This window comes from Pinus tabuliformis, chromosome 6, assembly GCF_031772625.1.
Source record: "Pinus tabuliformis cultivar Carrire ecotype Pingquan chromosome 6, CPIR1, whole genome shotgun sequence".
Classification (NCBI taxonomy): domain Eukaryota; kingdom Viridiplantae; phylum Streptophyta; class Pinopsida; order Pinales; family Pinaceae; genus Pinus; species Pinus tabuliformis.
Window position 1 is genome coordinate 1,673,322,468 of NC_142292.1, and position 72,089 is coordinate 1,673,394,556.

The 72,089-nt window shown below is 33.9% G+C and overlaps 2 long non-coding RNA genes across 4 annotated transcripts; one reads left to right on the forward strand and one right to left on the reverse strand.

Annotated features, from left to right (window-relative positions):
- Positions 1-34,269: 34,269 nt before the first annotated feature.
- On the reverse strand, positions 34,270-37,733 carry LOC149265396 (uncharacterized). The gene is made up of 3 exons (XR_016251208.1): positions 37,591-37,733; positions 35,150-35,402; positions 34,270-34,546 (listed from the first exon to the last, which is right to left on the reverse strand). It is a non-coding gene; the product is annotated as an uncharacterized LOC149265396 (long non-coding RNA).
- Positions 36,213-37,893, forward strand: LOC149265397 (uncharacterized). 3 transcript variants are annotated; one of them, XR_016251170.1, is made up of 3 exons: positions 36,213-36,340; positions 37,104-37,357; positions 37,644-37,893. It is a non-coding gene; the product is annotated as an uncharacterized LOC149265397 (long non-coding RNA). The 3 variants fall into 3 exon arrangements; XR_016251185.1 differs by lacking the exon at positions 36,213-36,340 and adding an exon at positions 36,397-36,534; XR_016251177.1 differs by lacking the exon at positions 36,213-36,340 and adding an exon at positions 36,736-36,884.
- The last annotated feature ends 34,196 nt before the right edge of the window (positions 37,894-72,089 follow it).

Below are 72,089 nucleotides of genomic sequence, written 5' to 3' on the forward strand. Positions count from 1 at the left end.
TCTTCACCCATCATCCACTTGTGGCTGAGCATAGTGGGATTCACCAAACTCTTCATGTTCAACTGGATTACTGCTCCTTACACAAAAACTCCTCTTAATGGTATCCTAGGCATCCTTGGTTGGATTTGCTTCATTCTTTCTAGTTGTTTCTTCTTTTCATCAATAAAAATTTCAAACATCTTTTTTTGTTGCATCGATTTTCTTAGCGCATTGGATTTTCCATTTGTTGAGTGTTGGATCACTACGACTGACCAAGCCAACCAAACTATAGAGATTACAGCTAACTAAAATAAAAATGTTGATGCAGGTTGGCTTCCACAAACAAATGAGTCTACAAATGTTCCACAAAAACCTTGCTTCTAAAAAAATTCTCTACTAAGGTGACAATTTCACAAAGCTTTCACAAAAATAGCACAACCCATAGAAACTATTCGAACAACTCCCTTTTTTTAATTTCTTTTCAAATTTTAATTTTTTAAATTTCTTTTTAAATACAATGCTCTCTTTTTTTTATAATTCAAATTCTTTTTCAAAAAAAACTTTAAATAAGAAAACCCTTTTTTTTGATAAAATAAAACCCCTCTCTAAATAAATATTAAGATACCTCACATGAATATTCATTTAAATGAAAAACACCACTTTAATGAACTCCTTTTCTTCTTATAACGAATATATTATTTTTTGAAAAATCACAAAAGCAGAGCACTTAAACTAGTGGCTTAAGCCTACTTAAAAAATTGGAAAATAAAATGAAGTTTGACGTGTGACTTGTGACTTGTCATTTTTGAATTGAATTGTTTGTCGCTTAGTGGAGTACCAAAACAAACTTTCATACCTTAACAAAAAATTGGTCCCTTGTTTTTTTTAAACTATCACTATTTGCCTAGATCTCAAGAGGTTCTCCTCACAATTTTGTGCATTGCTTCAATTGACGGTGCGTTTGCGCATTTTATTTTTTGTTGGGGTGCAAAAATGACATATTCTTCTCACTTTAAAGGTGGGCAATTGGCACACTACTTGTTCTTCACATGTGCGGAATTCAGGTTGCTTTCGTACTTTCTCCTCGGCCTCTTCTCAAAACATTTGCTACAAAAAATTGAGACACTGCTCTCTCTGGAGCCTTATGTGACCTAGACTCTTCTCGCTACTGCTCTCAAAGAGTATTATGCAACCTTCACTCTAATACCATGAGAAAAATTAAAGAGAACAAAATGTGGTGCAGAGGATTGTTCTTGTGATAAATATGAATTAGTTAAATAAGATTAGATTGGAAACATCACTAATAAATGACTCGAGTGAACCTCGTCTCTTCTCGCTACTACTCTGAAAGATCTTTACACAAGCTACACTCTGATAGCATGAGAAAAATTTAAGAGAAAAAACGTGGAGAAGAGGATTTCTCTTCTTAGTTTTATGTATCAATTAAATAAGATTATATTGGAAACATTAGTAATAAATGACTCGAGTGAAACTTGTCTAAACTCGATTAACTAAAACTGAATTAGGAGACTTGGATAGATGGTGTTGACGCCTAACAGGTGGTTGGAATTAGATTCTCCAACATAATTAATTCTTCATTGTTGATATTTGTTGCATTCTTCTAACATAGTATCTTGAGAACACAAGGATATCCCAACAACACCGCTCAGCTAGGGTTTCCAAATAATATGTTAGCCTCAGCTAAAATATCATCAAACACTTTAGATACTACTGGAAAAATAGATTATTGTGTTTTCATAGAGCCTTCATTAGTCCTGGAGACATGGTAAAAGGTGATCATTAAACTTGAAATGACGACATTTCTCTTTAATTTCTATCTAATATTTCTCAGAATTCTCTTGAGATTTTCTCTAGATGTCTCTCTGTGATCTTACTCCATTTATTATGAAATTGATGACTCTGTAATGTACCTCAATCACATAAAAACAAAAACTTAGCTACATAAATACAATTGCATAATATGTTTTTATCATCATGACACATATCTGTATGATATAATTTGAACACTAACCACATTTCTTCTTTAAATTCATGAATGTGATAGTTACACTTAACCCTTTTGTAATGGAATTTGACTCTATTATAAGCACCTAGAGTCCCGCTGCTTTTATCTTATTCATACTTAATTCGTTTATATAGTTTGAGTTCCATATATATTTAAACATATTGCCCATAAATATGCTAGGAGGACCTTGTCTCACCATACCTCATAACTATACATGTTGCCCTATGAATGAATTTGGTTCATAGTTTTCATTGTGCCACCATTTCATTCATGTAAAGCTCATTTACTTATTTATATTATATACTGTGAGGTTTTCCCCCAATCCTATCACAAGGATTATTATCTATGCATGCCCCCCCTTTCTTGTAACAAAGGGATTGATATATGTGGGGGGCCCCATTTGCAATTATGGTGGAAGGGAAACACTTTGGAATAGGTTACATATTATTTTTGTTGAAAATTATATGTACACCACTCACATAGGTATGCTCGCATGGTGAATAAACCTCTGGGTCCCAATTCCCATGTGGCGCATTCCACTTGGAAATTTAAGTGCATGCAAACACACCTTAATCACACAACATTCATGTTCTACAATGGCGATTAATCAAGGCAATCCAACAGTTATGGGTTTAAGGAAATACAATTAGGGTTGTGTCCCTTTTCTTCATTAATTTTTCTTTATCACTCTTTTTGCCACTACCACCATTTTATTATATGGCGGAAATAGTGGAGGCTTCAAACCTCAACCTTTACTCTTAGAAAGGTGTTATGTATGACTACAAAACATTTGTGCCCTTCTATTGCTCTCGTCAATTCTGATATTTCATCTCTATGTAATTGACTACAATGAGAACCAAATGTAAGATATGCATTTCACTCTGTTCTATTTAGCCAAGGTTTTAAAGTATGGCTTTCTTGTCCACCATTGTAGTTTTCTAATTTGTTCTAGTGTTTTTCCTTTGCAACTCATGTTATGATTAATGATTTCTACACCAATGGAGACCCTTGTCATGGTTTCTATTCATTTTTTATAAGTGGTTGTTTGTATGTTCTAATGGAGTCTGAGGGGTTTCCATAGGGGTTTATCCTTTAAGACTTTTCATAGAATGTTATCCTTTAAGTTTTTGAATTTTGTGATTTAAGTTGTTTTTTCTTTATTCTTTCTTTCAACAAGGTTATGGTTCTAATTTTTATTTCCTTTGTGACCACTTTATAGGTAATAAAAAAAGGTGGAGTTCCTTCTCGAGTTTCACCGTGAATACTCTAGGTATTTTTTGCTACATTTCTTTGATTAAATTCATTCTATTTCCATTGGTATTCTTAGGGACAAAATTATGGATTTCCCCTCTACGTTTTATGGTTCTGAATTGAAACCCTTATGGGGTTTTCATAATTCTTGTGTTATTTTTTAATTTATAGTTTAATTTTTTTAAGATTTGCTTAGAAATGGGTCATCTTGTCCGATTGGAATATTGGGTTTAAACCATTGCCAAGATTTTAAGGATTACCCAAAAAATTTGTGCTTGGTGTTTAACCCTCCCCTCTGTACAACATAGTGATATTGGTAGTAAAATTTTTCTTATTTCTTTATATCGGTCCAAGGATAATCTTGCAATTTTTCCTTTTGCACTCATTCAAGATGGATCTCTTAGCAACATTCTCTTCTCATGTATAAAAAACACGACTCTTTCTTATGGCATAGTGTCCCTAACATTTTCATTGATTTTTTTATTCATTTACTGACAAATTTTGGTTTGTCTTGTTTGGTTTCGTGTTCATTGAACTAAGTTTTCCATATTGGTCTCATGCAACTTGACTCCTGGTAACCTCGTTGTACAAGTTGGGACTTTTACATTTAGTCAAACTTATCCTTTAGTTTTTGGTTTTTAGTATCCTTTGTGTATTGGGCATTTTATATTATTTAATGTATTAGTGTCATGCCTAGTGTAGTTCAGGTATTTCAACATTGATATTTTCTAAATGGACCATCATGATTCTTTGATTTACTTATCTTGCCAAGTGGAATAATAGCCACTGACACTTTGCACTAGATTTTAAAATGATTTTTTATAATAGAAATTCTTATTATTTAAATTCTCAGATTTGACAGGTTACTCTTACCTAATAGAATGGAAACTTGTAATGTATTATTCTATTTAAGCATAGATTTTGGATTGTCTACTTCTAGTACGAAATATTAACATTGACTATTTATGTAATTTCAATGTACCAATTCTTTCATTGTAGCCTTTATTGTAATTCTTGTGCCCCTATTGTCCCCATATTGTTATTATTGTGCCCCATAGAAGCCCACTATTGTTATTGTTATTCCCTTATATTATTATTGTTGTGTTGGCTTCGATTTTATTCTGACCCCTTAGACTCCTATATATAGAAAGGAGGTTTTTTTATTTGTATCATACAAGAATTGTTCATTTGTGTAATGTAAAGGAGGCTTCCCCCTCGAAGAGACTAATTTTGGAGTTGTTGATCTATATTTTCTTCTATTTTTTGAGCTGGTTACATAACAAAGAAAATCAATTTACTGTTTAAGTACACAATTCTTATTCCTAATTTGAAACTAATCCATTGATAAAAACATGTTCAAGCAATACCAATCACTGTTCAAATGAAATTAACTCTAATTAATCATAGACCAAGCAATACAAATTCTATTCAAATGATTTTAATCTAAATGGAAATCTTATTCTAAATAATAATATCTATTTAATCTAAGTACAAGAATCTTAAACTAATCAAGATTAATTTGAAATGATACCAAACTTATGCTAAATCTTAATTCCAATAAAATTCACTCTCATTCAAATGGTCTTAAACTAAGGCAATGAACAAACAATGCTTCAACTAATCTAAGTCACCTGATGCATAAAGCAAATCAAATAAGCATTCAAACTAACCTCTATCATCACTCTGCAATTGCTTCAAAGTAAACTAAGTAAACATTGCTTCCAAATACTTGATTTTAAAAACTCAATGTTACAAGAAATTATAGTGAAACAGTGAGGTACAGAATCAGTTTCAATTCATATCTAAAAGAAACAGAGTTATCGAACTCTTGTTTATTGAATTAAGAAATTCATTTGAGTATTATAATCGTAAACATCTAACAAAGGGATTATTTATGCAACACAACCAGTGATCAAGACAATTTGTTATTTTGCAACGAGTTGAAGATGTAGTATTTATTTAAAATCTAATTACATTCTTGAGTAAAAGATCAAAATTATGAGATCTAATTAACAAATTCTTTCAAAATAGAATCCCTACGTCTAGATATTTCCTATGATAGCCTAAATCCCAGGTCATATGAAGTCAATCAATAAACAATCTACTTTCCAAGCATTCTTAAAAGATTTAAGCAAACAACCCTCATTCAATTTTCCACAATCATAGGCTGAACATGTTTAGTTCAAAATCAAATCCAGCTCTGAGGCATAACTACAATAAACAACATTTCAAGAAATATTTAATTCGATTCAGCCTCGCTCTTAGATAAACTAACTCAAAAATAAATCAAGTATTTAGTTTTGTATTTTAAATGTTCCTCATATCAACATAACATTGGAAATTTTGAAAGACAAATAGAGCATAAATCTATTTCATTCTTAGCTTATGGAAATCAATTCTTAAGTCACTTCTAGAAAGAAATTATTTTCCACAGTGTGCATTCCTGAAATAAATCATTTATATTTCAAGCATCACGATCTAATATAGCTCTTACTCAGATGTAAAAACATAGGTTTAAGTACATAAATGATTCTGGATTTCACACAACAATTCATTCCATGAAACTCACACATTGCATACAAATCTTATGATTTAAAAAAGTTATATAACTTGTTTCCAGGTGGTGGTAGGTGCTTTCCACTCCTGGAGAAATTTTAAGTTAATTCAATGTGATTAAAAACTGAATGGAACCATAATACTCACATATATTATTGTCGAATCAAGTTTTGTATTAAGATTCAAAAATAAGTGCCAATGTCATATGCCAATACTGTCTAAGATAAAACTTCTTACAGAAACACCATCTTCTCCCTCTCTTCTCCCAGTGTACATGGAGAGAATCAACTTTATATAGAGTTGTTGATGAAAAGAAAGCATAACTATTTGACTATCAAAAGAAAATATAACAACAGGCTAAAGGAGGCTACATGCAATCTCCTAGAGAGCCTTCAAATGGTGATGGTTGGGTTCATCCTGATCATCGCATGGATAGAGGAACCATTTCCATGTTTAGCACAAAGAAATTCATCAAAGTCATTTTCCTCCACGTGGACCAAAAACCGTTCAGAACTGAAACCATTCAGTGATTCTGTAATTACATAGGCACTGATTATGTACTTAAAATTTCTTTGAACATAGCTTCTTGTTGGTGATGAATTTTGACAAACGGTTTCTTGGTTACATGAATGAGGGTATTTGAAACAAGCTCCAACTCTCGAAATCTTGAGATTCTTTTCCATTTGATCACAAATTGAGATTTTAGCTTGTAGCAACGTAGTTTAATTGACTCATGAAGAATTTTGGCAATGGAACCATGCAACAAATGAACTTAGCAAAAACCATCATTACTAAATCAGGAAGAAATAATCTCTAATCATAGAAAAGCTGAGAAAACTAATGATAATCAACCACGAAGTGTAGCATATGAATTGGTAGCAAGTTGTCAAATTATGATATGAAATGAGTGTAAAAGTATAGAAATTTAGGTTATGAATAATGGTGTTGTACGGTGGATAAATGGGCATATTCAAGGCCTAACAGGTTGCCTACAATGCCTTGGTATGTATCTATTTTGTTACATGCCAGAGGCTACCTATGGTGTGTAGATATGTATCTATTGACAACAGGCTACATTAAAATTTGACTTGAAACCAAGCAAATGTTAACAATTAAGAAAATTTTGATATTAGCACACCCATCATGGAAGTGTAAAAGTATTTTGTAATATTATTAGCTTCATTCACTTATCAATTAATTTAGATCGATAAAAGACTCATAAGAGTGTTGGTTCCGTAACATATTTGTAGAAAGAGGAAACTTTAGAATTCTATTTAGGTTATGACACACTAAATGATGAAAAAGTCAGTACTTCACTCCCTTAGAAATGAAAATTTTTAGCTTATATCTTATTTTGTGACATCTGTATTTCATTGCAATTATGCATGGAATAAATAGTTTTGACCCGTTTCCTTGCAATTGTTCAGGGCATAAATAGTTTCAACCAAAAACTATGTGAAGGTGAAAAATCTATAACAAATGTCTAATTGCAGCATTAGTATTCTCAGCATAAGAGAAAGGGAAATGCATATACCAACAAGCAGTTCTATCTCATTTTTTTAATGTTATCTTGGAAACCATACACACTCCCATGGGATGTGCCCTTGCATTTCTCGAGTCATTTTTGTAGAGATATGTGTCGAAGAACGTGGGAGACTTAGTATATATCCATGGTTGCTTAAATGTTTTCTACCAAAAAGATAGAGGTCTTGGAAATGTTCCTTGATGGTTTTGGCGATGTTTGAAAACCTTTTACCCAAATCGATGTCAATATAGCATTGGGTCTCCAAGAAAATATTTAATCACTCGTTCCTAAATGTTGCTTCTGAAATCCCGAAATATTGTTAGTGGGATGTTATCATTTTGCAAATAGATCAAATCACTTTTTGTGAAGCTAAGGTTGATTCTCCTCTGGTGATGGAAACTAATATATTTCAAATTTGAGGTGAGTTAAATGAACCTCTTCCTGCTTCTTGAAGTATCTTGAAAACTCACTGTCATCAATCTATCTAACTTTGTGGCAATCTTTTAGTACTTGAAGATTAATTTTTGTTCTGTGTGTGTCGTAACTCTAGTGTGATGGTGTTTTTCACATACTAGTACATTATTCTATGAATAGAATTAGTTCACTTATTTCTCTTCTTATTGGCACAATGGATAGATATCTGAGGTTCTATCTGATATTGATAAGTTGAAGTGTTGTTCCTTGGCTGGATTCTCAAGTTATAATAAAATCTTAGTACATCGAGATGATTAGCTGAAAATTATGTTCAGGAAAAAATGGGGCACTTACGCTTATCAAAAGGTGCCATTTGGACTGATTAATGTCGGTGCCACTTTCTAGAGAGCTATGGATATATCCTTCAAAGGTTTATTAAACAAATAAGTAGTGTTCTACTTAGATGATATAATGGTATACTCCAAAAAATGCAGTAATCATCTAAGAGATTTAAAACAGATCTTTGCATGTTTCCAAAGGTATGGAATTTCTCTTAACCCCAAGAAATATTTTTTCGCATTGAGTGAAGGAACGCTCCTTGGATTCATTGTGTCCAAAGTAAAAATTCATATTGACCTTGATAGAATTAGAGAAATTTCTGAAATACCTTTACCCCATAACAAAAAATCAATGCAATCTTTCCTGGGTCAAATAAATTTTGTTAAAAGATTTGTCCCTGACTTCTCAAGAATTGTTTTACCTCTTCAATCCACGATAATGAAAAATTCTCTGTTTAAATGGAGACATGCGGAACATGAAGCTTTTAGCTTGATAAAACAAGAAATTATAAATGCCCCATCTTTAGCAACACCGAATTTTTCCAATAATTTCATTCTATATACGTTTGCTTCCAAGAAATCATATGCAACCATATTGAGACAAGTAAATCAAGAAAAAGATGAAGCCCCAATCTCTTTCTTTAGCTCCAATTTTAAAGGAGTTGAATTAAATTACTTAGATGTTGAAAAACAAGTTTTTGATGTTTTCATATCTGTGAAACACTTCAGACCTTTTCTCCTCAAAACCCACACTAAAGTAATAGTACCATTCTCAGTAGTGAGAAATATCTTAATACAAAGGGATGTAGGAGAAAAGAGAGCAAATTGGGTGACAACCCTGCAAGAATATAAAATTGAAGTTAAACCAGCGAAAATTGTAAAAGGTCAAGGTTTTTGCAAGATGTTAGCAAGAGCATCAAATCTATCAAAATTGCAGCATTTAGGTGACAATGTACAAATCTATGAGGTAAGCCTTAAAAACGTTAAATCAAGGTATGTTGATATCATATTTTACTTGAAAAATGGATATGCACCAACCTAATTAAATTACACAAAGAAAAGAGCCTTGAGATTAAAAGCTAGGCAATATCAAACTGTCGAGGATGTGCTATTTAGAATAAATTATGATTTTGGTTTACTTAGATGCCTTAAAAAATCTGAGGCAGAGAAGGTGTTGCAGGAACTTCGTGATGGACTAGCTGGTGGTCACAGTTATGTAAGGAAATGTAATATTTGTCAAAAAGCTACAGGAAGATAGAGAAAACCTGCGCTACCATTATAACCAGTCAACATTGACCAATGATTTGAACAATTGGGATTGGACGTAATAGGTGAGATCATTCCTCATTATTCTAAATAACATAGGTATATCCTTACAGCCACTGATTATTTCACCAAATGGGTAGAAGAAATTCCACTCAAGGTAGCTAACTCAACAAATATTATTGAATTTATAGATCAATTTATCATCACTAGGTTTGGATTACCATTTTCTTTTATTTTTGATAATGCATCTTATTTTTCAGGCAATACATTGACAGAATTTTCTCTTAAAAGAGGTTTTAAGCTTAAGTATTCTTCCAATTACTACCCGCAAGGAAATGGGTTAGCCAAATCCACAAACAAAAATCTCATGAGGATTATTAAACGAACTATTGACCAAGGCGAAAAGAACTGACATAAGTATTTAGTGTTTTCTCTATGGGCAGATCGAATAACTCAGAAAACCTCTATTGGCACTTCTCCTTTTAATTTGGTCTATGGGAAAGAATCAATCTTACCAACAAATGTAGCTATTCTCTCCTTAGCCTTCGTTCAATTCATTGAAGAAACTCCTTCCTCATCTATGCAGGTTAGACAATTACAAATTCCTTAGCTTGAAGAGAAAAGAGAAAAAGCCAGAACCACACAAGCAAATCATCAGCAGTTAGTCAAAGCCTCCTTTGATTCAAATTTTGTAACTTCAAAGTCTTTTCAACTCGGAGACCTAGTATTAAAATGGGATAAAGCCCACGAAGAGAAAGGTAAGCATACCAAGTTCCAACAAATGTGGCTTGGCCCATTTCAGATTGTGGAACAAATAGGCCCATCGACTTTTTTGCTACAAGATTTATTAGGTAAGAGAGAATCTCTACCTGTTAATGGATAGGTTCTAAAGAAATACTTTCCATAGAAGATGATCTCTTATGTTCACTATATATTATTGCCTTTAGTTAAAATTTTCTTTTAGAAAGAATAATACCAATTGAAAAGAATTTACTTTTGGTTTTACAAAGGATAGTCTCTTTTTAATTTTGACTTTTCGCTTGTGTAAGTAAAGATTGTTATGAAAGTAATCTTCACATATGAAATATATAGTTAAGTTCTATTGCTCTTAAACTGCCTGATTTCTACCTCTATTATCTGATTTTTTTTATAAAACTTAGCTTTAAGAAAGAAACTTCTCCATTACATCAGTCTAGAAAAGTATGTATAACAAAGCAAAGTCCCTCCCTAGAAAGGCATATTTAAAACTTTACAATTATCATCCAGAAACTCTTAGGGAGCCAATGATTCTCCCCACTTAATCAGCTTTCATTTTTAGAGTGTAATTCTAAAATATACTTAAACTTAAAGGATAAGAGGCCTCATCAAGAGCCAGGTTACCATGATCATAAGATTCTAACTAACAGACATTACCAATACTACATATCAAAAGAAGGTAATGGCTTAAGATTATATTAATCAAAAGGCAAGGGGTCTCATCAGGAGCTAGCTTGTTCAGTTAAGTTACAAATCAAGTGAATGGCATTGTCAATATTGGTCACCAAACCAAGACATTGTCCTTTAAGAAATAAAAAATGAATAGCTGAAGCAAAAATGAACTACAGAAAATAAAGAAATCAATAAGTACACTAACGAGTGTATGTGTTCTTCTTTCCATCATGCATAGCTCCTCTGTCATACTGCCAATGTCTACCCAACAATATATGACACACATCCATAGGCATCACATCGCACATAATTTTGTCTCTGTATTTCCCCAACTGCAACTCCACTTCACATTGCTCATTCACTACCAACTGATATCCCTTTTGAAGCCATGACACCTTGTAAGGTGTTGGATGTTTCTTTGTTTTCAACTTCAACTTCTCCACCACTTCTGTGGAGACCAAATTATCTGTACTACCACTATCTATTATCATCTGACAACACTTCCCTTGAACCTTAGACACAGTCCTGAACAAGGTTTTTCTCTGTGCTCGTTCAACAATTTCCTTAGCTGGTTTTAAAATTTTTTTGTTGACTACCAAAGATTCCCCTTTCTCTGGTACATTCTCTTTGTCTATTACCTTTGTTGCTTCCTCTTCAATTTTTGCAATTGCATTCCTCTGATTCATTCCTATATTTTTTGGGCACTCATAAGCTCTGTGTCCCATCTTGTTACATCTATAACATCTAACTTCTCTTCCTCTACCTCTACCTCCTCTTCCTCTGGAAAAACTCCCTCTTCCGCTTGCATCACCCCCTGTGGGTGCATGTTGACTTGAGCTGTTGCTAGCTCCATCTCTAGGTGTTGTAGATCTTCCTCTACCAGCTTGACTTCCTTTTCCTCAGAAAGTACCTCTATTTCTGGAAGACTGCTTCCTCATGAGTTTTTATTCAGCCTTCAATACCATCTGGTAAGCCTCTTCTAATGTTTTAGGAGATAGTACACTTATCTCATCTTGAATGTCCATTCTAAGACCATTCACATATCTTGCACCCTTCTCATTTGTATCTTGGATTTTTCCTATTCTTATACTCACTTTGTATAATTCCTCTATGTATTCCTTTATTGTCATAGACCTCTGTCTAAGATTCTGCGTCTGTCTAAATAACGTTTGCTGATAGTCACTTGGAAAAAACTTACTTTTCAATTTTGCCACCATCATGTTGCAATTCTTAATTAGTTGTTTGCCAAGCCTTCTTCTTTCTGCCTACACTCCATCCCACCAAAGTGTTGCATGTCCCTTTAGTTTTGTGACAGAAAACTTCACCTTCTCTCCTTTTTTGTTTCTTCATAATCGAAGAATTTCTCCATGTTATTTATCTAGCCTATCAATTCCTTAGGGATTAAGCTTCCTATGCAGATTGAGACTTCAAGTCTAGGCTTGGATGTGGATCTCAATACCGACTTAAAGAATCTCATTTTAGGAGTTACATCTGCAGGTTCTTTATCTTCTATAGCTCCAACTTCAGGTTCACTAACATCTCCAGCATCTGCATCTATTCCCATTTCCATTGCTTCTAAGCATAGTGTAACAAGGCACGTTTGTGTGCTTTTCATACCTCCAATACTTAGGATAAAGTTTTTTTTGTGGATTTTTGAATGAAAAGGGATTTACATGGGGGTTTCCACTTTTCATAGGTAAATGGTGTCAACCATAGGGAAGTGGGGTTTTATTAGGGAAATGAAGGGAAATGAATTTTTGATGAAGGGGATTCTAGCACTTGTGCCCATAAGTCATTAATCCGAGGGTCCGGTCCCTCCAAAAGTTAGAGAAATGCTCTGAGCCTATTTGACTTGAAGGATCTGGGCACTTAGAACTTATTTGTGGGGAATTAGTAAGTAGAGGGGTGAAATGACTGAAGGGATGTTAAATAAACCAAGTTGTAAACCATTGTCCTTGCTTTGTTTACTTCTTATGCACATTTGAAGGGTGCATTTAAAACATGACACAGGTTCTTTTGTGTAATCACTTGATATTTATGCAACCTTTCTTCTACTTACCCATTTACTTACCCTACCATTTTTTCTCCATTTTATTTGGGTGCATTTAGGCTAGCAAAAGCTTATCAAATCTTTTTTCTTTAGAAAGCAAATCATGTAATTCAAACCTTATATCAATTCAAGGGCTCAGATTAAACAGATGAGCTCCTTTTATTTACTCTACCTATCTAATGATCTGCCAAGATTAAACTGTTTGGTTAGATTTTATTCTCTAACTATAAACATAAAATTCAAAACACTGTATAATCAAGATTAAACGGTTTGATTACCATGGATTGTGGCATGAATAACAAGATGCACACAATCATTATTGTGCATAAAAAGTAAATAGTAGTGGCATTTTGACTTGCACACTTTCATGGTCTCTTTCGTTTTTTTCGGTTCATATATTTCGTTTTTCTTTTTGGACCTTTTCTTATTCTTTTTGTTCTTTGATTACTCCTTTAGGACATACCCTCTTTACATTTTTTAAAATTTTCAATATGGAAAACATTTGCAAAAAGAAAAGGTATGTACAATATTACAAGGCTTAACCTTAGTCATTCAAAATTATGACTCCTATTGGTATAGGAACCTAACATGGATGACAATGACTTTGACGAATTTCTTTATGCTAAACATGGAAACGGTTCCTCCATCCATGTGATGATCAGGATGAACCCAACCAACACCGATTTGAAGGCTCTCTAGGAGATTGCATGCAGCCTCCTTTAGCCTATTCTTGTATTTTCTTTTGATTTAAAGACAAAACAATATTATTTTTGTCTCTTTATAGAATATAAAACAATGAATCTAGAAAAACATCTCACCATTGAAATAAATTAATATAAAGTGTATTTAATTAAAAATAAACTACACATCATTGATTAATTCATGTTAGGGCATAGTGGAATTGTATCAATATCCTGCTTACAAGACAAGTGCTCTTCCATTGAGCTAGCACCCTTTAAAGAATTATGTGAGGAGTTATCATAGTCCTTGAAATTGCATATATAGGCAGTTATTAAAAAAAACTAGATGAGTAACCTTCTACTATCATAATCGGTAAGCTAATTAAAAAATGCTTATTCATTTACATGAACACATGAAAAGGAAACCATAACAAATGAACCAATACTAACTCCCCTAGACTCAACACAATAGCTTTCATGGAATTGCAAATCTACAATAAAACCATAGGCAAACAAATCCCAATTCGCTAGGACAAGCCAAGAAGCAACACTTCAGCTTATCGATATCAGAGAAAACCTTAGATAACTACCCATTGTGCCAACAAGAAGAGAAATAAGTGAAATAATTCTATTCATAGAAAGATGTACTAGTATGCCAGAAACACCATCACACTAGAGTTATGACACACATAAAGCAAAAATTAATCTTATACTACTCAAAGATTGCCACAAAGTTGGATAGATTGATGACAATGAGTTTTCAAGATACTTCAAGAAGCAGGAAGAGGTTCATTTAATTCACCTCAAATTTCAAATATATTGGTTTCCATCACGAGAGCATAATCAACCTTAGCTTCACAAAACATGATTTTATCTATTTGCAAATTGATAACATCCCACTGACAATATTTCAGGATTTCAGAAGCAACCTTTAGGAACTAGTGATTAATATTTTCTTGTAGACCCAATGCTATATTGACACCAATTTGGGTAAAAGGTTTTCAAACATTGCCAAAACCATCAAGGAACATTTCCAAGACCTCTGTCTTTTTGTTAGGAAACATTTAAGCAACCATGGATATATACTAAGTCTCCCACGTTCTTGGGGACATCTCTTTACAAAAATGGCTCTAGAAATGCAGGGGCACATCCCATGGGAGTGTGTATGGGTTCCAAGATAACATTAAAAAAAATGAGATAGAACTACTTGTTGGTATATGGGTTTCCCTTTCTCTTATGCTGAGAATACTAATGCTGCAATTAGAGATTTGTTATATATTTTCACCTTGAGATAGTTTTTGGTTGAAACTATTTATGCCCTGAACAATTGCAAGAAAACCCATCAAAATTATTTATTCCATGCATAATTGCAAGAAAATACAGATGCCACAAATTAATATATAGGCTAAAAATTTACATTTCTAAGGGAGTGAAGTACTGACTTTTTCATCATTTAATGTGTCATAACCTAAACATAATTTTAAAGTTTCCTTCTTTCTACAAATATGTTATGGACCCAACACTGTTATGAGTCTTTTATCAATTTAAAGTAATTGAGAAGTGAATGAAGCTAATAATATTACAAAATACTTTTACACTTCCATGATGGGTGGGCTAATACTAAAATTTTCTTAATTGTTAAGCTTTGCTTTGTTTCAAGTTAAATTTTATTGTAACTTGTTGTCAATAGATACATATCTACACACCATAGGTAGTCTCTAGCATGTAACAGAATAGATACATACCTAGACATTGTAGGCAACCTGTTAGGCCTCGAATATGCCCATTTACCCACCGTACAAAACCATTATTCATAGCCTAAATTTCTATACTTCTACACACATTTCATATCATAATTCGAAAACTTGCTACCAATTCATATCCTACACTTAGTGGTTAATTATCATTAGTTTTCTCAGCTTTTCTATGACTAGAGATTATTTTTTCATGATTTAATAATGACGGTTTTTGCTAAGTTCATTTGTTGCACAGTTCCATTGCCAAAATTATTCATGAGTCAATTAAACTATTTTGCAACAAGGTAAAATCTCAATTTGTGATCAAATGGAAAAGAATCTCATGATTTCGAGAATTAGAGCTTGTTCAAAATATCCTCATTCATCTAACCGAGAAATTGTTCGTCAAAATTCATCACCAACAAGAAGTTATGTTCAAAACAATTTTAAGTACATAATGAGTGCCTCTATAAGTACAGAATCATTGAACGGTTTCGGTTCTGAATGGTTTTTGGTCCACGTGGAGGACAATGACTTTGATGAATTTCTTTGTGCTAAAAATGGAAACGGTTCCTCCATTCATGCGTTGATCAGGATGAACCCAACCATCACCCATTTGAAGGCTCTCTAGGAGATTTCGTGTGGCCTCCTTTAGCCTATTGTTGTATTTTCTTTTGATAGTCAAATAGTTATGATTTCTTTTCATCGAAAACTCTATATAAAGCTTATTTTCTCCATGTAAGGTAGGAGAAGAGAAGGAGAAGATGGTATTTCTATAAGAAGTTTTATCACAGATAGTATTGGCGTATGACATTGGCACTTATTTTTGAATCTTAATATAAAACTTGATTCAACAATAATCTATGTGAGTATGATGGTCCCATTAAGTTTTTAATTGCATTGAATTAACTTAAACTTTCTTCAAGAGTGGAAAGCACCTACCACCACCTGGAAGCAAGTTCTCTAACTTGTTTAAATCATAAGATTGGTATGCAAAGTGTGAGTTTCATCGAATGAATTGTTGTGTGAAATCGAGAGTCATTTATGTACTTAAAAGTCTGTTTTTACATCTGAGTATGAGCTATATTAGATTGTGGTGCTTGAAATATAAATGATTTATTTAGTGAATGCACACTATGGAAGATAATTTCTATCTGAAAGTGACTTAAGAATTGATTGCCACAAGTCAAGAATGAAATAGATTTATGCTCCGCTTGTCTTTCGAAATTTCCAATGTTATGTTGATGTGAGGAACATTTAAAATACAAAACTAAATACTTGATTGATTCTAGAGTTAGTTTATTTAAGAGCAAGGCTGAATCGAATTGAATATTTCTTGAAAATTGGTTATTGTAGTTATGACTCATATCCAGATTTGATTTTGAACTAAACATGTTGATGTTGTGAGCGTGGAAAATTGAATGAGGGTTGTGTCCTTAAATATTTTAAGAATGCTTGAAAAGTAGACTATTTATTGGTTGACTTCATATGACCTGGGATTTAGGCTATCATAGGATAGATCTAGACGTAGGGATTCTATTTTGAAAGCATTTGTTAATTAGACCTCATAATTCTAATTTTGTACTCAAGACTGTAATTTGATTTTAAATAAATACCACATCTTCAACTCGTTGCAAACTAACAAATTTTCTTGATCAATGGTTGTGTTGCATAAATAATCCCTTTCTTACAAGTTTATGATTAGAATACGCAAAGGTGTTTCTTAATTGGATAACCAAGATATCGATAACTATATTTCTTTTCGATATGAATTCAAACTGATTTTAAACCTCACTGTTTCACTATAATTTTGTGTAACATTGGGTTTTTGAAATCAAGTATTTGGAAGCAATGTTTACTTAGTTTCCTTTGAAGAAATTGTAGAGTGATGATAGAGATTAGTTTGAATGCTTTTTTGATTTTTTTTATGCATCCCATGAATTAGATTAGTTGAAGTCTTGTTTGTCCATTGCCTTAGTTTAAGATCATTTGAATGAGAGTGAATTTTATTGGAATTAAGATTTAGCATAAGTTTGGTATCATTTCAAATTAATCTTGATTGATTTAAGATTCTTGTACTTAGATTAAATAGATATTATTATTTAGAATAAGATTTCCATTTAGATTAAAGTCATTTGAATATTAATTTGTATTGCTTGGTCTATGATTAATTACATTTAATTCAATTTGAACAGTGATTGGTATTGCTTGAGCAAGTTTTTATCAATGGATTAGTTTCAAATTAGAAATAGGAATTATGTACTTAAAGAGTAAATTGATTTTCTTTGTTATGTAACCAGCTCACAAAATAGAAGAAAATATAGATCAATGACTTCAAAATTAGTCTCTTTGAGGGAGAATCCTCCTTTACATTACACAAATGAACAATTCTTGGATGATACAAATAAAAAAACCTCCTTTCTATATATAGGAGTCTAAGGGGTCACAATATAATCGAAGTCGACATAATAATAATAACAATATAAGGGCATAAAAATAACAATAGTGGGCTTCTATGGGGCACAATAATAACAATATGGGGGCAATAGGGGAAAAAAATAACAATTAGGGCTACAATGAAATCATTGGTACATTGAAATTACATAAATAGTCAATGTTAATATTTCGTACCAAAAGTAGACAATCCAAAATCTATGCTTAAATAGAATAATACATTACAAGTTTCCATTCTATTCAATTTACCATACAGTGAAACAATTATAAAAATAAGGTAAGAGTAACCTGTCAAATTTGAGAATTGAAATAATAAGAATTTCTATTATAAAAAATCATTTTAAAATCTAGTGCAAAGTGTGAGTGGATATTATTCCACTTGGCAAGATAAGTAAATCAAAGAATCATGATGGTCCATTTAGAAACCTCTCAATGTTGAAATACTTGAACTATGCCAGGTATGACACTAATACATTAAATAATATAAAATGCCCAATACACAAAGGATACTAAAAACCAAAAACTAAAGGATAAATTTGACTAAATGTACAAGTCCCAACTTGTACAATGAGGTTACCAGGGGTCAAGCTGTTTGAGACCAATATGGAAAACTTAGTTCAATGAACATGAAATAGGGAAAAGTAGCCTCTACCTATAACAAGACAAACCATAATTTGTTGGTAAATGAATAAAAAAACCAATGAAAACATTAGGGACACTATGCCATAAGAAAGAGTCGTGTTGTTTATACATGAGAAGAGAATGTTGTTAAAAGATCCATCTTGAATGAATACAAAAGTAAAAATTGCTAGATTATCCTTGGACCGATATAAAGAAATAAGAAAAATTTTACTATCAATGTCACTATGTTATACAGAGGTGAGGGGTAAACCCCAAGCACATTTTTTTTGGGTAATCCTTAAAACCTTGGCAACGGTTTAAATGAAATATTACAATCGGATAAGATGACCCAGTTCTAAGAAAATCTCAAAAAGAAAAAATTATAAATTAAAAACTAGTAGAAGAATTATGAAAACCCCATAAGGGTTTCAATTCGGAACCACAAAACTTAGAGGGAAAATCTATAATTTTGTCCCTAAGAATACAAATGGAAATAGAATGAATTTAATCAAAGAAATGTAGTAGAAATTAACTAGAGTATTCATGGTCAAACTCGAGAAGGAACTCCACCTTTTTGTTATTACTTGTAAAGTGGTCACAGGCGAAATAAAAATTAGAACCATAACCTTGTCTAAAGAAAGAATAAAGAAAAATAATTTAAATCACAAAATTCAAAAACTTAAAGGATAACATTCTATGGAAAGTCATGAAGGATAAATCCTGTGGAAGCCCCTTAGACTCCATTAGAACATACAGAAAACCACTTGGAAAAATTGAATAGAAACCATGAAAAGGGTCTCCATTGGTGTAGAAATCATTAATCATAACATGACTCGCAAAGGAAAAACACTGGAAAAAATTAGAAAGCTACAATGGTGGACAAGAAAACCATAATTTAAAACCTTGGCTAAATAGAAAAGAGTGAAATGCATATCTTACGTTTGGTTCTCATTGTAATCAATTACATAGAGATGAAATATCAGAATTGACGAAAGCAATAGAAGGGCACAAATGTCTTGTAGTCATACAAAACACCTTTATAAGAGTAAAGGTTGAGGTTTGAAACCTCCACTGTTTTCTCCATATAGTAAAATTCTCGTAGTGGAAAAAAGAGCGACAAAGGAAAATTAACAAAGAAAAGCAACGCAAGCCTAGTTGTATTTCCTTAAACCCGTGACCGTTGGATTGCCTTGATTATTCACCACTGTAGAACATGAATGTCATGTGATTAAGGTGTGGTAGCATGGACTTAAATTTCCAAGTGGAATGCACCACACGAGAGTTGGGACGCAGAGGTTTATTCACCATGCGAGCATACCAATATGAGTGGTGTATGTATAATTTTGAACAAAAATAATATGTAATGTATTCCAAAGTGTTTCCCTTCCACCATAATTTCAAATGGGGCCCCACACATATATCATTCACTTTGTTATAAGAAAGGGGGGGCATGCATAGGTAATAATCCTTGTGCTAGGATTGGGGGAAAACCTCACGGTATATAATATAAATAAGTAAATGAGCTTTACATGAATGAAATGGTGGCACAATGAAAACTATGAACCAATTTCATTCATAAGGCAACATGTATAGTTATGAGGTATGGTGAGACAAGGTCCTCCTAGCATATTTATGGGAATTATGATTAAATATATATGGAACTCAAATTATATAAATGAATTAAGTATGAATAAGATAAAAACAACAGGTCTCTAGGTGCTTATAATAGAGTCAAATTCCATTGCAAAAGGGTTAAGTGTAACTATCACATTCATGAATTTAAAGAAGAAATGTGGCTAGTGTTCAAATTATATCATACATATATGCATCATGATGATAAAAACATATTATGCAACTGTATTTATGTAGCTAAGTTTTTTTTTGTATGTGATTGAGGTACATTACAGAGTCATCATTGTCATAATAAATGGAGTAAGATCAGAGAGAGAATTCTAGAGAAAATCTCAAGAGAATTCTGAGAAATATTAGACAAAAATTTAAAGATAAATGTTATCATTTCAAGTGTAATGAGTATTCTTTACCATGTCTCCAGGAATAATGAAGGTTATATGAAAACACAATCATCTATTTTTCGTGTATTTTCTAAAGTGTTTGTTGATATTTTAGTTGAGGCTAACATGTTCTTGGGAAACCCTAGCTGAGCGATGTTGTTGGGATATCCTTGTATTCTCGAGATACTATGTTATAAGAATGCAACAAATATCAACAATGAAGAATTAAATATGTTGGAGAATCTAATTCCAACCACCTGTTAGGCATCAAAACTATCTCTCCAAGTCTCCTAGTTCAGTTTCAGTTAGTCGAGTTTAGATGAGTTTCACTCGAGTCTTTTATTACTGATATTTCCAATCTAACCTTATTTAACTGATTTGTAATACTGAGAAGAGCAATCCTCTTCTCCACGTTTTGTTCTCTTCATTTTTTCTCATGGTATCAGAGTGTAGGTTGTGTAAAGCTCTTTGAGAGCTGTAGCGAGAAGAGACTAGGTTCACTCGAGTCATTTGTTAGTGATGTTTCCAATATAATCTTTTTTAACTGATTCATAATACTCACAGGAACAATCCTCTGCACCATGTTTTGTTGTCTTTAAGTTTTCTCATTGTATTAGAGTGCAGGCTGGGTAAGACTCTTTGAGAGTAGTAGCGAGAAGAGGTCAGGTCACATAAGACTCTAGAGAGAGAAGTGTCTCAATTTTTTGTAGTAAATGTTGTGAGAAGATGCCGAGGAGAAAGTACAAAAGCAACCTGAATTCCACATATGTGAAGAACAAGCATTGTGCCAATTGCCCACCTTTAAAGCGAGCCGAGTATGTCATTTTCGTGGCCCAGCAAAAAAGAAAATGCACAAACACGTTGTCAATTGAAGCAATGCACAAAATTGTGAGGAGAACCTCTTGAGATCTAGGCAAATTATGATAGTTTAAAAAAAACTAAGGGAACAATTTTTTGTTAAGGTATGAAAGTTCGTTTTGGTACTCCACTAAGTGAAAAACCATTCAATTCAAAAATGACAAGTCACAAGTCACACATCAAACTTCATTTTATTTTCCAATTTTTTAAGTGGGCTTAAGTCATTAGTTTAAGAGCTCCTCTTTTGTGATTTTTCAAAAAATCCTATATTCATTTTTAAGAGAGGGGTTTTATTTTATTAAAAAAATGGGTTTTTTATTTAATTTTTTTTTAAACAAGAATTTGAATTACAAAAAAAAGAGTGTTGCATTTAAAAATTAAATAAAAAAAATTAAAATTTGAAAAGAAATTAAAAAAAAGGGCATTGTTCCAATAGGTTCTACGGGTTGTGTTATTTTTTTCAAAGCTTTGTGAAATTGTCACCTTAGTAGAGAATTGTTTTAGAAGCAAGGTTTTTGTGGAACATTTGTAGACTCGTTTGCTTGAGGAAGCCAAGCCACATCAACTTTTTTATTGTAGTTAGCTGTAATCTCTATAGTGTGATTTTCATGTTGAGTCGTAGTGAGCCAATGCTTAACAAATGGAAAAGCCAATACACAAAGAAAATCAAAGCAGTAGAAAAAGATGTTTGAAATTTTTATTGATGAAAAGAAGAAAAAATTAGAAAGAATGAAGCGAAGGCAACCAAGGAGGCATAGTATATCATTAAGAGGAGTTTTTTGTGTAAGGAGAAGTAATCCAGTTGAACATGAAGAATTTGGTGAATCCCAAGTGGATGATGAGTGAAGAATTTGCAGAAGTAGAAGAGAGTGAGCACATAAATATTTGTGAAAAGCATTGTGCACACACACAAGTGGACACAAATTTGGTGATTCCAACAAAACAGATTGTTGATGACAACTTGGTGATTCCAAATATAGAGCTTGCTGACAAAAACCTGGTGATTCGAGCAACACAACTTGTTGATGACGATTTGGTGAATCCAGAAATAGTGCTTACTCATGACAGTGAAGCTGCCATTGGGAAAATTAATTCTATGGTGAATCCAACAATTAATATTGTTGATGAAAATTTTGATGAAGATTTGTTGAGTAAATATGAGTGGTTGCAGATGATGAAACGAAAACATCATATTGACATGATGCTATTTGGTGACATAATCCCACTTGAATCTAAAAACAAAGTGGAAAACAACGTGTCAACACAAATTAGTATAAAAGTGGAAGAGACAAAGATAGAAACAAAGGCACAAATTGAGGAAGAGGCCCCATTTGTGTAAACGAGTGTGAAATAGTTGATTTTTTTCATTAAAGAATCACAAGAAATGGATTGACCATTAATGAAGCCATGATAAGGAAGGAAGTTATATCATTTGATGTTGAATTTCTCACCAAATTTGTTAGTGGAGGAACGTGCAATTGAATGAACCATTTTTACATAAATATCATTTGCATCATTCCTACAGAAATGGTATTTGGTAATTTTCATTCTAGTTAGTATTATCGACCACATCTTTTCAATTTTTTGAACACTAGATGGTTATGCAAAATATTTTAATATTGTTTTTAGATCAATCATTTCTTAATCTATTTTATGATGAGTTGAATGTAATCATTGTTCCACTAAAGGGAGTATTTCAATGAGTATCTATGAAAAATTGAGACAAACTCGGTAAAGAACGACGCCATAGTTAACCATTATTGATTTATATTTTTTAATTAAAAATATTTTTAATTTGAAATAATCTCAGATTGTTACGGTTCTACAGAACATTTTTAGGTCTATGTTTTTGTTTACATTTAATGTTAGGTCCCTATACTACTAGTGTAACCCTTTATTATTATTAGTACAACCCCCTTATTATATTGTTGTTCCCATGTAGTCCCCATATTTTTATTAGTGTGCCCTTATATTATCATTGTTATGTTGGCTTTGATTATATTATGACCCATTAGACTCATATATATAGAAAGGAGGTCTTGTCATTTATATCATCCAAGAATTATTCATTTGTGTAATGTAAAGGAGGTTTCCCCCTCAAAGAGGCCTATTTCTAAGGCGCTGATCTATCATTTCTATGTTTTTGTGATTTGATTTCATAACATTTGGTATCAGAGCTTTGGATTCTAGGGTTTTGCTGCTCCAAACAGGTCATCATGGAAGTTTCGCTATAACTTTTTTGCTACAAATTTTCAGAAGCTAAAAAAACCATTTGAGATGGAATCGGTCTGAACCTGAGTTCCAAATTTCAGACCTTGTCTTGCTATATTTTCGGAGATAGATCTGAGGAAGTTAGGGTTTTTGAAAACTCCATAATTCCATCTCAAACAGTTCATCGTGTAATTTTCACTATAATTTTTTTTCGACGAAGGTTCAGACTCTAAAATTAAAACCCATTTGAGCAAAAATTTGGGTGATGCTTGGGTCTGAATTTCAGATCTTTTCTCGCTATATTTTCAGAAATATAATCTGAGGATGTTAGGTTTTTTGAAGACTGCCGAATTACCTTCTAAACATGTGAGCTTGGGAAACTCGTCATAACGTTCACTCTGAGCATTAGATTGAAATGTCGTAAGAAGCTACAGAAAGAGGAAAGACTATAGTTTTCTCTGTATATTTTTCAGATCCTAAGGTTGAAACAGTGATACGTGGCACTTCGTACAATTGCGCTTTACTGAACTAGTCTATAATCAGGTCATCATGGGAGATTGTGCATAACTCTTTCTTGCATAATACAATTTCAATCAGACTGGTGGGATTGGAAAGATGACACAGAGGGCTACTGGAGTTCGCGATTTCAGAACTCAAAGATTTGAAATTACAGAGTTACAGTCGTTTCAAGATCGAGCTCCTCAAATCAAGAAAAGGTGATATGAGGATGATTGATGGCAAGGATCCGGTAAATTGGATACTACATATGGAGAAATATTTTTATCTACATGAGGTGAAACTGTTACACAAGGTATGTATTGCATCTTCATATTTAGAACCGGATCAATTTTTATGGTATAAAGGGCTTTTTTCTCGTAAACCACTTGTTACGTGGTCAATTTTCACAAAAGAAATGATAACACATTATGAGGATACAAAGAGAAACACCTTCTATAGCCAATTGATAAATCTCAAACAAAAGTGTTCAATGGCAGAGCACATTGAGGACTTTCAAAAATTGAATACAAGTGTAAATGATCTTCTAGAGAAGCAAAGTATTGATGTCTTCATAGGTATTTTAAAGGATAACATTCAACACGAGGTTCGTCTCTGGGAACCTGATTCATTGGAGAAGGCATTCAGGTGGGAAAGAAAAATTGAAAGCAAAATCATGGAAACGAGGAATCCCACCACTCACGACTATAATTATGGAAGTGTTTTTGCTCCTATCCTTCCACAACCTACAAGGTTGACACCACAACAATTGGAAGAAAAAAGAGAAAAAGGGCTTTGTTACAATTGTGATAACAAATACATTAAAGGTCATAAGTGTGATGAGAAGAAATTATTTTGCATATATTATGAAGAGGAGGAAGAAAAGGATCAAGAAACATATAAAGAAGAATATATACACCAGGAACCAACCTCGGAGAAAGAAGAAATGAATTTAACCATACCTTGTAAAGCATTGGCAAGAATTACCACTCCTCTAACTCTCAAGATAGAAGGACATATCAAGCAAAAAAAAGGTTCAAGAAGTGAAAGATCACATCGAGAAAGAAGAAATGAATCCGACCATATATTGTAATCCATTGGCCGGAATTACCATTCCTCAAACTATCAAGGTAGAAGGACATATCAAGAAGAAAAATGTTCAAGAAGTGAAAGATCACATCGAGCATCAAGAAATTAATCCAACCATATATTCTAATGCATTGGAAGAAATTACCGCTCCTCAAATTCTCAAGATAGAAGGACATATCAAGAAGAAAAAGATTCAAGCAATGAAATATCACATTGAGCATCAACAACAAGTTCTCAAACTTTTAAAGGATAATGCCACTTTGGTATAGAATCGAATGAAACAACAGGAAGATCAACATCATAGTGAAAGAAGTTTTGATGTAGGCGATTGGGTATTTTTATGGCTACATCTCAAGCAAGCTATTTATGAGAAGGAAATGTTGGGAATACTACATGCACTAATAAATGGCGATCTTACCTAATGGGAAGACACTTCAAGGTAAAAATGGATCATGATAGTCTTAAATAATTTTTAGAACAAAGATTATCTTTAGAAGAACATAAAAAATGGGTCACAAATATGTTGGGCTATGACTTTGAAATCATCTACAAAAAAGGGAAGCAAAATGTTGTTGCAGATGCACTCTCAATAGAGGATGAGGATGTGGAAGCATTGTTTGTGCTATTTATATTATCGAACCAGATTGGATAAATGAAACAAGGGATGAATGGAAGAAGGATGAAGAAGTGTGGCCACTCATTCAAAAGTTGCAGAAGATCCGAGTTCAAACAATATTTTCAGAACTTGAAGACGAAGGAAAAATCATATTGGAACCTAGAGCAGTCATAGAAACAAGAAAACGACAACTACTAAATCGATGAATTTCAGAGTATCTCATCAAGTGGAAGAACCTACCCATTGAAGATTACACATCGGAGGAAAATACTTTTATACAAAAGCATCAAGAACTACTCAAGCGTTGAGGACAACACTTTTGAAGGAGAGGGGCATGTTAGGTCATTATACTACTAGTGTAACCCCTTATTATTATTAGTACAACCCTCTTATTATATTGTTGTGCCCATGGAGTCCCCATATTTTTATTATTGTGCCCCATAGAAGCCCACTATTTTTATTATTGTGCCCTTACATTATCATTGTTATGTCAACTCTGATTATATTATGACCCCTTAGACTCCTATATACAGAAAGGAGGTCTTGTAATTTGTATCATCCAAGAATTATTCATTTGTGTAATGTAAAGGAGGTTGCTCCCTTAAAGAGGCTTATTTCTAAGGCATTGATCTATCTTTTCTATATTGTTGTGAGCTAGTTTCATAACATTTAACCAATTATCCAAAGTGTAAGATTTTATTTTAAGATTAAAAAAAATTATAATTTAAATAGTGTTTTAAATAAGTTAGTGAACTTCATAATAAAAAATATATATATTTTAAAAACTTTTGACATATATTTAATATACAATCATTAAAAAATGTTTTACATAAAAAAAATATAATATTTTGTTAGTAGCATTTAACTTTAATTCAATATTTAAATTATTAAAATATGTTATAATATATATATATATATATATATATATATATATATATATATATATATATATATATATATATATATATATCCACATATATATATATATATATATATATAATAGTATGATATTTTCAAAAAAACTTAAATAAAAATTTAGGATTAAATTTTAAAAAATAATATCAAAAGAACTTTCTATTTATATGTTAATAGATATTTAATAATGTTTCCAATAATGTACCAAATTAAGACATTTAAAAGTAACTTTCTATTATATGTTTACTTTTTGTGCGGGGTGATCTCCCAATTCACTTTGACTCTTGTTTGTTGTTTTGTTCATATAATTATCTCCTTATCAAAATAAGAGTGAAATTATCATAGTAATTGAGTTGTTTAATGATAATTTTGTAATTAATATGTTTAATTATGTTATTAATATATTTTATTTTATAGTTGTAAGAGGTATTATTATATGGGGTCGTGATTTATTTTTAAATCATTCATATCCTATAATTGAGCCTCTTAATGCAACCAAGTCTACCTAAATCTTTTAAGTCGTCTTATATTTGCAAGTCTATACATCCAAATCAACCCAAGTCCATCAAATAATTTCATGAATTCATCTCAAATGTGCCCAACATATATGACTACTTCCAAGTCCATCTAACGTTGAGTCCATATGGTTCACCCCCATATGTTTCCAACTATGACTAAACTATCTAAGTCATCCCAATGACACCCAACAATTCACCCAAGTGGGTTGTGTACATATGGATGTGCGCCCAAGGTGCATGCACTAATTTCGATCCATGGATGAAAACATTTTTGTCATGGGTTGCAATACTAAAATGGATGTGTCAATTAACCTAACTTTGTTACTGCATATATTCCAAGCACCAAACTAGAGAACGTTCTATCCCAACTTTGTCCATCATGGGAAGTGGTTCTATCCCAACCTTGTCCATGAGGTGAAGTGTTTTTTTGAGTATGGGGTTACTCCATGAGGGCTTCTCCTTGTTGACGAATGACTTATCATGTTCATTTATAAGGAGAGTTTTAATCTTAAAAAATAAAGTCAATATATTGTAAATATTGAGGCATGAGTGATGTGGGATATTAGTGAAATTATAAAGCTAAAAATATATCAAGAGAGAATTTAACAAAAATATTTTCAAAGTTATCTTAAAAAAAATTAAAAATATCTTTAATATCTCACATATACATGCCATAAGTTTATTGCACAAAAAAACCATAAACTAATGGTGACAAACCTCATTTGCCTATATTCACAAAGTTCCCCTCTATTCTTTTCTTATTATATAACAATAATATAAGCCCACTCAATTTGTCTATGTTATGCCTTGATGAGTCAAGCTACACAAAACTAAGTCCTATAACCACGTCGACCATGTCCTTCAATACTAACGAGTTATCAAAACGGTGATGCAAGAAGGTGTCTAAAGCGACTCAAGGTAAGGGACTTACACAGAAATTCTATGCGTTGGGGGTGACACGTCTATTCATAAAGAATTAAGTGGTCGATTATAAATATATAAACGCATTCTTCCCGATTCAAGAAGTCTATGCCAAACGGATTTGTTCCAACCGAGGATTGTGTTATTTCTGAAATGACCAATCTCTGTAATTTATATCGAGTATCGCTAGACTATTTTATATTGAATTAAATACGCATGGGTACGAATCGAGTGGCGGCCATGGAAATGAAAAAGGAATTGGACATGGAAACGGTACCTGAGAAGTATGTGGATATCATCAGTGGAGAATTTGCTTATGATCCAGTGCGATTACAGAAACACGCTACAGACCATTTGGGAAATTGAACGGCATGCCCGAAATCCTCTTACTCGAGAGTGGTTTGACATTAGAAGCGCCATCTTCCAAGGGGAATTGAGAAAAGAAATGAAGCAGTACATTAAACTTCACGGACTGCCTTCAAATACTGTAACTGCCAACTATTCAAAAATTCTGGACAAAGGAGAGATGAATCGACGTTTAATGATGTTGCGTAAATCTGTTGCACGGAAGCGGATAACGGAGAAGCAATGGTTGAAAATATGGAAGAAAGTGAATAGAGTTCGCTTGTTTTGTGAGTTTCATTCTCAGAACATAAAAACCTTCGTATCTGTAAATGGCTTCAGATATTTCAAGAAACTCATTGTCAAAACATTAAGAGAAAAGGAAGCCAAAGAAGCGGCATTGAGTGTAGGTAAGGAAACAGTGAGGGCCGTCGACGTCATAATAAACGGAGTGAGATCACGCAGAGAAAGTCCCAACGGAATTCTCGAGAATCTTAAAGAAAATTCAAAGGGACATGTGATTTCAAGTTTAATGAGCATTCTCGGCCATGTTTATAGGAATAATGACCATTTATCCACCGTACAACACCATTTTTCATAGCCTAAATTTCTATACTTCTACACTCATTTCATATCATAATTCGACAACTTGCTCCAATTCATATCCTACACTTAGTGGTTGATTATCATTAGTTTTCTTTGCTTTTCTATGATTATGAGATTATTTTTTTATGATTCAGTAATGACGGTTTTTGCTAAGTTCATTTGTTGCACGGTTCCATTGCAAACATTCTTCATGAGTCAATTAAACTACGTTTCTACAAGCTAAAATCTCAATTTGTGATCAAATTGAAAATAATCTCAAGATTTAAGGAGTTAGAGCATGTTCAAAATACCCTCATTCATGTGCTAAAAATGGAAACGGTTCCTCCATCCATGAGATGATCAGGATGAACCCAACCATCACCCATTTGAAAGCTCTCTAGGAGATTGAATGCGACCTCCTTTAGTGTGTTGTTGTATTTTCTTTTGATAGTCAAATAGTGATGCTTTCTTTTCATCGACAAACTCTATATAAAGCTGATTCTCTCCATGTACGCTAGGAGAAGAGAAGGAGAGGATGGTATTTCTGTAAGAAGTTTTACCTCAGACAATATTGGCGTATTTTGTTGGCACTTATTTTTGAATCTTAATACAAAACTTGATTTGACAATAATCTATGTGAGTATTATGGTTCCATTCAGTTTTTAATCGCATTGAATTAACTTAACTTTCTCCAGGAGTGGAAAGGGCCTACCACCACATGAAAACAAGTTCTATAACTTGTTTAAATCATAAGATTTGTATGCAAAGTGTGAGTTTCATCGAATGAATTGTTGTGTGAAATCCAGAATCATTTATGTACTAAAAACTCTGTTTTTACTTTTGAGTAAGAGCTATATTAGATCATGATGCTTGAAATATAACTGATTTATTTCAGGAATGCAGACTATGGAAAATAATCTCTATCTAGAGGTGACTCAAGAATTCATTTCCATAAGGCGAGAATGAAATAGATTTATGCTCTGTTAGTCTTTTCAAATTTCCAATGTTATGTTGATAAGAGGAACATTTAAAATACAAAATGAAATACTTGATTGATTTTGGAGTTAGTTTATTTAAGAGCGAGGCTGAATCAAATTGAATATTTCTTGAAAGATTGGTTATTGTAGTTATGACTCAGAGCCGGATTTGATTTTGAACTAAACATGTTGATGCTGTGAGCGTGGAAAATTGAATGGGGGTTGTGTGCTTAAATCTTTTAAGAATGTTTAAAAAGTAGATTGTTTATTAATTGACTTCATATGATGTGGGATTTATGCTATTATAGAATAGATATAGACGTAGGGATTCTATTTTGAAAGCATGTGTTAATTAGATCTCATAATTCTGATTTTGTACTCAAGGCTGTAATTTGATTTTAAATAAATACTACATCTTCAACTCATTGCAAACTAACAAATTGTCTTGATCAAAGGTTTTGTTGCATAAATAATCCCTTTGTTACAGGTTTACGATTAGATTACTCAAAGTTGTTTCTTAATTGGATAAACAAGAGATCGATAACTCTATTTATTTTAGATATGATTTGAAACTAATTTTGTACCTTACTGTTTCACTATAATTTCTTGTAACATTGGGTTTTTGAAATCTAAGTATTTGGAAGCAATGTTTACTTAATTTCCTTTGAAGCAATTGCAAAATAATGATAGAGGTTAGTTCAACTTCTTATTTGATTTGTTTTATGCATCCCATGAATTAGATTAGTTGAAGTCTTGTTTGTTCATTGCCTTAGTTTAAGACATTAAGATTTAGCATAAGTTTGGTATCATTTCAAATTAATCTTGCTTGATTTAGGATTCTTGTACTTAGATTAAATAGATATTATTATTTAGAATAAGATTTCCATTTAGATTAAAATCATTTGAATAGTAATTTGTATTGCTTGGTCTATGATTAATTAGAGTTAATTTCATTTGAACAATGATTGGTATTGCTTGAGCATGTTTTTATCAATGGATTAGTTTCAAATTAGGAATAGGAATTATGTACTTCAACAGTAGATTGATTTTATCTGTTATGTAACTAGCTCACAAAATAGAAGAAAATATAGATCAACGACTTCAAAATGAGTATATTTGAGCGGGAAACCTCCTTTACATTACACAAATGAACAATTCTTGTATGATAGAAAGATAAAAACCTCCTTTCTATATATAAGAGTCTAAGGGGTCAGAATATAATCGAAGCAGACATAACAAATATAATATAAGGGCATAACAGTGACAATACCAGGCTTCTATGGGGCACAATAATAACAATATTGGGACAATAGGGGTACAAAAATAACAATAAGGGCTACAATGAAATCATTGTTACATTGAAATTACATAAATAGTCAATGTTCATATTTTGTACTAGAAGTAGACAATCCAGAATCTATTCTTAAATAGAATAATACATTACAAGTTTCCATTCTACTCAGTTTAGCCTACAATGAAACAATTATAAAAGTAATGCAAGAGAAACCTGTCAAATGTGAGAATTGAAATAATAAGAATTTATTAAGGAATTTAGACTTCTGTGATCCATAACATTGTTTAGATAATCTTCGGCGAAATCACATAACCAATCTTTTGTCGATGTGTTTCGAACCAACCAGTGTGGTTCATCGTCAGGACAAGTTGAAGAACCAATCTGGCTTAGCTTGTTTAAATAGAGTGTGCAGAGACTCCAACGGCTATATTGCCAACGGCTAATTTTGACCTAATGACCCTAGTCAAACCACTAATATTCTTGTTATATTTAATTATTATTATTCTTAGAAAATAGCTAAATCAGGTAAATAAATTAAAAGAATTCATTTGTTAATTTAAATAAATGTATATGTATATCTAAAAACAAATAATATATGATTTATTGTTTTTAGAAATTAGCTAAATCAGGTAACTTATATATTAAAAGAATTCATTAGTTAATATAACTAAATGTATTCGTTTAATAATAAAGGTATATGTATATCTAAGAATGAATAATATATAATATCTATATAATCCATATTTATTATTTAAATATAATGGTCATTGAAATTAAATTAATAAATTATAATAATTCATATTTATTAAAAAATCTATATTTATTATTATTCCAATCCTAAGGAGAAGGAAGACAGAAACCCTAAGACCTAACAAAAGGGGAATGAGGAGGCTAGGAAGACAAGGCTGGGACCCAGCAACTGCTAATCTTCCAGCCATCATCCATATTAAGATTGTTCGGCCTTTTCTCAATCTCCAGGGCCTCTCTAAATTTGCGATGGTGAAACTGCGCAACTTTGGCAATGACTTGAGCCTCTTCTTGTTATAATTAAATATAACAAGAATATTAGTGGTTTGACTAGGGTCATTAGGTCAAAATTAGCCGTTGGCAATATAGCCGTTGGAGTCTCTGCACACTCTATTTAAACAAGCTAAGCCGGATTGGTTGGTTCGAAACGCGTTGACAAAAGATTGGTTATGTGATTTCGCCGAAGATTATCTAAACAATAAGAATTTATATTAAAAAAATCATTTTAAAATATAGTGTAAAGTGTGAGTGTCTATTGTTCCACTTGGCAAGATAAGTAAATCAAAGAATCATGATGGTCCATTTAGAACCCTCTCAATGTTGAAATACTTGAATTACGCCAAGCATGGCACTAATACATTAAATAATATAAAATGCCCATTACACAAAGTATACTAAAAACAAAAAACTAAAGGATAAATTTGACTAAATGTACAAGTCCCAACTTGTACAATGAGGTCACCAAGATTCAAGATGAGTGAGAAACCATAACAAGAGAAACCATAATTTGCTAGGAAATGAATAATAAAATCAATGAAAACATTAGGGACACAGTGCCATAAGAAAGAGTAGTGTTGTTTATAGATGAGAAGAGAGTGTTGTTTATAGATGAGAAGAGAGTGTTGTTAAGAGATCCATCTTGACCAACTGCAAAAGGAAAAATTGCTAGACTATCCTTGGACTGTTACAAAGAAATAATAAAAAGTTTACTACCAATATCACTATGTTATACAGAGGTGAGGGTTAAACCCCAAGAACATTTTTTTTGGGTAATCCTTAAAACCTTGGCAAGGGTTTAAACTCAATATTACAAGATGACCCAATTCTAAGAAAATCTTAAAAAAATTAATTTATAAATTAAAAACTAGTACAAGAATTATGAAAAACCCATAAGGGTTTCAATTCAGAACCATAAAACTTAGAGGGGAAATCTATAATTTTGTCCCTAAGAATACCAATGGAAATAGAATGAATTTAATCAAAGAAATGTAGTAGAAATTACCTAGAGTATTCAGGGTGAAACTCGAGAAGCAGCTCTACTTTTGTTTATTACGTGTAAAGTGTCCATAGGGGAAATAAAAATTAGAACCAAACCTTGTTAAAAGAAAGAATAAAGAAAAAACAATTTAAATCACAAAATTCAAAAACTTAAAGGATAACATTCTATGGAAAGTCTTCAAGGATAAATCCCTGTGGAAACCCCTAAGACTCCATTAGAACATACAAACAACCACTTAGAAAAAATGAATAAAAACCATGAAAAGGCTATCCACTGTTGTAGAAATCATTAATCATAACATGACTAAATCATTAATCATAACATGACTTGTAAAGGAAAAATACTGGAACAAATTAGAAAGCTAGAAAGCTACAATGGTGGACAAGAAAACCATATTTTAAAACAGTGGCTAAATAGAAAAGAGTGAAATGCATATCTTACGTTTAAAGGAAAATTAACAATGAAAAGGGACGCAAACCTAGTCGTATTTCCTTAAAGCCATGACCGTTTGATTGCCTTGATTGATCACCATTGTAGAACATGAATGTCATGTGATTAAGGTGTGTTGGCATGCACTCGTGGAATATGCCACATGGGAATTGGGACCTAGAGGTTTATTCACCATGCGAGCATACCTATTCACCATGCGAGCATACCTATATGAGTGGTGTATGTGTAATTTTCAACAAAAATAATATTTAACCTATTCCAAAGTGTTACATAATTTCAAATGGGGCCCCACTAATATATAAATCCCTTTGTTAGAAGAAAGGGGGGGCATGCATAGATAATAATCCTTGTGCTAGGATTGGGGTAAAGCCTCGCGGTATATAATATAAATAAGTAAACGAGCTTTACATGAATGAAATGGTGGCACAATGAAAACTATGAACTAACTTCATTCATAAGGCAACATGTATAGTTATGAGGTATTGTGAGACAAGGTCCTCCTAGCATATTTATGGGCATTATATTTAAATATATATGGAACTCAAATTACATAAACGAATTAAGTATGAACAAGTGAAGCTGCGACGCAGCGAGTCCCTGCGTGAAGTTCGATCCAGACCCATAACCTGAAAGCTAGAAGCTAGATAGCTTCTGACAGCAGAAGCAGAGAAAATTTATCTGGTTAACAAAAGCAAATTGTTTGTCGGTTTTACCATCTTCCCACAAGTTGGACTTGCCAGGCAGTGAATAACCCACGAGTACTTGCAGGTCTGACTTACTGTTCGTGACTTTGACCTGTCAGCAGGATTCAGACTAAGGACCGATCTGAGTTTGATCTACAGCAGTACTCTGAAAACTTGACAATTTCTCCATATTCTAGCTTTGTGCAATAAATGGCGCCCTTTGTAAGATTCTGTAAGATTACCATGCGCAAAGTTAATGACATCATTCAAAGTAGTCATTGCGATTTGAGCTTATTATGTCGTGGCACTCTTTTAAAATTCCTTTCATCTTTTGATATGCGATGTTCAACAGCACCCATTCATGTTTTGAACTATGAATTTTTCAAGATTAACTCATGCACCACTGATCAGATTTCCGGACTTTTTTGGACTGCATTGTGTTTTACCTGTTTTCTGGTTCTATTGTGCTTAATGGCTGCTATTTTTTGACGTGCTTTTACAACATCTTCTGGTTCATTGTGCTTGTGCTATTTTTTAATGTGATTTTGCAACATTTTCTGGTTTTATTGTGCTTAATTGGTGCTATATTTTGATGTGCTTTTACAACGTATTGATCATATATTTTTATACAAAAATGGGGTATACGTAGATCTTGCCCTCTGTTTCCAGATTGGCTTGAATTACATCATATACATGTTCAGACGAATAGGTTCAATATTGATATTGCCTTCCCAGACACTTGGTAGTCCTTCATTGGCTTGAAGGCATTTGAAATGTTTTATCCACATCACAAACAGAAATTACCTGCAGAAATTTCATGAAAATAAAGATACCTGATCTATTACAGGACAGTAAGAAATATGCGTGCTTGCATTTGCTTCAATGAAGAATATTTTCTTTTTCTTCGAACTGTCGTCGGATCTGTCATGGAGGAGGCCGCGGAACGGGATTTGCTTTAGCTACGTCGTAGGTTTGTATCTTGCAAGGAAAGCCTTGTATGCAAGGGTAGCTGCGTTCTCGGCCTGCGCTATCACGTACCCGATTCTACACTGCTTACTCATGGGGTTTCCCATGCTCTAGCACATGCTGTACAACCAGTTAAAAATTTAGTTAAGAAAAATAAAGGAAATATAAGAATTTAGAAACCATCGGAACAACTCTATCAATTAATTATAAATTTATCGAAATACATTTCAAACCCAACGAGGACTAATGGGAAATTTTAGGACATCTTATAGGAAATTGTGGCCTTCAAATGTTTCAAGCTAAGACAATAAAAACAATAACCAAACGGGAAAAGTTTCTCAATGCAGTGGTCACGTGTCGTATATTCTGCATGCAAATATTTTATGGTCGACTCTACATTGGAAAGGATGTTAGGCCAGAGGTAGAGCCATAACACGTGGCTTGCATGCTCGCAACTTTGTTGTAACAATCCAAAACATCTGTCTTCGGTCACTATTACAGAACTCCATGAAGATGACATCCGATCCAGATTTTAATTCCCGATCGCAAATGTCATATCCTTGGACATGCAAGGTCGGTAAGCTCTCTCGGATGACCGGCTTCACTTGTCGCAGTTAGGAGTTCGTGTTCACACTCACATTCTGTGAGCTGGTTCTTGATCCTTTGGACATTTTTCCCTGCGCTCTGAGCATATTTGTCTCCACATGTCCCGTCCCCTTCTATGGCGAGGCTGCATGGAAACTCTGCTCAAGAGCTTTAAAGGCCGCGGATTGTGTTGGCTTAAGAGTAGAGGAGTGTTTCTGTTAGATGCACATTCTGAAGAGGCATCGATTTAGCTCTCGATCGGCTAATTTTCTAGGAGGTAAGCTCATTTAATGATCTAGTTATGAAAATGGCGGCTTTCGCTGTTTCTGGCTTCGCTGTTTTCGGAAACTTCGATGTATTTCGGCAGTTGATGGGCTGAAAAAGAATCCGTGGCCTGCAGAATTTAAGAACAATCTTCTTGAAAACTAAAATGGAATTTGAGACACTCCTTAGCTAAATAGCGCGCTTTTATGGTATGGAAAATGCTATTATTTTGTTTTCTGCATTTCTTCATTCTCTACACCATTGAGATTGTTTTCAACATATTTTACTGAAAACTCCAAAGAAATTTGAGATACTCTGTTTTTGCTAAAAATTGGACTTGTGCGTTGCCGGAAACATAAAGGCTTTGTTTGCTGGCATTTATCAGTTCTCTGTCCTTATTTAGGTCACATTTCACTTTATTTTGCAGTACGGATTAGTTGTGAAAAATCTTACTTCTGTATCGTAATGCACATCGCAGTTTCGAAAAGCTGGATTTAGTTGCCGAGACCTCTTTATTTTGACGAATCTTCTGTTTTTTTCTTGTGTGTTATCTGAAAGATATTCTTAGATTTTTCTAGTTTGTAACCGCCGAAAGACCGAATTGTTTTCCCTATTTGTTTGTTCAAAGCTTGCATTCGCTGGCTTAAAAGGCTGGCGGCTAAACTGTATTGTTTTGTTGCTTACAAGCCTATGAAATCGCTGCACGCTTGTAACTAAAAGAACATTAAACGGTTAAATATCGAAAGAATGCGGGTAACCCCGATTTGAAAGTCTTTGAAACCTGTTAAAATGCTTTTGAATAAGTCTTTTGAGGAAACTCAATGCTATTTTAGATTCTAATGTATTCAGGGCATGCTTTTTCATCCCTGAGAGATGGACATGATACATTCAATATTACAACAATCTAGTGATTCTCATAGCTTTGTCTTGGACGAGATACTCTGCTTACGTCTATTTTTTCTTTCTTTCCAGGGTACAGTTTATACCATTCATGTTTTGAGGACACAATTTGACTGTCTGGAACTTGGCAACAAATCAAAAGAAATAAACTGTGAAACGCACTTAATGGTTGAAATTGCTATGCTGGCAAGAAGGTTAGGTTGAAGAGGAATAAAATATCAAGGTTTCTGATACTCTGTCACGCAGCGGTTAATCTTTAGCAAACATGGCCGCCACAGCCGAGACAGTCTCAGAGATGGCCGACGAGACAGCCGAGATGAGATCAGGTACTGTACCTGCACGCCATTAGAATGAACAGCCATCTCCTAACTCTTAACATATTACAGTGGATGCTCACGGTCATGAAAAGGAAATTTTGGTCTCTAATAAACAAAAATTCCATGCAATGCATTAAATATTCAATAGATAATTCCGGGAAATGGAATTTGGTCATCAGAGAGAAGTGATTTCATTCATGCAATAGTATTAGTCAAAAAGATGAAAACCTCCAACCTGTTACCTGATAAGAATTAATCGAAAAAGGTTCTGAATTGATTTGCTACATGTGAACAGAGAAGGAGTCGTGTAAGACAAATCCCGCCACAGCCGAGACAGTCTCAGAGATGGCCGACGAGGTGGACAGGGACCAGTTCCGGCGGGAGGCAACCAATTTGGCCTGGCATAGTCTACAAAATGAAGACAGAGACCTGGGATTCTCAGCAATAAGGTATTAGTAACTCAACTCTGAAGATCCCAGCGCCACATAGTTGTTACAAAGATCCAAATGTCAGTGTCAGAAAGATCCACACGTCGTAAAGATCCAGACGTCAAAAACGGAAGCTACCAAAGGAATCATATTAAACTTTCCTATGTACGCCGGTGAAACAAAACTGGCATTTAATGTGTGCTCAGCTAATAGCTAGCATTAAGCTAGCATCAAGTTCGATAGTATAAAATACGAAACCAAATACTACTTACGAAACCAAATACTACTTATAACATATGCTTTTGGTCTTCAGCCTCGGGAAGAGGCCAAATAAGAAGGAGAATATATCTGCATTGAAAAACTTTGGGTCGCTAATCGGTGTATGTATAAAAACTTTGGTTATATCGTAATCAGTGAATTCCACAAGCAGGTGAGCTAATCGGTGTATGTGTAAAAACTTTGGTTATATCGTAATCAGTGAATTCCACAAGCAGGTGAACTAATGCTAAGTTCGGCCTAAACGATTACTATAGTCCCTGGCCATTGCCAGATGGCAGGGACTAATAAGATAAAAGCAACGTGACTCTAGGTGCTTACAATAGAGTCAATTCCATTGCAAAAGGGTTAAGTGTAGCTATCACATTCATGAATTTAAAGAAGAAATGTGGTTAGCATTCAAATTATATCATACATATATGCGTCATGATGATAAAAGCATATCATGCAACTGTATTTATGTAGCTAAGTTTTTGTTTGTAGGTGATTGAGGTACATTACAGAGTCATCAATGTCATAATAAATGGAGTAAGATCACGTAGAGAAATTTAGAGAAAATATGAGAATTATGAGAAATATTAGAGAAAATTTAAATAAAAACATTGTCATTTCAAGCGCAATGAGCATTTTTTACTTTGTCTCCAAAACTAATGAAGTCTTTATGAAAGCACAATCATCTATTTTTCCAGTATTTTTTAAATTGTTTGACAATATTTTAGGTGAGGCTAACATGTTCTTGGGAAACCCTAGCCGAGCGGTATTGTTGGGATATCCTTGTATTCTCAAGATAATATGTGAGAAGAATGTAACAAATATCAACAATGAAGAATTAAATATGTTGGAGAATCTAATTGTGAGAAGAATGTAACAAATATCAACAATGAAGAATTAAATATGTTGGAGAATCTAATTCCAACCACCTGTTAGGTGTCAAAACCATTTATCCAAGTCTCCTAGTTCAGTTTCAGTTAGTCGAGTTTAGACGAGTTTCACTCAAATCATTTATTAGTGATATTTCCAATCTAATCTTATTTAATTGATTCATAATATTGAGAAGAGAAATCCTCTTCTCCACGTTTTGTTCTCTTCAATTTTTCTCATGGTATAAGAGTGTAGGTTGTGTAAAACTCTTTGAGAGCAATAGTGAGAAGAGACGAGGTTCACTCGTGTCATTTATTAGCGATGTTTCCAATCTAAACTTATTTAATTGATTAATAATACTCACAAGAACAATCCTATACACCACGTTTTGTTCTCTTTAATTTTTCTCATGGTATTAGAGTGCAGATTGCATTAGACTCTTTGAGAGTAGTAACAAGAAGAGGCCAGGTCAGATAAGACTCCAAAGAGAGCAGTGTCTCAATTTTTTTGTAGCAAATGTTGTGAGAAGAGGCCGAGGAGAAAGTACGAAAGCAAACTAAATTCCGCACATGTGAAGAAAAAGAAGTGTGCCAATTGCCCACCTTTAAAGCGAGGTGAGTATGTAATTTTCGACCCCGAGCAAAAAAGAAAATGTGCAGACACGCCGTCAATTGAAGCAATGCACAAAATTGTGAGGAGGACCTCTTGAGATCTGGGCAAACTACGATAGTTTAAATAAAAACCAAGGGACCAATTTTTTGTTAAGCTATGAAAGTTCATTTTGGTACTCCACTGAGCAACAAACCATTCAATTCAAAAAGGACAGGTCACACTTCAAACTTCATTTTATTTTCCAATTTTTTAAGTGAGCTTAAGTCATTAGTTCAAGAGCTCCGCTTTTGTGATTTTTCAAAAAAACATATATTCCTTTTAAGAAGAAAAGGACTTCATTAAAGTGGTGTTTTTTATTTAAATGAATATTCATGTGGGGTATTGTAATATTTTTTAAGAGAGGGGTTTTTATTTTATAAACAAATGGGTTTTTTAATTTAAAGGTTTTTTTTAAACAGTAATTCGTTAATTTAAAGTTTTTTAATTTAAAATATGATTTTTTAAAATCATATTTTGTTCGTAGCATTTAACTTTATTTCAATATTTTATTTTAAATATGTTATAATTTAAAAGTATATATATAATAATATGATATTTTCAACCAATCATAAATAAAAATTTAGAATTAAATTTTAAAAAAATATCAAAAGAACTTTCTATTTATATGTTATTATATATTTAATAATGTTTCCAATAATATACCAAATTAAGACATTTAAAAGGAACTTGATATTATATGTTTACCTTTTGTGGTGGGTGATCTCCCAATTTACTTTGACTCTTGTTTGTTGTTTTGTTCGTATAATTATTTCCTTATCAAAATAAAAGTGAAAGTATCTTAGTAATTGAGTTGTTTAATGATAATTTTGTACTTAATATGTTTAATTATGTTATTAATATATTTTATTTTATAGTTGTAAGAGGTATTATTATATGGGGTTTTGATTTATTTCTAAATCATTCATATCTTATAATTGAGCCTTTTAATGCAATGAAGTATACCTAAATCTATTAATTCTTCGTATATTTAGAAGTCTACACACCCAAATCAACCCAAGTCCATCAAATAATTTCATGAATTCATCTCAAATGTGCCTAACGTATATGACTACTTCCAAGTCCATCTGACGTTGAGTCCATCTCATTCACCCCCATATGTTTCCAACTATGACTAAACTATCTAAGTCATCCCAATGGCACCCAAAAATTCACCCAAGTGTGATGTGTACATACGGATGTGTGCCCAAGGTGCATGCACTAATTTGGGTCCATGGATATCTATGCTTGAAAACATTTTTGTCATGGGTTGCAATACTAAAATAGATGTGTCAATTTACTTAACTTCGTTACTAGTGAACCTTCTATCCCAACCTAGTCCAAGGACCCAAACTAGTGAACCTTCTATCCCAACCTTGTCCATCACGAGAAGTGTTTGTTTGAGTATGAGGTTACTCCAAGAGGGCTACTCCTTGTTGATCAATAACTTATCAGGTTCATTTATAAGGAGAGTTTTAATTGTAAAAAATAAAGTCAATATATTGTAAGTATTGAGGCATGAGTGATGTGGGATATTAGTGAATTTATAAGTCTAAAAATATATTAAAAGAGAGTTTAACAAAAATATTTTAAAAGTTATCTAAAGAAATTAAAGATATCTTTAATATCTCACATATACATGTCGTAAGTTTATTGCACAAAAAAACCATAAATTGTTGGTGACAACCTTATTTGCCTTTATTCACAGAGTTCCCCTCCATTCTTTTCTTATTATATACTGATAATATAATCTCACTCAATTTGTCTATGTTATGCCTTAGATGAGTCAAGCTACACAAAACTAAGTCTTATAACCATAATTCATCGACCATGTCCTTCAATACTAATGAATTACCAAAACGATGATGCAACAAGGTGTCTAAATTCTATGCGTTGGGTTATAAATGATGATGGGTGACACGTCGACCACAATTTTCATAAAAGAATTAAGTGGTTGATTATAAACATATAAACGCATTCTTCCCGATTCAAGAAGCCTGTGTGAAATGAACTTTTTCCAATTGAGGATTGTGTTATTTTTGAAATCACCAATTCAGTGGTGCGAGCCTTTGTAATTTATATCGAGTAGCACTAAACTATTTTATATTGAATTAAATACGCATGGCTACAAATTGAGCGGCAACCATGGAAACGAAAAAGGAAATGGAGATGGAAACGATACTTGAGAAGTATGTGGACATCATAAGTGGAGAATTTGCTTATGATCCAATGCGACTACCATTGGAGGAAGACCCCACCCAGCTTCTCTAGAATAGAAACACACTACAAACCGTTTGGGAAATTGAACGACATGCCCGAAATCCTCTTACTCGAGAGTGGTTTGACATTAAATGCCCCATCTTCCAAATGCTTGATTTTGTTCATTACAAAATCACAAAAGATGGATTGGCCATCAACAAAGCCATAAGCAAGGAACAAGTTATATCATTGGATGTGAAGCCAAATTCATGCAGGATTCTAGATCCTTCTACACCGCCATTAGTTTCTAGAATCACATGCAGGATTCTAGATATTTCTACACCACCATTAGTTTCTAGATCATTCCAAATCTCCATATCAATCACATACAAGATTCTAGATCCTTCTTCTGCGTCTATAAATTTGTAATTCTCTGGCCAAGGAAAGAAAGCAAGTGAAGGCCCAAGCCTCTTATGTAATGCAAAGTGATTTCTATTCCCTAGTGATTGTTTTATCTATTCCGCTGTTTCTGATTGAGTAATCTTGTTGTTCCTCCATTTGTCTCTCTCTATGAATTATTCTCTGCTATTGTCGTTTAAGTCTCTGAGTATGAATTCGCTGTGAGTTATGTATGCTCTGATCTGACAATTGGTATCAGAGCTAGGGTCGAATATCCACTCTGCAAGCCGCTTAGTGCCATCGCATTACTTTGGCAGCGTTCATTAAAAAGTTGGTTGCTACCCCTGGAGCTGTTGAAGGATCTATCCAGGAAATAGCCGAGGAACACTGGAACTAAAAGACAATTGCTGCAAGAAAAACAAGGTCGTGGATCTATGTTGATACGTGTTACTGGAGTTTGAAACATGGAGATCCGTGGAGTTTGGAGTTGAAACATGGTGTTCGTAAGTTTTTTTTACATCAAGCTTGCATGTATATGTCAAGTTTTTTCTCAAACCAACATATGTATGCGTGAAATGTGAAAAGGTTAAAAACATTATAAATGAAAATATATAATTATATGTTGGAATTTTGAAAAGTATATTTTAAAAGAAGGAATTTTGAAAAGGGTATTTTAAAAGGAGGAAGGTCATTATTACTAAATTTTAAAGAGTAATAATTAAAGTATTATTTTTAAGTGGAGTTTTTTGGGGCGTGAATTTGATTGAAAATGGAGACAACAGTTACAAATATGGAGAAGTTGAGCGGGGCTAATTTTGCCTTGTGGAAATCACAGATGGAGGATATACTAATTTTAAAGGATTAATATTTGGCAATTGAGGGGACAACAAAGAAACCCTCATCGATGAAAAATGAAGAGTGGAATAAGCTAGATAAAAAGGCGATTGCAACAATCTGCCAATATTTAGCAAAGAATGTTTATTTCAATGTGTTTGGAGAAAAGATGACAAAAGGTTTATGGAAGAAGCTCCATGATCTATATGAAAAGAACACGACATCAAAGAAAGTGTCCTTGATGAAGAAGCTTTATAATCTCATAATGAAGGAGAGTGCTTCAGTTTTTGAGCACTTGAATGCATTTAATATTATTACTAATAAGCTTGCCTCTGTTAAAATCATTTTAGATGATGAAATTTGAGCTATTTTGCTAATGTGTTCTATGCCAGACAACTGGGAAAATTTAATTGTAGCTATGAGCACTTCAGCAACTACAAGGACCCTAAAGTTTGATGATGTTAGTAGTAGTTTAATGAATGAGGAGCTGTGACGTAGATCAATTGTTGAAAACCAGGAAGGAGAGGCTCTAGCTCTATCTAATCGTGGGAGGAGAATTGATCGAGGCCAGCAAGGGAAATCAAGATCGAGAGGCCAATCAAAATCAAGGAGAGGTAGAATCATCTGCTTTCATTGTGGCAGAGCTAGGCGCATGAAGAAAGAATGTCGATTCTGGAAGAAAGGACAAAAGGATTAGAGACCGTCTAATACAAATCACAAGTCATCCAGCACAAATGAAGGTGAGACCACTGTTGTAGCCACAGATGGTGATGTGTTGTTTACTGTTTCAGTAGAAGATGCATGTGCATATACATCTAACTGTAGATTTGATTGGATCCTTGACTCTAGGGAATCTCACCATGTAACCCCATGCAAATATAGTTTTGTTTCATATAATCCTGGAGATTATGGTAGAGTGCATTTGGGGAATAATCATTTTTGCAGTATTTTTGGAGTGGGAGTTGTCCAGATCAAGATAAAATATGGACAAGATATATTGTTGAAACAGGTCAGGCATGTACCAGAAATGCACATGAGTTTAATCTCTATGGGACGACTAGATGATGAAGGCTATTCGACAAACTTTGGAAAAGGAGGCTGGAAAATTAGCAAAGGTTCATTGGTCGTGGCCAAAGGACCCAAGATAGGAACATTATACACATTGAAGACATTGATATGAAAATTTGATTTGGTTTCTGTCACAAAAGAAGGAAACTCAACAGATTTGTGGCATAAGAGTTTGGGTCACATGAGTGAGAAGGGCTTAAAAATCCTTTTCGATAAAAATTTATTGCTGGGTTTGAAATCCTACAATCTTGATCTTTGTGAGCATTGTATATATGGTAGACAAAGAAGGGTTTCATTCCTTAGAGGTGGCCATGAGAGAAAGAAAAATGTGAAAGAATTGGTACACTCAGATGTGTTTGGGCCTGTTAACATCAAATCATTAGGAGGAGCATCATATTTTGTAACATTTATAGATGATGCATCCAGGAAGGTTTGGGCATATGCTATGAAAAATAAAAGTGAAGTGTTTGGAATATTTCAAAAATTCCATGTTGTTGTTGAAGAGAGACTAACAAATTGCTGAAGTGTTTAAGAACAAATAATGGTGGAGAATATTGCTCAAATTCATTTAAGGAATATTGTAACAGGTTTGGCATAAAGCATGAGAAGATTGTGCGTGGTACTCCTCAACAGAATGGTGTCACAGAAAGGATGAATTGGACCATTATGCAAAAGTTGCAAAGTGTGTTGTCCAATTCTGGTTCGGAGAAGAATTTTTGGGCTGAAGCAGTGAGGACTACTTGCTACCTCATAAATAGATCTCCAACTATAGCCTTGGATGGCAGTATCCCTAAAGAAGTTTGGACTGGTAAGAATTTGAATTATTCTCACTTGAAAATATTTGGCTGTGAAACATTCATACATATTCCCAAAGAAAATAGAACTAAGCTAGATGATAAATCTATGAAATGCATTTTTTGGGATATGCGGATGAAGATTTTGGTTATCATCTATGGGATCCAGTCAATCATAAAATTATTAAAATCAGGGATGTTATATTTAATGAGTCAGAAATGTTCAAGAGGACTATAGGTGAGTTGGAGGTCAAGAAGGTTATTGATAGGTTTGAAGAGCAACAAGAAAACATACCACCATTACAAGAAAATGAAGAACAAATTCAGGAGCATGAAGAACAACAAGTGGAAAATAATGAACAACAAGAAGAAGGAATCTTGCAGGAACCTTTACAGGAGATTCAACCTGATAATGCACCACCATAGTTAGTTCGCAGATCTTCTAGGCCTCATAAGCCTTTACAAAGGTATCCTCCTTCAAACTATATTTTTTTGACCGATGAAGGTGAACCTAATTGTTTTCATGAAGCTTGTAAAGTCATGCACAATAAAGAATGGAAGAAAGCAATGGAAGAAGAAATAAACTCTTTACAGGAAAATAAAACTTGGGAGTCGGTATACCTCCCAAAAGGTAGAAAGGCTCTACAAAACAAATGGGTATACAGGATTAAGCATGAAGGTGACGAAAATAAGGAGAGGTATAAAGCAAGACTTGTGGTGAAAGGTTTTGCCCAAAAAGAAGGTATTGACTTCACTAAAATTTTCTCACCTATTGTTAAAATGTCATCCATTAGAGTCATTCTTGGTCTAGATGCTGCTTTAGACCTAGAATGTGAACAGTTAGATGTAAAAACTGCATTCCTTCATGGTGAGTTGGAGGAAGAAATTTATATGGAGCAGCCATAAGGCTTCATAGAAAAAGGCAAAGAAGGCCTTGTTTGTAGGTTGAAGAAGAGTCTCTATGGGTTGAAATAGGCACCTCGACAATGGTACAAGAAATTTGATTCATTCATGTTGGAACATGGTTTTCAGAGGTTGGAAGCTGACCATTATGTCTATATCAAGAGGTATGATCAAGGAAAGTATATCATATTATTGTTATAAGTGGATGACATGTTGATTGTTGGGCATGATAAGAATAAGATCAATAGGTTGAAGAAAGATTTGGGTAGAAAATTTGCAAAGAAGGATTTAGGACCAGCACAACAGATATTAGGCATGCAGATTATGCGTGACAGGAAAAACAAAAGGTTGTGGCTGTCACAAGAAAAATATATCAAGAAGGTGCTTGACAATTTTATATGAAGGATGCCAAGCTAGTTGGTACACTCCTTGCAGCCCACTTCAAGCTGAGTACTGAATTATGTCCTAGTGATGACAAGGAGAAAGAAGAGATGAGGAAGATTCCTTATGCTTCAGCAGTTGGAATTTTGATGTATTCCATGGTATGCACACGACCAGACATTGCATAGTTAGTGGGAGTAGTGAGTAGGTTCCTTGCCAATCCAGGCAAACAACATTGGCAAGCAGTAAAATGGATTTTGAGGTATCTAAAGGGTACTAGTCATTATTGTTTATGTTTTGGTCATGATGAGACTGTGCTTGAAGGACTTACATATGCAGATATGGCTTGAGATATGGATACCAGAAAGTACATTGCAGGTTATTTCTATACATTTGTAAGTGCAATAGTATCTTGGGTGTCAAGGCTACAAATAATAATAGCCCTCTCTACAACAGAAGTAGAGTACATAGCTACAACAGAAGCTTGTAAAGAGATGTTGTGGATGCAGCGATTCCTAGGAGAGATAGGAATAAAGTAGGACAAGTATGTGTTATATTATGATAGTGAGAGCGCCATTCACTTGGTGAAAAACCCAACATTTCATTCAAAAACCAGGCATATTGACTTAAGATACCATTGGATCCGGCATGTGTTGGAGGAAGAACAGTTATCCTTGAAAAAGATCCATACAGATAGGAACCCTGCTGATATGCTCACTAATATTCTACCACGAAATAAACATGAGTTATGTAGAGGCATGGTAGGACTCGGTGTGACTTGATGACTTTTATTGGGCTTCAAGTGGGAGAATGTTAAGTGTGAAGCCAAATTCATGTAGGATTCTATATCCTTCTACACCGCCAGTAGTTTCTAGAATCACATGGAGGATTCTAGATATTTCTACACCGCCATTAGTTTCTAGATCATTCCAGATCCCCTTCTCAATCACATACATGATTCTAGATCTTTCTTCTGCCTTTATAAATTTGTAATTTCTCTGGCCAAGGAAGGAAAGCAAGTGAAGGCCCAAGCTTGTTATGTAATGCAAAGTGATTTTGGTTCCCTAGTGATTGTTTTATCTATTCCGTTGTTTCTAATTGAGTAATCTTGTTGTTCCTCTATTTGTCTCTCTCTGTGAATTATTATCTACTATTGTCATCTAAGTCTTTGAGTATGAATCTGCTGTGAGTTATGTATGCTCTAATCTAACAATCTGCAAATAATTGATTTTTTCTTACAGAAATGGTATTTCACAATTTTTACCAATGACATCTTTCTAATTTTTGTAAAAATGAACGCTGTATACTTATGCAAACCTTCTGAATATTGCTCTTAGATGCCTCATATTGTGAATTTTAAGTCTTTGTCTTAGAACTGCAATTTTTTTTTTTGAAATGGTTTTTGTCGTGAGATTTCCACCTATCGTATCCATTGATTTTCCATTAATTACTATTAAAAAATATCAAATTTGTCTGAGAAGTTATACAATATAAAAAAAAGTGGTTTCAAGATAATATTTAAAACATTTTTTCATGAAAAATAAGTTTGGGTAGCAGTTATACAGTATAACAAAAAGGGTTTTAAGACAACATCTAAATAAAAATGGTGTATTGTCTTAAATATTGTTTTTAAGTCAGTCTCTTAAATCATTGTCTTATGTATAACATAAGAATTATTGTTTCTTAGGAGACAATTTAATTTTTTTTTCTAGAGACAATACTTAGTTTAAAGACATATTGTCTTTATAAAGACAATCCCTCTTTAATCCTAGCTAGTGTCTCTCTTGAGACAAAAATTGGATTTAAAGACAATACAATATTATTTTTGTCTCTTTATAGAGTATAAAACAATGAATCTACAAAAATATCTCACCATTGAAACAAATTAATATAAAATTTATTTAATTAAAAATAAACTATACATCATTGATTAATTCATGTTAGGGCACAATGGAAAGTGCTCTTCCATTGAGCTAGCACCCTTTAAAGAATTATTTGAGGAGTTATCACAATCCTTGAAATTGCATAAATAGGAAGTTATTAAAAAAAAACAAGACAAGGAACCATTTACCATCATAATCGGTAAGCTAATTAAAAAATCCTTATTCATTTACATGAACACTTGAAAAAGAAACCACAACAAATGAACCAATACTAACTTCCCTAGACTCAACACAATAGCTTCCATGGAATTGAAAATCTACAATAAAACCATAGGCAAACAAATACCAATTCACTAGGACAAGCCAAGGAACACCACTTCAACTTATCCATATCAAATAGAACCTTGGTTTTCTGCCCATTGTGCCAACAAGAAGAGAAATAAGTGAACCAATTATATTCATAGAATAATGTACTAGCATGCCAAAAACACCATCACACTAGAGTTACGACACACACAAAACAAAAATTAATCTTCAGCTACTCAAAGATTGCCACAAAGTTAGATAGATTGATGACAGTGAGTTTTCAAGATACTTCAAGAAGCAGGAAGAGGTTCATTTAATTCACCTCAAATTTGAAATATATTAGTTTTCATCACGAGAGTAGAATCAACCTTAGCTTCACAAAAAATGATTTTATCTATATGAAAAATAATAACATCCCACTGACAATAATTCAGGATTTCAGAAGCAACCTTCAGGAACCAGTGATTAAATATTTTCTTGGAGACCGAGTGCTATATTGACACTGATTTGGGTGAAAGGTTTTCAAACACTGCCAAAACAATCAAGGAACATTTCCAAGACCTTTGTCTTTTTGGTAGGAAACATTTAAACAACCATGGATATATACTGAATCTCCCACGTTCTTAGGGACATCTCTTTACAAAAATGGCTCGAGAAATGAGCGGGTACATCCCATGGGAGTGTGTGTTGGTTCCAAGATAACATTAAGAAAATGAGATAGAACTACTTGTTAGTATATGTGTTTCCATTTCTCTTATGCTGAGAATACTAATGCTGCAATTAGAGATTTGTTATAGATTTTTCACCTTCACATAGTTTTTGGTTGAAATTATTTATGCCTTGAAAAATTGCAAGAAAACTGGTCAAAACTATTTATTCCGTGCATAATTGCAAGAAAATACTGTTATGAAACCAGCCCAAGAAAAAGATAGAAAAGATAGATCAACGCCTTAGAATTCAGCCTTTTCGAGGGGGCAACCTCCTTTACATTACATAAATGAGCAATTCTTGGATGCTACAAATGAAAAGACCTCCTTTCTATATATAGGAGTCTAAGGGGTCATAACATAATCAGAGCCGACATAACAATAATAATGTAAGGGCACAATAATAACAATAGTGGGCTTCTCTCGGGCACAATAGTAACAATATGGGCACTACATGGGTACATCAATATAATAAGTGGGTTGTACTAATAACAATAAGGGGTTACACTAGTAGTATAGGGGCCTAACATGCCCCTCTCCTTCAAAAAGCGTTGTCGTCAACGCTTGAGTAGTTCTTGACGCTTTTGTATAAAATTCTTGTCCTCCCATGTGGAATCCTCAACGGGTAAGTTCTTCCACTTGATGAGATACTCTGAAACTGATTGATTTCGTAGCTGTCAGGTTCTTGTTTCTATGACTGCTCTAGGTTCCAATATGATTTTTCCTTCCTCTTCAATTTCTGGAAATATTGTTTGAATTGGGATCTTTTGCAACTTTTGAATAAGTGGTCATACTTCTTTGTCCTTCTTCCATTCATACATTGCTTCGTTCATCCAATCTGGTTGGATAATAGAAATAGCACAAAACAATGCTTCCACATCCTCATCCTTGAAGAGTCTTCCCATTTGGTAAGGTCGCCATTTTTTAAGTGCATGTAGTATTGCCAATTTGTTTTCTCATAAATAGCTTGCTTGAGATGTAGTAGTAAAATACCCAATCACCTACATCAAAACATTTTTCACTACAATGTTGATCTACCTGTTGTTTCGTTTGATTTTGCACCGAAGTGGAATTATCCTTTAAAAGTTGGAGAACTTGTTGTTGATGCTCGATGTGATCTTTCACTGCTTAAAACTTTTTCTTCTTGATATGTCCTTCTATCTCTAGAGTTTGAGGAGTGGTAATTTCTTCCAATCCTTTACAAGATATGGTCAGATTCATTTCTTGATGCTTGATGTGATTTTTCACTTCTTGAACATTTTTCTTCTTGATATGTCCTTTTATCTTGATAGTTTGAGGAGTGGTAATTTCGACCAATGAGTTACAAGATATGGTTGGATTCATTTCTTCTTTCTCAATGTGATATTTCACTTCTTGCACCTTTTTCTTCTTGATATGTCCTTCTACCTTGAGAGTTTGAGGAGTGGTAATTCTTGCCAATGCTTTACAAGATATCGTCTGATTCATTTCTTCTTTCTCTAGGGTGGGGTCCTGGTGTATATCTTCTTCTTTTGATTTTTCTTGATCCTTTTATTCCTCCTCTTCATATTCTATGTAAAATAATTTTTCTCAACACACTTATGACCTTTAGTGCATTTTCTATCACAATTGTAACAAAGCCCTTCTCTTTTTTCTTCCAATTGTTGTGGTGTAACCCTTGTAGGTTGTGGAAGGCTAGGAGAAACAACACTTCCATCTTTATAGTTGTGAGGGGTATGCTTCCTGGTTTCCATAATTTTGCTTTCCACTATGTAACAAAGCCCTTTTACTCTTTCCAATTGTTGTGGTGTTGCTCTAAAGAAGGTGTTGCTCTTTGTATCCTCATAATGTGCTATAATTTCGTCCGTGAAAATTGACCACGTAACAAGTTGTTTACAAGAACAAAGCCCTTCATACCATAAAAATTGATCTGGTTCTAAATATGAAGATGAAATACATACCTTTTGTAAAAGTGGTACACCATGTAGATCAAAATATTGCTCCATCTGAAGTATCCAATTTACCAGATCCTTGCCATCAAACTTCCTCATCTTGCTTTTTCTTGATTTTATGAGCTCGATCTTGAAATGACTGTAACTCTATACTTTCGGATCTTTAAGTTCTGAAATTGTGACCTGTAGTAGCCCTCTGTGTCCTCTTTCCAATGCCACCATTCTGATCCAAATTGGATTCTCCAAGGAAGAATTATGCACAATCTCCCAAGATGACCTGATTATAGACTAGTTTAGTAGAGCAAACTTGTACGACGTGCCACGAGTCACTGTTTCAACCTTTGGCTCTGCAAAATATATACAAGAAACTACAGTCTATCCTCTTTATGTAAATTCTTACGAAATTTCAATTCGATGCTCAGAGAGAATGTTATGACGATTTTTCCAGGTCACCTGTTTGGAATGTAATTCAGGAGTTTGCAAAAAGATCAACTTCCTCAGATCATATCTCCGTAAATGTAGTGCAAAAAGCTCGAAAATTTGGACCCGAGATTCAACGTGATTTCTTCTCAAATGGGTTTTTTTTTCTAGCTTTTGAAACATTGAAGAAACAAAGTTATAGCGAAAATGCCACGATGACTTGTTTGGAGCAGCGAAACTTTAGAATCCAAAGCTCTGATACCAAATGTTATGAAACCAGCTCAAGAAAAAGATAGAAAAGATAGATCAACGCCTTAGAATTCAACCTCCTCGAGGGGGCAACCTCCTTTACATAACATAAATGAGCAATTCTTGGTTGCTACAAATGAAAAGACCTCCTTTCTATATATAGGAGTCTAAGGGTTCATAACATAATCAGAGCTGACGTAACAATAATAATGTAAGGGCACAATAATAACAATAGTGGGCTTCTATGGGGCACAATAGTAACAATATGGGCACTACATGGGTACATCAATCTAATAAGTGGGTTGTACTAATAACAATAAGGAGTTACACTGGTAGTATAGGGGCCTAACAAATACAAATGTCGCAAAATAAGATATAAGCTAAAAATTTGCATTTCTAAGGGAGTGAAGTACTAAGTTTTCATCATTTAGTGTGTCATAGCCTAAACAGAATTTTAATGTTTCATTCTTTCTACAAATATGTTATGGACCCAACAGTGTTGTGAGTCTTTTATCCATCTAAAGTAATTGAGAAGTGAATGAAGCTAATAATATTACAAAATACTTTTACACTTCCATGATGGGTGGGCGAATACCAAATTTTTCTTAATTGTTAAGCTTTGATTGGTTTCAAGTCAAATTTTAATGTAAGCTGTTGTCAATAGAGACATATATACAAAACATAGGTAGCCTCTAGCATGTAACAGAATAGGTACATAACTAGACATTGTAGGCAACCTGTTAGGCCTCAAATATGCCCATTTATCCACCATACAACACCATTATTCATAGCCTAAATTTCTATACTTCTACACTGATTTCATATCATAATTCGACAACTTGCTAGCAATTCATATCCTACACTTCATGGTTGATTATCATTAGTTTTGTCAGCTTTTATATAATTAGAGATTATTTTTGCATGATTTAGTAATGACGGTTTTTGCTAAGTTCATTTGTTGCATAGTTCCATTGCCAAAATTATTCATGAGTCAATTAAAATATGTTACTACAAGCTAAAATCTCAATTTGTGATCTAATGGAAAAGAATATCAAGATTTCAAGAGTTAGAGCTTGTTCAAAATACCCTCATTCATGTAACCGAGAAACTGTTCGTCAAAATTCATCACCAATAAGAAGCTACGTTCGAAACAATTTTAAATACATAATCAGTGCCTGCTAAGTATAAAATCATTGAACGGTTTTGGTTCTGAACGGTTTTTGGTCAACGTGGAGGAAAAAGAATTTGATGAATTTCTTTGTGCTAACATGGAAATGGTTCCTCCATCCATGCGATGATCAGGATGAACCCAACCATCACCCATTTGAAAGCTCTCTAGGAGATTGCATGCGGCCTCCTTTAGCCTATTGTTGTATTTTCTTTTGATATTCAAATAGTTATGCTTTCTTTTCATCAACAACTTTATATAAAGCTGATTCTCTCCATGTATGCTGGGAGAAGAGAAGGAGAAGATGGTATTTCTATAAGAAGTTTTACCTCAGACAATATTGGGGTGTTTTGTTGGCACCTATTTTTGAATCTTAATACAAAAATACGACAATAATCTATGTGAGTATTATGGTTCCATTCAGTTTTTAATCACATTGAATTAACTTAAACTTTCTCTAGAAGTGGAAAGGGCCTACCACCACTTGAAAACAAGTTCTATAACTTGTTTAAATCATAAGATTTGTATGCAAAGTGTGAGTTTCATCGAATGAATTGTTGTGTGAAATCCAGAATCATTCATGTACTAAAAACTCTATTTTTACATTTGAGTAAGAGCTATATTAGATCGTGATGCTTGAAATATAATTGATTTATTTTAGGAATGCACACTATGGAAAATAATTTCTATCTAGAGGTGACTCAAGAATTGATTTCCACAAGCCGAGAATGAAATAGATTTATGCTATGTTTGTCTTTTGAAATTTCCAATATTATGTTGATATGAGGAACATTTAAAATACAAAACTAAATACTGGATTGATTCTAGATTTAGTTTATTTAAGAGCGAGGCTAAGTCGAATTGAATATTTCTTGAAAGATTGGTTATTGTAGTTATGACTCACAGCCAGATTTGATTTTGAACTAAACATGTTGATGCTGTGAACGTGGAAAATTGACTGGGGGTTGTGTGCTTAAATCTTTTAAGAATGCTTGAAAAGTAGACTGTTTATTGATTGACTTCATATGACCTGGGATTTAGGCTATCATAGGATATATATAGACGTAGGGATTCTGTTTTGAAAGAATTTGTTAATTAGATCTCATAATTCTGATTTTGTACTCAAGATTGTAATTTGATTTTAAATAAATACTACATCTTTAACTCGTTGCAAACTAACAAATTGTCTTAATCAATGGTTGTGTTTCATAAATAATCCCTTTGTTATAGGTTTACGATTAGAATACTCAAAGTTGTTTCGTAATTGGATAAACAAGAGATCGATAACTCTATTTCTTTTAGATATGATTTGAAACTGATTTTGTATCTTACTGTTTCACTATAATTTCTTGTAACATTGGGTTTTTGAAATCAAGTATTTGGAAGCAATGTTTACTTAGTTTCCTTTGAAGCAATTGCAGAGTGATGATAGAGGTTAGTTTGAATTCTTATTTCATTTGTTTTATGCATCCCATGAATTAGATTAGTTGAAATCTTGTTTGTCCATTGCCTTAGTTTAAGATCATTTGAATGAGAGTGATATTTATTGGAATTGAGATTTAGCATAAGTTTGGTACCATTTCAAATTAATCTTGATTGATTTAAGATTCTTGTATAGATTAAATAGATATTATTATTTAGAATAAGATTTCCATTAAGATTAAAATCATTTGAATAGTAATTTGTATTGCTTGGTCTATGATTAATTAGAGTTAATTTCATTTGAACAGTGATTAGTATTGCTTGAGCATGTTTTTATCAATGGATTAGTTTCAAATTAGGAATAGGAATTATGTACCTAAAGAGTAAATTGATTTTCTCTGTTATGTAACCAGCTCACAAAATAGAAGAAAATATAGATCAATGACTTCAAAATCAGTCTCTTTGAGTGGGAAGCCTCCTTTATATTACACAAATGAACAATTCTTGGACGATAGAAATAAAAAAACCTCCTTTCGTTATATAGGAGTCTAAGGGGTCACAATATAATCGTAAGCAGACATAACAATAATAATATAAGGGCATAACAATAACAATAGTGGGCTTTTATGGGGCACAATAATAATAATATGGGGACAATGATGCAAGAGCATTAAACCCAAGAGAAAATCATTGTAATTAACTAGACATAGGGGGTCATGTACTTTAGGAAGTTGGATCCTAAGTGATAAATTAATGTAATATTAGGCTTTTGAGCATAGAATAGGAATCAATTAGATAATGAGAGGAAGTGGTAAATACTCTTGAATTAAAGAACCTGAGTGGTGAATAAATGACAAGAGTCAGAAGTCAAATAGGACCCTTAGAACAGTTTCATGATTTGAGGAGCTAAGGAGAGATTTTACAAATTAATTGAAGTATGAGTGGATAGGGGATTTAGGAGTCAGTTCAATAGATTTAGGAGTCAAACGAGGATGAGTTCAACATAACTCATTGGCATATATGTAAGCCTACAGGAAGAGTCAAAAGGAGGCCATTGATATTGAAGAACAGACTTGTGAGAGACAGAGGTCTCATTCTGTAATCGTTGTTGATATTTATTAATACAATCAACTCAATTTCGAGTTGGAATGCGTGTTTCAAATGTTGAATTGTATGTGAATTCTTAGGTTCTGTAAGAGGGGTTACAGGTAGAGTTCTGCAAAACAAGTAGAGGGAGAAAATGATACAGAGAATCGTAATGGATCATTGAATCCATTCAAAGGATCTAAGAGGACATTGATCAAAGGAGCATATGAAGTTAAGCCAAGAGGAAGAGTGCGGAGCGAAATAACAGAGGACGGGAGCCTTTGAAGAAAACTGAACCACAAAGGAAAATTGAAGAAATAGCATAAAAATGCAAGTGAAAGGAAGATCAATGAAGTGAAAAAAGAATGAACAACAACCGTTAGATCTTATACATCAATGGCCAGGATCCAATCGCAGAGGAGACGGAGAAATATCACATCAGCGAAATTTAATGAAGGAAGGTAGTTTTTTAATAGTGAAAGCAGACTTCGAGCGGCCTCAAAACCATAAGCGGTATTGAGAGTAGCGCACCTAATTCCACTGAGTTTGTGCCACGTAGCAGTGGGAGTGTGTGGGAAAACTGCTTTATCGGGCGGTTAACCCCCATGCTTGTGGTCTATCCAAAGTCGGGGTGAACCATGGGATATACTATGTATAGATCAACGACGGAAGATTAATATACAAGTTGTTTGATCGGAGAAGAGTGAAGGAAAAGTGACATGCGATAATGTGAAGTACCGATAAGTGGACCTGATGAAGTTATGAGCATGGTTTTATAAATTTTGAATTTTGACAGTTCAATCACATGTCGGAGAAGGCAGAGATCGGAAGTTATAGCAGAAAGGATCGAAGGAGGTGGACCCAACGTTAATCATAATCGCAGGTTTAATGTTTTTGAGTGTCAACCTTTGTGTTCCAGTGGTGTTTTCATTTGTTTTGGGTATGTTTCCTTTGTACATGGGATAGTGAGGAATTAAGCGTTGATAGTGTATTCCGGGAAGTAATATAATCGCATTTGGCGCAATGGAAGGATGAGTATTAAGGTGAAATGCGGAGGAGTCGATTGCAATCAGAAATAAAGGTGGAACCTTGGGAAGAATGATAAAATCGTACTAAAAGTGGAAAGGTATGTTTTGGGATTTTTCCCTTTATAAATGGGTTTTTCCTTTGTGATGGTTTATAAAGTGAAAGAGCATCGATAGAAGGTTTTATATGTTAAAACGTATGTAAACAAGGTATTCAAGGGAAAGGTTATCCTAATAAGAATAATTTGAATGAAGAGTCAGGATTAAAGGTTAATGATGGTTAAACGGGGTGATTAATTTCCGATAGAAAGGAAAAGGTGGGTTAATGTTCAGACTTTGTTAAGTCTATGAATCATTCCGCATAAAGACTAAAAGGGGCCTTAACCATTAGAGGTTGAAGATTTGATTCCTTTGAGAGCTAAATACCTGGGACATATGTGTTTATGCGTTTATATGCATACTGTGGGTATGTGCGGGGGTAACCCTGCATCATTAGTGGTATCGGAGAATATTTGTAATCAGAGCACGTTGTAATTGAAGTAATTGGGGTTAAAACAGAACAAAGAAATTCTATGTGAAAGAATTAAAATTAGAGTTATGTGTTAAGATGCTTATGCAGGCAAGGAAGGATAAGATTCTGATATGACAAAAGAAGGCACGCAGGGGTGATGTGTAGAAAAACTTGCAGATGCAAGAGACAGAGGAAATCCATTCAAAGTACAGGTGGAATGGTGAAACAAGATCGTGCTAAGATCTTGAAGGTGAGGTAATATGTTATGTTCTGTTTTAAATTGCGAATGTGTGTTTTTACACTAATGCACAAGTGATAGAAAGAGAAGCTATGTGAGGAGAACTAGATGTGTTCTTGAAGGCAGAGTAAGGAAAATACTCTGATGGAGAAGTGGCAGTGAACCTGAAGAATCCAACAAGAGATTGGACATAGAGTGGACAACTGAAGTGTTCTCAAGAGAGAGTGAGAGATTGCAAAAGCCTAGAAGGCGAAAAGGTGTTTCTCAAGAGGAGGTTCCAGACAGAGGACCAATGCTTACCAAAAGAATGAGTGAGGAGAGCTTAGTGAGGTAATATTACAACAAGGAGGACTAATTGTTGCAGATAAGTGAGGAGCTCATGAAGAAAGAGGAGAAGAAGATGAATACTGAGAGTCATAATAGAGGTTTAGAGAGAAGCCACAATAGAAGAAATATGAAGAAAGAGGATGTCAGGGAAAATGACAAGATGATGAATCAAGAGGAAATTGACAAAGAGATTGCCAAGTTAAAGGAACAACTCGATGCATTAAGGAGAATGCTTGAGGAAAAAAAGAGCTAGGTTGGTTCTTGAGGAAGAAGCTAGTTAAGTGACATAAATAGTAGTGAAAGATACAACAGGGACAAGTAAGGTGGCTGATGGAAAAAATCAAAGAAGCTGAGTTGGAAATGGAAGAGTCTATTTGTGAACTAGAACAGGGAGAAATTTTGGGAGAATGTGAAGATGAAAACTTGAGGACTAAAACTCCAAGTGAGGCCAAAGGGTCACATGGTTTTAAATCTGAAAAATTGTATATGTTTGCAGGTGAAACATGTAAAGCAGGACAATTTGCTGATATTTTCGTAAAGGAGAAAGAAGACTAGCAGAACCCAAATTTTGTTTTGGAAGAAGATGAGATAGATAGATCTCATATACAGTTGGAGAAAGATATCAAGCAACCAAGTGAAGGGCTTGAGGAGATTGAAGAGAAGACCATCGAAGAATTTCCGAATCATATGAAGGATTTAGAATAGCAAGGAGATATGATGGCTGAAACATCAAATGGGATGATAGGGTCTTATGTTTTTAAAACTGATAGTTTGCCTGTTAATGTAGAACAAATGCAGGAGAATGTTAATGCAGATGGTTAGACAAGGACAGATCTTGGAGAAGATAAACATCAAGAGATTAAATGAAGACTTGAAGAAGAGACTATATTAGCTAAAAACATAGTAAAGGATCATCAGTTCACTATGATGATAGGCATAGTGGAAATAACCATGGAAGCTGTTGAGGAAGAAGGACATCTACTGAAGGATGTTAAGAAGGGAGGAACCTATGCAAAGGATTTAACCTTGGGAGAAGAAGCACTAACAAAAGAGTGTTTTGTAGAGGATGAGAAATCTTTTGAAGCTATCAGAAGTATAGAAGGGTATCTTTTAGAACATGACTACTCTGGAGTAAAGGAGGATGAAGAATGTCTCTTAAATGAGAGAAGCAGTGAATTATTGCAGCAGAAAGAACTTAGGATTGGAAGCGATGATGAAATAATTGCAAAGTTTCACAGAGAAATTACATTGCTAGAAAATTCAGAGTATGGCAGTGTGATTGCAGAAGAAGGAGTTCACTATAGTGGAAAAGAGCAGGAAGACATCATTAGGATAGATGATGTGGAAGAGGGACTAGTTGACAGTCTCATGAATTCTTTTAAGAATTCAAAGCAACATACTGATGTGCTGACAGAGGAGAAAGAAACAGAGCAACAAACTAAATTGTTACCAAAGGAAGATAAGGCACAAAAGCATTATGTTTTTGATTTTAACAAGTGTTTTGTGAGTGCAGGTTTTGTTGCAAATGCTAAAGGAAATTTGGAACAAATAAGTAGCTAAATAAACATGTAAGAAGAAGATTTCATGGAAGAATTTAATCCATGGAACAAATATGCTCAATTGCTGGACAGAATGCTGGAAAATCACGATTTAGTGCAGATAGAAATAATCATGAAAGAAGGAAATGATGAAAGGGAGGCAGTAAGTAAAAATAACCAACAACAACTTGAAGAGTTGGTGGAGAACAGCAACAACCTGAAACAAAGAGAAAGAGGAAAAATTAAGTGGCATAGTATGGACCAGCCTAAAGATGTGTAGGAAAAAGAAATTGAAGATTTGTGGCAGCTGATGATGAAACAGGTCATAGGGAGAAAGTTGATGACAACAGGAAGGATGACCAATCAGAGTATGAACCTAATTGAAAAGGAGAAGAAGATGGAGCAAAAGACGACACAGGTACAACAACAACAAAGGAGCAAAACATTTGAGCAATTACAAAACAAATTATCGGATCTAGGAAGACAAATATCAGAAGGCACATGGTCAGGAGATCATGTATATCTTTTTACTTTGGGAGTTTGATGCAGGAGAATTCAACCCAAGAGAAAATCATTGCAATTAAGTAGACATAGAAGTCTTGTATTTTTAGGAAGTTGGATTTCTAAGTGATAAATGAATGTAATATTAGGCTTTTGAGCATAGAATAGGAATCAATTAGATAATGAGAGGAAGTGGTAAATACTCTCAAATTAAAGGAGAACCCTAGTGGTGAATAAATGACAAGAGTCAGAAGTCAAATAGGACTCTTAAAATAGTTTCATGATTCGAGGAAATAAGGAGAGATTTTAGGAATTAATTGAAGTAGGAGTGGACAGAGGATTTAGGAGTCAGTTCAATAGATTTAGGAGTTGAACGAGGATGAGTTCAATAGAAATCACTGGCATATATGTAAGCCTATGGGCAGAGTCAGAAGGAGGCCACTGATATTGAAGAACAGGCCTGTGAGAGACAGAGGTCTCATTCTGTAATCATTGTTGATATTTATTAATACAATCAACTCAATTTCGAGTTGGAATGCGTGTTTTGAATGTTGAATTGTATGTGAATTCGTAGGTTCTGTAACAGGGGTTGTAGGCAGAGTTCTACATAACACGTAGAGGGAGAAAATGATACAGAGAATCGTAATGGATCATTGAATCCATTGGAAGGATCCAAGAGGACATTTATCAAAGGAGCATGCGAAGTTAATCTAGGAGGAAGAGTGCACAGCGAAACAACAGAGGATGAGAACCTTTGAAGAAATCTGAACCACAAAGGAAAATTGAAGAAATATGTAAAAACACAAGTGAAAGGAAGATCAGTGAAGTTAAGAAAGAATGAACAGCAACCATTAGATCTTATACATCAACGGCCAGGATCTAATCGCAGAGGAGACAGAGAAATATCGCATGAGTGATCTTTAACGAAGGAAGGTGTTTTGTAATAGTGAAAGCGGACTTCGGGCGGCTTCAAAACCGTAAGCGATATTTAGCGTGGCGCACCCGATTCCACTGAGTGTGTGTCATTTAGCAGTGGGAGTGTGTGGGAAAACCTCTTTATTGGGCGGTTAACCCTGTGCTTGTGGTCTATCCGAAGTCAGGGTGAACCGTCGGATCTACTATGTATAGATCAATGATGGAAGATTAATATACAAGTTGTTTGATCGGAGAAGAGTGAAGCAAAAGTGACTTGCGATAATGTGAAGTGCCGATAAGCAGACCCGACGAAGTTATGAGTGTGGTTTTATAAAGTTTGAAGTCTGACAGTTAAATCACATGTCGGAGATGGCAGAGATTGGAAGTTATCGAGGAAAGGCTCAAAGGAGTTGGACCTGAAGATAATCATAGTCGCGGGTGTAATGTTTTTAAGTTCTGGCCTTCGTGTTCTGGTGGCGTTTTCCTTTTTTTTGGGTATGCTTCCTTTGTAAATGGGATAGTGAGGAATTAAGCACCGATAGTATATTCCGGGAAGTAATATAATCACATATCGGTGCAGTGGAAGGATGAGTATTAAGGTGAACCACGGAGGAGCCGATTGTGATCAAAGATAAAGGTGGAACCTTGGAAGCGTGATAAAACCATACTAAAAGTAGAAAGGTATGTTTTTGGAGGTTTCCCTTTATAAATAGGTTTTTCCTTTGTGATGGTTTATAAAGTGAAAGAGCACAGATAGAAGGTTTTATATGTTAAAATGTATGTAAACAAGGTATTAAAGGGAAAGGTTATCCCGATAAGAAGAATTTGGACGAAAAGTCGAGATTAAAGGTTAATGAGGGTTAAGCAGGGTGATTAATTTCTGATAGAAAGGAAAAGGTGGGTTACTGTTCAGACTTTGTTAAGTCTATGAATCATTCGCATAAAGACTAAAATGGGCCTTAACCATTAGAGTTTGAATATTTGACTCCTTTGAGAGTTAAATACCTCGAACATATGTGTTTATGCATTTATATGCATATTGTGGGTATGTGCGGGGGTGACCCTGCATTAGACAATAGTGGCACAAAAATAACAATAAGGGCTACAATGAAATCATTGGTACATTGAAATTACATAAATAGTCAATGTTAATATTTCGTACTAGAAGTAGACAATCCAAAATCTATGCTTAAATAAAATAATACATTACAAGTTTCCATTCTATTCAGTTTACCATAGAATGAAACAATTATAAAAGGAATGTAAGAGCAACCTGTCAAATGTGAGAATTGAAATAATAAGAATTTCTATTCAAAAAAATCATTTTAAAATCTAGTGCAAAGTGTGAGTGGCTATTATTCCACTTGGCAAGATAAGTAAATCAAAGAATCATGGTGGTCCATTTAGAAACCTCTCAATGTTGAAATACTTGAACTATGTCATGCATGGCACTAGTACATTAAATAATATAAAATGCCCATTACACAAAGCATACTAAAAACCAAAAACTAAAGGATAAATTTGACTAAATGTACAAGTCCCAACTTGTACAATGAGGTTACCAGGAGTCAAGTTGCGTGAGACCAATATGGAAAACTTAGTTCAATGAACATGAAATAGGGAAAAGTAGCCTCTACCTATAACAAGACAAACCATAATTTGTTAGTAAGTTAATAAAAAAATCATTGAAAACATTAGGGACACTGTGCCATAAGAAAGAGTAGTGTTGTTTAAATGAGAAGAGAATGTTGTTAAGAGATCCATCTTGACTAATTGCAAATGGAAAAATTGCTAGATTATCCTTGGATTGTTATAAAGAAATAAGAAAAAGTTTACTACCAATATCACTATGTTATACAGAGGTGAGGGTTAAACCCCAATCAATTTTTTTTTTGGGTAATCCTTAAAACCTTGGAAAGGGATTAAACCCAATATTACAATCGGAAAAGATGACCCAGTTCTAAGAAAATCTAAAAAAAAATAAATTATAAATTAAAAACTAGTACAAGAATTATGAAAACCCCATAAGGGTTTCAATTCGGAACCATATAACTTAGAGGGGTAATCTATAATTTTGTCCCTAAGAATATCAATGGAAATAGAATGAATTTAATCAAAGAAATGTAGCAAAAATTACCTAGAGTATTCACGGTGAAACTCGAGAAGGAAATCCACCTTTTTTTTATTACTTGTAAAGTGGTCACTGGGGAAATAAAAATTAGAACCATAACCTTTTCGAAAGAAAGAATAAATAGAAAACAATTTAAATCACAAAATTCAAAAACTTAAAGGATAAAATTCTATGTAAAGTCTTGAAGGATAAACCCATGTGAAAACCCCTCAGACTCCATTAGAACATACAAAAAACCACTTAGAAGAAATGAATAGAAACCATGAAAAGGGTCTCCATTGTTGTAAGATCATTAATCATAACATGACTTGCAAAGGAAAAACACTGGAACAAATTAGAAAGCAACAATGGTGGACAAGAAAACCATAATTTAAAACCTTGGCTAAATAGAAAATAGTGAAATTCATATCTTACGTTTGGTTCTCATTGTAATCAATTACATAGAGATGAAATATTAGAATTGACGAGAACAATAGAAGGGCATAAATGTCTTGTAGCCATACATAACACCTTTATAAGAGTAAAGGTTGAGGTTTGAAACCTCCACCCATTTCTCCATAAAGTAAAACATTGGTAGTGGCAGAAAGAGCGATAAAGGAAAATTAACAAAGAAAAGGGACGCAAACCTAGTCATATTTCCTTAAACCCATGACCGTTGGATTGCCTTGATTAATCACCACTATAGAACATGAATGTTGTGTGATTAAGGTGTGTTGGCATGCACTTAAATTTCCAAGTGGAATGTGCCACATGGGAATTGGGACTCAGAGATTTATTCACCATTCGAGCATACCTGTATGAGTGGTGTATGTATAATTTTCAACAAAAATAATATTTAACCTATTCCAAAGTGTTTCCCTTCCACCATAATTTCAAATGGGGCCCCACACATATAACAATCCCTTTGTTAGAAAAAAGGGGGTGGGTATGCATAGATAATAATCCTTGTGCTACGATTGGGGGAAAACCTCATGGTATATAATATAAATAAGTAAACGAGATTTACATGAATGAAATGGTGGCACAATGAAAACTATGAACCAACTTCATTCATAAGGCAACATGTATAGTTATGAGGTGTGGTGAGACAATGTACTCCTAGCATATTTATGGGCATTATGTTTAAATATATATGGAACTCAAATTATATAAACGAATTAAGTATTACTAATATAAAAGAAGCGGGACTCTAGGTGCTTACAATAGAGTCAAATTCCATTGCAAAAGGGTTAAGTGTAACTATCACATTCATGAATTTAAAGAAGAAATGCGGTTAGTTTTCAAATTATATCATACACATATGCATCATGATGATAAAAACATATTATGTAACTGTATTTATGTAGTTAAGTTTTTGTTTATATGTGATTGAGGTACATTATAGAGTCATCAATGTCATAATAAATGGAGTAAGATCAGAGAGAAAAATATATAGGAAATATCAAGACAATTCTAAGAAATATTAGAGAAAATTTAAAGAGAAATGTTGTCATTTCAAGTGTAATGAGCATTTTTTACATTGTCTCCAGGACTAATGGAGGCTCTATGAAAACATAATCATCTATTTTTCCAGTATTTTCTAAAGTGTTTGACGATATTTTAGCTGAGGCTAACATTTTCTTGGGAAACCCTAGCTGAGCTGTGTTGTTGGGATATCCTTGTATTCTCAAGATACTATGTTAGAAGAATGTAACAAATATCAACAATGAAGAATTAAACATCTTGGAGAATCTAATTCCAACCACGCGTTAGGCATCAAAACCATCTATCCAAGTCTGCTAGTTCAGTTTCAGTTAGTCAAGTTTAGACGAGTTTCACTAAAGTCATTTATTACTGATGTTTCCAATATAATCTTATTTAACTGATTCTTAGTACTGATAAGAGAAATCCTCTCCTCCATGTTTTTTTCTCTTCAATTTTTCTCATGGTATGAGAGTGTAGTCTATGTAAAGCTCTCTTAGAGAAATAGTGAGAAGAGACTAGTTTCACTCAATTCATTTATTGGTGATGTTTCCAATCTAATCTTATTTAACTGATTCATAATACTCACAAGAACAATCCTCTGCACCACATTTTGTTCTCTTTAATTTTTCTCATGGTATTAGAGTGCAGGCTACATAAGACTCTTTGAGAGTAGTAGCAAGAAGAGGCCAGGTCACATAAGACTCCAAAGAGGGTGGTGTCTCAATTTTTTGTAGCAAATATTGTGAGAAGAGGTCGAGGAGAAAGTGCGAAAGCAACCTAAATTCCGCACATGTGAAGAACAAGAAGTGTGCCAATTTCCCACCTTTAAAGCGAGCTGAGTATGTCATTTTCGTGCTCGAGAGAAAAATAAAATGCATAAACACGATGCCAATTGAAGAAATGCACAAAATTGTGAGGAGAACTTTTTGAGATCTAGGAAAATGATGATAGTTTAAAGAGAAGCCAAGGGACCAATTTTTTGTTAAGGTATGAAAGTTCGTTTTGGTACTCCACTAAATGACAAACCATTCAATTCAAAAAGGACAAGTCACAAGTCGCACTTCAAACTTCATTTTATTTTCCAATTTTTTAAGTGGGCTTAAGACATTAGTTCAAGAGCTCCGCTTTTGTGATTTTTCAAAAAATTGTATATTCCTTTTAAGAAGAAAAGGACTTCATTAAACTGGTGTTTTTCATTTAAATGAATATTCATGTGGGGTATTGTAATATTTTTTAAGAGAGGGGTTTTATTTTGTAAAAAATATGGGGTTTTTTTTATTTAAAGTTTTTTTTAAACAAGACTTTGAATTATAAAAAAAAGGAGAGTTGCATTTAAAAATAATAAATAAATTAAGATTTGAAAAGAAAATAAAGAAAATGGCGTTGTTCCAATAGGTGTTGTGGGTTGTGTTATTTTTGTGAAATTATCACCTTAGTAGATATTTTTTTTAGAAGCAAGGCTTTTGTGAAACATTTGTAGACTCGTTTTTTTGTGGAAGCCAAGCTGCATCAACGCTTTTATTGTAGTTAGATGTAATATCTACAGTTTGATTCACTTGTTGAGTAGTAGTGAGGCAACACTCAACAGATGGAAAAAAATGAAGCAACAGAAAAAGATGTTTGAAATATTTATTGATGAAAAGAAGAAACAACTAGAAAGAATGAAGCAAAGGCAACCAAGGAGGCCTAGGATACCATTAAGAGGCGTTTTTTGTGTAAGAAGTAGTAATCGAGTTGAACATGAAGAATTTGGTGAATCCCACTGTGCTCAACCATAGATTTTTTCCTTCTGTGGAGCTGATAGAGACCATCACAGACAAAACTGCAGAAAAATATTTGTGTCCCTATGTCAACGGTAGAAGCAATTGCTCAAATAGACCTTTGTGTTCCTACAATGACAATGGAAATAGCCACTCAAACAGATTCAATAGTAACTAGTAATAAGACTACTCAAACTGAGGACATGCCTCATTATACACCCTTGGTAGTAGAGGCTATTATTCGGAAACTGAAGATAGAGCTAGAAGACTTACAACAAGCACTATTGCAGCATCAGCAAGAAGTTGTGTCTTTGAAAAAATACCAAGAGTTATTGAAGAAATTTAATGACTTGACCATAATAGGGGATGAAACATATGCCAACCTTAGAGCAGAACTGAACAAAGTGGAGAAAGTACAAGGAAAGTATCAGAAAGCTTTGGAGAAAATCAAAACTATTTGGTATGTTTATTCAAATGCACTAGCCTGTAGGTCACCTGCTACCAACTATGCACTTTTTATTCTTGAATGATATTTTATGTTAAAAGTTAAGGCTATTAGAGCTGGTCAACCTTCTGAGTTTAGTTCTACACTGAATTTTATTAAATGTTGTCAAAAACAGATCGAAGATGTAAAACATTTTTTATGTGAATTATATTTTCACAACGTTTTGTTGGAAGTTGACTAGGATGCCAATCCTAGCCCCTTCCTCAGGGATGTCTAGTTCCAGACTTTTCTCTCCTTCGCTAAACCTCAAATTGAATGGTATAAGGATCATGATACTTTCGAAAGTAGATAAATTGGACTGGATCTTTGGGTAAGATGTGAACCTACACTGCCCTTGTAGGTCTGGGTATAGCATAAGGGATTTATGGAAAAAGAAGGAGTCGTGTCCACCTTGGGTCCCATCGACATAGAAACTATGAAGTCAGGTCTGGAATATTTTAAAGACATTAGAAAAGTAGCTCTCCTCACTATAAAGCAAGGATGGAAAGCCTCTCCCAACAGAGTCAGAAACTGAGAACCCTTTGGCTACTGAAACATTACGACAACTGCAGCTAGACTCGCCCGTTATGGTAACATTGTTCTAAGTGAGGGTCCTACTTGGATTAGATGTTGTTACAGAACCCGTATCATTTGGTATCCTCTTGAGGGGTATTGTCGTGATTATGAATTATTAGAATATCAAGAAGGCCGAGCCTTTGCATTACTTAAAAACGAAAATGGTTTTCGGGTCTACAAGGGAGAAACATATCCTGCCTATTCTCTGACTCAGTTGCATCTTAATTATCTTATTGCATGAGGACATGTAGAAAGGTAAGCTGGGGAGTATGTTGGTTTGTGAAAAAGGTATGTTTTTCCTCCTCATTTTCTTAAATAATCATATGGTTTTTCATGAATTTACTCTCGTCTTGAGCACATTCTCGAAGAAAGACAATGAAAAGAAAATAGAAAGTAGTGTCGGATAAATTACATGTTTTTAGTATCAAAAGCCTAAGTTTCATCTTTTTTATGCACAGGTTGACTGGATTGGACAATTGTTGTTCTTTTCGAATGGACGATAGTGCCAAGAAAGGAAGATGTTGTTGTTACAGCTATGCGGACCACGCTAAAGGTAGAGGAAAAATATGGGTTTGATGTGGAAATCCGTTTATTTAGCCGAGCAATCCTAAGGATCTTCTGATCCTCAAGATAAGCTCTTATCTTGCTAGCATTTCATAGAATATATATAACACTATTAAATGGAAAAGAAAAGCAACTTTGTAACTTTTATAATTTGTAAAATTCCAGCAAGACTGCGAATGCATGTTGAAATTTAAAGAGTTGAAGTGATTTTGTAATTCTTTTGATAGTTAATGAAAGACTCAAAGTTTTCCATTAAATCCATGTATTGAGTTTCAATAGTAGTTTTATTCTAGAGACTTTTGTCCCCATTGCTGGAAGATCTACTACTCCCTTGTATTATGTTATTTACATTTTACTGTCAAGATTTACATTGTTGTTCCTTCTATAGGTTGAGTTAGAGTAATTCATATAGCTAAGTTAATATCGTTTTTATAATTTACAGAAAGTAAGTTTGTATATGATTGTTGTTACCCTTGAGTATATGCTTTCTATAATTACTTCTATCTTTGAATGTTCCTCGTGATTCGCATAATTTTAATAGTCTCCTTTAATGCATGTGTATTTGATTATTCAAGTTGATTTCCTCTTTTTCATTAGTACATTGGATTAAGATCTTTGTTTGAAAGTAGTTTCCAAATTATTTATCTTTCTGATTTCTAATTATAGAATAATTCTTGTTCTGCATTTCTAAGAGTTAATGAGTTGTTAAGCGATTGTTTATTTCTGCAATGATTAGTTAGGATTAATTACGTGCATTCCAATATCTTATAGTTATTGCAAAGATAGTGCTTGCAGCCTTGAAATAGAGAGACGAATCCCAGTTTGAGATATTAATGTAGGATTAAGATTGATTTATAAAGTCATCTTAGTGTACCAACACACACATCATTTATCTTTTTGCAAGGAACAAGCATAACATAATGTAATTAGCATAATTGTAAAGGATCACCGCATATCCACATCAATTCACGCTTTGTATGCTCATAATTTCACTTTCACTCACATTCACCCCACACACTAGGCTCACTTAAACATTGTATAAAGGGTATCCTCTTTTCGGAATATTTGTACTTAGTTTCTTTGAGCTTATACTTTATTACACGCCCTAAGTGAAACAAAGCCTCTCTAAAAGCAACCTTAATATTAACACACTAAATTCCCCACAGGGGGAACAAGATAATTTATAGTTCAAGTTAAGACCATGAGGGTAGGCATCACATAAGATGTCGTGGTTGTATTTCATATTGAAACATAGAAAGTTGTCTTTTAGGGAGCTTAAAATCCAGCATCACCCAATGACAAATCTGTTACATGGAAGAAACTTATGAAGGGTGTAAGGCCTAGGTGGTGGATTATCATGAACCTTCTTGTTGTCTCCCGACACGAGATAGGGGCTTTGGGTCTAAAACTGACAACCAAAATTTGAGATTCATCCATTCCCACTGGACGCAGGTAACTTAGTGGCCAAATCTTAGGGAATATTTCCTTATAGGTTTAGGTGTGGGAGAACTTAGACCTGAGGTGATCTTGGTCAGGCTGCTAGAAGCATCACCAACTCTTTCAGGACATTGCCTTAGTACACCCCACTATAACCCTCCCCATACCTTGGTTTGTTTTAGGCTCCTGGAAGCATCGCTAGTGACATTCATGATGTGGCCTCAGTGCCCTAGTACAAAATATTCATAAGGCCCAGTTACTACTTAAGCGGAAGGACGTTAGGCACCTTTAAGAAATTTTCTCACATAAAACTTCACAAAACCTTTTTGGTTGATTGTTTCACACATTAGATTTAAAAGAAAAATTAACCATTTATTTTTCATTTTGTCTTGTGTACGTGTTTCATTTGGTATTCCTAAAGAAAATCTCCCTCACCATATTTTCCCACAGACTTATTAGGGAACCATAGGGGACCGAAGGTTTACCCATCAATCTAGGTGCCTATAACATCTCCCACAATTATCGGGAGGAGTGTCTGGTCTCTCACAATTATGGCAAGAAGAGAAGACCAAACCACCTTGTTTGGCACATCCATTCTTGGAGCCACCTTATTAGAATATAACTCTTCTCAAGGCACCCTCACCACCATCCGTTACAAAAATACAAACACTATCCCATAGGGTACTCCAACCAGCCCCACCCCTTAGGATACCCCAATTAATACTACCTCGTAGGGTACACCAATACTAATACCAACACCAACACACAAGGTCATTACATCATGGCTAACACCAACAAGATACCATTTTTCACTTCTTCAAATATCCATATTTGAAGAAACTAACAAATTGTCCCATTGCCCATAATCAACAATGTCCCCCCATGCCAACCAAGTTTCCATTGGATATCCCTAAATTCAAAGAAAAATAGGGGGAATACCCTTCCAATCATATCATGACATTCCACCTATGGTGGTTTATTAATAAAACATGTGTAGATATACTATTAAATACTTATGATTCACTTGACTTACAAGTATATTTTGCATTCCACTATGCAGGGATGGAAATTGATCAACCACATGAGGAAAAAGATGTTTCCTATCAAACTGATCAACCACATGATGAAAAAAACGTGCCCTATCAAGTTGATCAACCACTAGAGGAACAAGATGTACCCTATCAAGTTGATTAGCCACCAAAAGAATAAGTTGTGCCCTCTCAAGTTGATAGGATAAAATGGAGATGCAATGATTTGGAAAAGGGTGGAATATTTGCAGAAAATTTGGATGCAACCACAATACAGGACCTTGGGGAACCTATCCCTGCTCACACTATTAGAGAGCATGTTAGTGACATCAATCAACAATATTTTAAGAAACATTCAATTGTTTCATAAGCTCAAATAATGCATGGGTTGATCAAACATAAGAAACTAAAAAAAGCCACAAATATTTTGGGTATTCAAGATGTTAAAAGCGGGAAGACACATATGAATGTCACTGAAAATATTTCAAAGGCATTCTCTATGTTTGGAAAATCAAGAAAAATTGATGTTCGAGCTTCTCATAGGACAATTACAACTGCTATTGTTGTACCAAGTACATCAAGACAACAAAATTTGGCAACAATGTCAAAATTACTCCATGTCTCAAGAAAAACATTGCACAATCATACCAAATTCAAGGTTCGAGTAAATAAAAATGATGAATCTACTTGTTGGGCTCTTAACACCAGGAAACCCTACCAAGACAAGCTTATAGCAAGAAACAAAGGACTTGTGGTAGGGTTTTGGGAGTCATTCCCGTGTTAATCCAAATAGAAGTCATGTCATATGACATTAGATAACTAAAGGTGAGTATGTAGATAATGCTAAGCATGTTGAAGAAATGACAGAAATTTCATTCTTCGAGGAATTTCAAGAAACAAATCACCGTGTAAAGATATCCACAAGGATGTTTCAGAAATTGAAACCATGGTTTATTAGGCCTAATACAATCTGTGACACGTGTTGTTGTCGATATAATTTTGAATTTCATGATCTTCATTATGACATTTTCTGGGAATTTTGCAAGAACTATCACAGCAACCCTCCTCCTCCCACAATGCGCGATTTTGTTTCATCAATATTGTGCAGAAGCGAGATAGAATAATTGTTTTACAAGAAAATATGTATAGGTGGCAGAAGATGCACTGAATGTGGTGATTTAGCATTGTTCCATAGGAACTTTCCTATTGATCCCAACCAGTCTGGGATGTCACATGTCACAGTCACATGGAAGTGTATGAGCATGCCATAGGAAATCAACCATCTTCTTAGACTCTGGCATCTAGGAGGATCAACTACGTTGAGGATAAGATTACTATTTCACAATTCATGGGGGCATTTCAAAACCAAATTTATAAATATGTCAAGCACTCGCACAAGACCAGGTGGAAAGCTTCTGAATTTAAGCATTCTCGCAAAGTATTCCATTCAAGCACAATCTTATTAGTGGTAGACTTTGCCACTAATTACACATTTTCTCCTCAGATGGAGATCTAGAGTGAGTACTGTCACTCGGACAAAGTGTCCATACTTGTACATGTTTTGTATAGACATGCACAATTAAATGTTGATGGTAGGGATAGAACTAATGAGTCACATGATGTGATTCAAGAGTATCACTTCTACATCAACGATGGTCATGAACATGACACATTGTTCATGAAACATTGCTTTGACCTGATTTATGAATCATTCAAAAAAATGGCACCATTCATAAATCATTGTGTATGGTCAGATGGTTGTGCAGGGCAGTTCAAGTCAGTGCACAATTTTTAACGGTTGAGTCAACTACACAAGAAGACAAAAATTAAGCATACTTGGAGCTATTTTGAAACAAGACATGGAAAGGGTTACTGTGATGGTGCATGTTCTTGTGTGAAGTGAGCACTTAGGAGGTAAAAAATAAGTCATGATGCAAATCGACTCAAATCATCACTAGAAGTGGTTAACTGGTGAAAATCCCATTCAAGACATGAAGGTCAAAAATCTATAAGACCTGTGCATATGTTCTTCTAGAATGTTGAACTTAACAATGTCAATAGAACCATTCCTTACTACTGTAGTATTATAGAAGGAACAAGGTAATTACAGTCAGTGCAAAGTAAAGGCACGGGGGAAACATTTTTCATAAACACAAGAAAACTCATGTGTTTTTGTGAGTTTTTCATTGGGGCTAATAGATGTAGACTTGATTAATGTGAAAAACATGGGTACATGAAAGGATGGAAATATGTCCCTCTTAATCCAAAAGGATCTCATC